This window comes from Henckelia pumila, chromosome 3 (genome assembly GCF_033568475.1).
Source record: "Henckelia pumila isolate YLH828 chromosome 3, ASM3356847v2, whole genome shotgun sequence".
Taxonomy (NCBI): domain Eukaryota; kingdom Viridiplantae; phylum Streptophyta; class Magnoliopsida; order Lamiales; family Gesneriaceae; genus Henckelia; species Henckelia pumila.
This window is the reverse complement of record NC_133122.1, coordinates 178,452,633-178,524,721: the sequence shown is the minus strand read 5'-3', so window position 1 is coordinate 178,524,721 and position 72,089 is coordinate 178,452,633. Positions and strand designations below refer to the sequence as shown.

The following is a 72,089-nucleotide window of genomic DNA, read 5'->3' as shown; positions in this document are numbered from 1 at the left end:
ATTACATATCATGTTAATCTTTCTATATGTTTTACTTATGATTATTTTTCATCATTTTCTTATTTGGAGGTTGGTAGCTTTTGGGTTAATGTTAAAATAGCAAGTGTTGAAACACATGGTAAATGGTATTATTTTTCGTGTGCAAATTGTCTAAAAAAAGTTACCCCCGTTGGTGAGAGATTCTATTGTGAAAAATGTAATCGTTTTGATTCAAATGGAAAAATGAGGTACGTTACAAAACTCTATTGTCATAAGTTTAATTTTTCAATACTGATAAATATGATGTGTAATAAACTGAATTTATTTCATAGTTTTAAAATACAACTTCATGCAATGGACCACACGAACAATGCTTCATTCTTTCTATGGGACAAAGAGTGCATCGAGCTTATTGGAAAACAACAATAGATATGAGATCTTCGGTACTAAATGAGGTTTGAGAGCCATATGCAATTTTTTAAACTCCTTTTTAATTATAGTTTTATAATATAAATTGAGACAACTGACAAAATGTATAGGATTCAAATGATGAAAAAATGCCTAAGGAGATACAAGATTTGGTAGATCGAAGAGTAATGTTCAAAATTCAAGTTAAACGAAATAATGGATTTAGAGGGTCATATACTATCATCAAGCTTACAACAGACACTAACATTATTAAAAAATGTAGTGGAAGCATTCTATACAATCAAGTAAACTAAGAACTGATGAATTTTTCTATACATTATTATCATTAATTCGCAATACATCAACGATCTTACTCATGTCTTTAAATTTATTATTATATAGGAATCAAGTGTTATTTCCAGATCAAAGAATACTGAACAAGAAAACTTCCAGGTGGTATTTAAATAATTGTTTTCATATATTAATTAATTTATAATTTAATTAATGATTTTTTACAAAAAAATTAAAGTTAATTAAATGTAGATTTGTTCGGATGACGATGTGGTTCCAACATCAAAAACATACAAATTCGTGTCAAATGATGATATGAGCGACAATGCTTTGATATGAGCGACAATACTTTGACAATGCTTTCAACTCCCATTTGGAGGCAAGACAATTGTATTCGGTGGTGATTTTCGATAGATTTTGCCTGTTATTCCGAAGGAAAGTAGACAGTATATTGTTCATGCTACTATTAATTCGTCATATCTATGAAGACACTGCAAAGTTTTGAGATTGACTAAGAATATGCGACTGAATTTGACTTGTGATGAAGGTGATGAAATTAAGATATTTTCAGATTGGATTGCAAATATAGGAGATGTAAATATTAAAGAACCAAATGATGGTTATGTGAACATTGATATTTCGGATGAAATGTTGATGAAAGTCTGCAATGATCCTATTGCAACAATAGAGGAGAGTACATATCCGTTGTTTGGTACTACGATAAGTGATGCAACATACTTTCAGTAATGCTGGTCATATAGTTCTTATTCCAAGAATGTCATTAACTTCTTCTGATCCAAGACTTCCTTTCAAGTTCCAACGAAGATAATTTTTGTTGATTGTTTCGTATGCAATGACAATTAACAAAAGTCAAGGACAATCATTATCTCAAGTAGGATTTTTTTTGAAGAAACCTGTTTTCAATCATGACCAATTGTACTTTGCTTTATCCAGAGTTACAAGTCCTAAGGGCCTCAAACTTTTAATATGTGATGCAGATGGTAACAAGGAAAATTCAACGACAAATGTCGTATTCAAAATGACTTGGAGAAGGTGAGGGTTGTTGAAGGAGCATATGACTGTGATAGTGAATCTGAGTCTTTTGTTGAGGACTCGGTTGATGAAGATGAGCTTTCCTATGGATATACTCAAGTTGCAATTTAGGTATCCTCTTAAAAAAAAGTTAAAGACCTTAATGAAAAATATTTTGTTTGATAGTTTCTTTATTGGTGATTTTCTTCTTGATGTTTATGGCAAGGAAAGAGGCATCAAGAGCGTTGTGGATTGATGCGCTGAGAATGGCCGAGGTGGTGGAGAAAAAGGGTAAGATATGGACCACAACTGGGATAGTTCGGAGTGGAAAATGTATTGCTCAATTGAAGAAACTTTGTATGTGATACAACTTACTTTCTAGTGTTATTTTAATCATATCTTTATTTATGTTGGTGTGTGAGTTTCTTAAATTTCACTTTATCTTCAAGACTTCAACCACATTAGCAATTGAGTTAGAGACTCCGTTCATTTTGATCAACCTATAATAAAATTCCATCAGGCATCAAAACGAATTACCAATTAAATATGTAAACAACGACATATTGCGAATAAACTCTCCATACTGCCAAATGCTCATAAAGGTGGAATGACTAATTTTTAATGAAACTAGAGAATAAATTTGACACCACACCGAATACAGGTTCATTTTTCCTTGTTTTGTAATAGCAAGGGACATCGCATCATATACTTGCTACTGCACCAAATAATTTTACGGGTTCCTTTTCCTTGTCATTTGATAGTGAGAAGCGCATCATATATTTGACACCGCACGTGAAATAAATATTTTGTTTAAACTACCTAATATGCAAATTAACTTGAGGAGCGGTATTCTATGACGGAAAAATGGGTTTTGCTATGTTGGTGTTACGAGTTTAAACTCAGGAATAACTACATTGTCTTAAAGGCAGGACTGTATGATTTTCATACAAGTTTATTACCAATTTTTATAAAATAAAAAAATAATTTTGTGGGTTCTTTAAGTTGACTACCTAAATTTATTAGACGAATGTAATTTATATTGAGTAGATCATCGTAACCGTCTTATTTTCTACAACCAATGAAAACAAAAATAAATGCAGTTACTTTTATTTTTTATTTTGATAGAAACAATTGACTCTTAGATAGAGATTGTGATTTTCATTATGCTCCACTACATTTATCTCTTAGAATTTTCTTGTAGGTTTTTGGTTGAAATTGGGGCTTTAGATGTCTTGAATGATAACGGTGCTCCTCTTTCTGTAAGTGATATGTATAGAAAGTTAGCAGATGACAAAGGTAGGCATGGATGCTTTTGGGAGTTTTTTGAGGTCTACAGGCATCTGAAATATCTTTTTTTTGATAGGAAACTAGAACTTTATATATATAGTGAAATAAGTAGATACAAAAAGTGAACCAACTGTCCACAAAAGCTAACTATGGTCCTTTGCAAACAAAGGCAATTATCATCTAATTATCGTCTAAATCAAAGCCAGTTTTCAATCCCTATACAAGTCTAATAAAGTCAAAGAATGGAAGCTAGAACCCTTGTGAGCCCACATGAAAACTTTAAGTTTTACTTTGTCCCAAACTTCCTTTACTGTTTCTTCACTATCATCAAAAATTCTTCTATTTCTCTCCAGCCAAAGCGACCAACACATGCAATGAACCACTATCAACCAAAACACTCTCCTTTTTTGTCCAAGCCGACCTCCTAGATCCATAGCAAAAAGATCTTTTGTTGAGTTCGGGATTACCCAAGACAGTCCCAATTCCTTGAGAGCAATATTCCACAAGAAACCAGAAAACGGACAGTGAATAACCAAATGGTTCTGAGTCTCCCCCCCCCCCCCCCCCCCCAGTTTGCATAGTACGCACCAGTTCGGGCTAAGGGAGATGTTCGGGAGCCTCTTTTGAATCAAATCACAGGTAGGAAGCCTCCCCAACGTAGCTGTCCATGAGAAAAACTGAACCTTTGTCGGAATCGGGGCTTTCCAGATTGGGTAGAAGAGAGGGAAAGTAGGGAATCGCTCGACCGGGAAGAAAGACTCAAAGAAGGACTTAACTGAAAATACACCTGAGCTGTCCCACAACCATTTCCTCACATCCTCAGCGCCCTCTATTAGGTTGACCCCCCTCAAAAGTTCCAGCAGATTACCTAGCTGGCCCAATTCATCATCCCTCAGATCGCGTCTAAAGTGCAAGTTCCAAGATAAGGAGTTGGAGGAAGGATATGGATCTTGACAAAGGAAAAAAAAGATCTGTCTATTATGCTCCCTGGAAATCAGAAAAAGATTGGGAAATAAATCCTTAAAACTAGAATTCCCCACCCAACAATCTTCCCAAAATCTAAATCTATCCCCCCCTAGAACCACCGCCCTCACAGAGTGACTGAAAGCCAGATACGTCCTCGATATAAATTTTCACGGACTTCTAAAAGTGTTGTGTCTAGCCAATCCCGCATCCCAACCGTTATCTTGAACTCCATATTTACTCGCTATAATTTTCTTCCAAAAAGTGTCCCCCTCCGTCGAAAATCTCCACCACCACTTACCTAGCAAAGCCTTGTTTCGAAGGCAAAGATTACCTATTCCCAAGCCTTCTCTATCTTTAGGTCTACAAATTTTATCCCATCCAACCAAATGACAATGGGTCTCCCCGTCCGATCCATCCCACAAAAAATTCCGCATAATTTTCTCCATCTCCTTAGCAACGCCACGTGGTATCCTGAACAACGACATAAAGTACAGTGGAAGGGCACTCATTACCGCCGAAATTAACGTGAGTCTGCCACCTCTCGAGAGAAATGCTTTCTTCCAGCTTGCTAACCTTTTAGACATCTTAAAGATCACTGGTTCCCAAAATGAAACCCTTAATGTGTTCCCTCCCAAGGGTACTCCGAGGTATTGAATGGGCCAAGATTCCACCCCACAGCCTATCTCCCTAGCCAACCCATCCTCCAATTCTTTTTCACAGTTACAGCTCAAGAGTGCACTTTTCTCCTTGTTGATCTTCAACCCAGACATATCACAAAAGACGAGCAGGATGTCCATTAACATTCTCACATGATTCTCACTAAGCGCAAAAAACAGGGTGTCATCGGCAAATTGAATGTGAGAGACCTCAACTCTATCCCGCCCTATCTCCCAACCTCTAAAGATACCTGCAGACTTAGCCTTGTCAATCAATCTTCCCAAAACATCCGCCACCAAGTTGAACAGGAATGGAGATAAGGGGTCTCCTTGTCGTAATCCTTTCTCCCCCTTGAATTTACCATTTGGTCTTCCGTTAACAATAACTGAATAATTTATGTTGCTGAGGCATCCTTTAATCCATTTCCTCCACCTATTCCCAAAGCCTTTCTTGAAGAGAACAAAATCCAAAAAACGCCAATTTACGTTATCATAGGCTTTCTCAAAGTCCGCCTTGAATACCCAACCTCTCTTCTTCTTCAATCTGAATTCTTCCACCGCCTCATTCGCTATCAAGCAACAATCCAAAATTTGATGACCTTCAATGAAACGCATTCTGTGAATGTGAAATAGTGATCTATAGCATCTTCTTAAGACGCGATGCTAGCACCTTAGCGATTATCTTGTAAAGACTAGTGATTAGGCTGATGGGTCTAAAGTCCTTAATGCGCCGCGAATCTTTCTTTTTTGGAACCAAGCAAATATAAGTCTCATTTGTAACACCGTTCACAATACCTCCCTCATAAAATTCCTTGAACACCCTCATCAAATACTCTTTGATCGTATGCCAACACTCCTTGTAGACTTCCATTGTGAAACCATCCGGTCCTGGGGCTTTCGATTCCTCACACTCAAACACTGCTTGTTTAATTTCATCCTCGGAAAAGGGTAGCTCAAGCTGCTCCATAGAATCTCTGTCAATTGCACTCCATTCCACCCCTTCAACACCCCAACCCCCTCCCTCTGGTTTGCTATAAAGCTTTGTGAAGAAATCTATAATTGCTGATCTGATGACGTCTTTATTAGTGCTTACAGTTCCATCTTCCAGTTCCATACTTTCTATACAATTCCTGCTTCTCCTTTGGCTAAGTAACGAATTGAAGAATTTTGAATTACAGTCCCCTTCCTTTAACCATTTAACCCTAGCCTTCTGAGCTTCCATTTGCAATTTCCTACATACTAACTCCTCTAACTCAGATCTGAGAACTCTTCTGTCCTCCACCAAACTATCTGATCCCGTACCTTCCAACTCTTGAACGTCCAACGCTTGAATCTTGGTCTCTAGCTCATATCTCCTCGTATCTAAGTTCCCAAAAATATGTACATTCCATCTCTTAATCTACGCTTTCATTCCCTTCAATTTGTTCATAAATTTATAGCCTTCCCAGCCTTGAGGATTTTGACTCGACCACCAATTGAAGAATTCCTCCTTGAAGTTCTTATGTTTAAGCCAAACATTTTCAAATCTAAAAGGAGTAGGCCCCCACTCCTCCTTAGATGTATTCAAAATCAAAGGAAAATGATCAGAAGTAATTCTCGGTAGCACTGATTGTCTGCAGAACCCGAACTCCTCCTTCCATCCTCCCGAGAACAAGAATCTGTCCAGCCTGCACCAAATGGGTGAAGCCCGCATATTTGACCACGTGAATTTTGCATTCAACAAGGGAGGATCGTACAACTCTAGCTCATTAATCAAAGCATCAAAGCATCTCATGCTACTGGTTAAGGTGCTGCTATTAAATTTCTCACTCAAAGATCTGACCACATTGAAGTCTCCGCCTACACACCATAAGGGGCCGCAAATCACCTTCAAACCTGCTAGTTCATCCCAGAAATTCTGACGATCTCTTGGTCCACACGGACCGTAGACTGCTGAGAACCACCACGCTGAGTTAGGATACTTTTCTATTTCAATAGAGACCGAGAACTCCCCAATCAGGTTATCCTTCACTACCACCGTCCGCGGATCCCAAGCTACCAAAATTCCTCCAGATCTGCCCCACGCTGGTAGCTCCACCCATTCTATGAATCTGGATTTCCAAAGGCTCGCTACAAACCTCCTATCCACCCGCTGCCTTTTAGTTTCCAAAAGAACCACTATATCCGGTTTCTCTCTTCGAAGAATTGTTCTGATCAAACCTCTCCTACTACTTGATCCACCCCCTTTAATGTTCCATGAGAAAATCCGCATAAACGAACTGTATAGCCCTAAATAAACCACTCCTTGAGGTTTTTAATGTAATACCACAGCCACTGGATCTCCAAAGCTAACTCTTTTCACCTCCAGTTTAGCAAGACAATTGTTCATTAAGCCTTCCTTCACAGCCGCTGCCACCACATCCTCCCCAAACCCTCCCTCTTCTCCGACATCTGGAGTACTGGCTTATCATTCACCCTAGGACGAGGTTCTACCCCTCCCCCCCCACACCCACCCCCTCCCATCAGAAAGGGAAAAACGATTTGGAAGGTAAAGAGGATTGGGATTGATTGGAATAGCCGTCGATTCCGACTTGGGCTCAGTATCGCTCACGTGTCCCTGTGAAGGATTAGAATACGAACCTGGATAAGATGCGAAGATGCCCCTGATGTCCTCAAGACAAGAATTTGTCGGGGAATTGACAAGAGAGTCGCCCACCGCTGAACTACTAGTTTGGAACGAGTCAGAATCCTCCGATGACAGATCATCCCCTGAATCTTGAAGAAATTCATCCTCTAATATCCCATTGCACATGCTGGTATTGCCTTGTAAGCCATTTCCCAGCGGGTCTAAATACCAGCTGCTATCTCCATTCCCGGTGTTTCTGAACACCGCGTCTTGGCCTTTTCTTCTTGAATATACAATCTCAAAACGTAGAGGTTAGGATCTCTCCAACACTTTGCCAGTCTCTTTAGGAGTTGTCTCTGTCTTATCCTCTTCAAACTCCCTCAAAGGTTGTATTATTCTTCTCTGGAACTCGCCCACCACTTTTGGACATAATCTTTTGAGTATTTTAACTTGGCGCCCTCCTAGAATAGGTTCTGATCCCCACGATCTATCGCCGCTGCCTCCTGCTTCTTTTGAGATTAGGTGAAGACTCCCCTTGTCTGAATTATTCTCAGCTATCTCCTCCTCTTCACTGTTTTGATTGATAACTAAAGCCTGCCCCTTTAACTTATCTACTTGATGCACAGGTTCATTCCTCTTCGATCCTTTCTCACCCCCAAAACCCAAGAATAAATCCTTTTCTCTTTCCACTGCTGCCTTCCCTGCTCCTCGTCCTACTGTCCCTCTAGGTCCGTTCATCACTACTTGAGTGAATGAGAGCTTTTCGTAGTAATCATAAGCTTCTGGGTTAACCGATACCACTTCAAGTCGCACCATCATTAAGCCTCGAGATGTCGATATTTGTACAAACCCGTTGATGAAGCCTCCTTCTGGGCCTACCACCTTTATTTTAGCGGCAGACAAATCTCATAGCAAGATAGTATCTTGGCTAATATCCAGTAAGCCCCCGCATTGCTCCCCCATGCTCCTAAATAGTTCACTTGACCATAAGTCCCAAGGCAATCCGAATATCCTCACCCAGCTATTGCAACAAGAAAACATCTCTACTTCCCTGTTGACTTCCGTTCTCCATCCTTCAAAGAACATTGTCACCCTATTGTCGAAATAGCCTTTCTTCAGTCCCACAAAATATGAAGTCTCTTCTGCATTGTAGGGCCACCAAGCTGCCTTGTTGGCCTGAAATGGGAATATTTCTATCCTTCTCTTCACGGCCGTGCTTAAAGCAGAAACCACCTCCACCCAAGATATGTTGACCCATGCCTTAGTAATAATAATTGCTTTCTGCCAATCCTTGACTGAGCAGGGGCGAATATTATCATTAGCCAATAGATCTCGCGATGCCAATTTGTCCGGATTCTTGGTATTCCGTTGCTTAGGTGTTTCGACCCCCTTTTTCTTTCTGACATGAGCCCAAGCATTGACATTCTCCCTTTGTATAAAAAATCGCAAATGATTAGCCAGCTTGATCCAGCCGCCCTCTGCACGCCCACTGGGAACGATTATACGTTGCTTGAAACCCCCCGGCGCTATTTTGAGCACTTTCAGAAATCTACCTCTGCTATTGAGATAATTGTGCGTAGATACAGCAGCTTCCTGTCCTCGGAATTTACTGAAGACGGAACTCGATTTAGGGTGTTTGATAAACCCCCAAAGTTTCATCAAAGCCACCTCGCACAGTTCAAATCCAACTCCAGCAAGAAGCTAGCTCTCCTCGTTCTTTCTGTCAAGCAAATCGAAGCCCCTCCCTGACCCATTCTGATTATGAATACCTTCTGCTCAATTTTGACGTCCTTCGTCGCTTGTGGTGGCCTTCTCTCAAAAGGCCCCAATCTGTAATGCCCACTCTTCGCCCACCTCGACATTCCTTGGTCTTCAAAGAATTTTAAACCTGATGTTGCTGTAGAGGAAGGTTCCAGAGAATTTGACTTGACTAGGGAAAATGGATCAATAAGCAGTTGTTTCATCACATAAGATGATATCTGCACTGCAACTCAGCGAAACCAAACCAATGTATGATGTGTATCCTCCTAATAGCAAGTTTAAAAAATCTTCTCCTGGAAGTCCTTGTTTTGTGCTTCACCTCATCAGGTTACTCAAAATCTTGTGTGGTTTTTTGGGCAAGATTAGCTCCCGTTTCTTTCTGCCATTGTTTAAAAAAAATTTGCTCTTTTGAAAATAATCTTTAGTATCTACATCGTCAATTGTGATATTGTTCAATATATCAGATGTTAAATTATATAATTCTTGTGAGTGAACTACACTTTTATTGGTAATGGTTCTAGGTTTGTTTCTTGTGCGATCCTGACATATTTCTTGATGATATGTTACCCTTGCAGTGGTCGTCCACCATCAAAACAGGAAATCGAGAACCTTGAGATTCGTTGTGGCAAAAATCCTCTAAAATTTTGTTTTGTCGAACATGGACGGGTCAGTTTCTTGTCATTCACCAAAGTCTAGCTCCCTGTCCTGCCATGACCTTTTTCATGTGGATCCGATGATGGGCGTTTCATGAAATTGATTGGAGTTAATACTTTTAGTTGATTCCAATTAATTTAGGAGGAAATTTTGGAGAATGATTATCATCATTTCAGGTTAATATTGCAATATAGCAAGTACACTTCGAGATGTTCGTTCGGGTATGCTTCTAAGTAAATGCATAGGTGTTTGGTCAAGTGGGATTAAGTGATATGATTTGGATCTCGTTGGAGCTTGCATGGTGACTCTCTCGATGTTCTTGGTATTGATTTAGCCATTGAAGCAGTTTGGGAACTTAATTTAGGCTTGGAGCTACCTTGGGATTGATGGTGGGCATATAAAATCATGGTGGATGTGGATTCCTTTATTTACTTGCCATAGGTTTATTCCTGTCAGAAGACACTGAGAGTGCTCATTCTCTTGACCCAAGATATAAAGAAACCGTGTTGTTGTAATTTGGTAGCAGATTGGTTAGCAATTGAAGCCAATGAACTGAATGACAAGTAGTGATACAGACTGTAACACTGTGACTAAATAATTTACATCAGTTGGAAGGCAAAAACTTTGTGAGTTGAAGCCCATTTTACTGGTGTGCGTCTAATTTGCCAATTTTTTTCATTTGGTGGTCGTTGAAGAATATCTGGTTATTTGGATCTCTCATGTATTAGTTTTAAAAAAATGATATATTTTTTAAGATAACATAAAACTATTATTGATCAAGATCATGAACAAGTACATCTGAAATAAGTGTAGGAGGGGGTAATTATGTTCAAGCTCCTGCTGTTGTTGATGACGGGAAATTATCGTGGACTGGGAGAGGTAATATGGATCAATAAAGGCAGAGGACCTTGAGTGCTCTGAATACTTTTACCATTAATTTGGATTCTGTGGGCTTATGGTTTCTATGCTTGCAAGTGCATCAAAGGTTGTCGATATCTTTAGTAGTTATGTACCTGGAGTGCTCTGAATACTTTTACCATTGATTTGGATTATAGATTTGTAGTGGTCACCTTATCCTTGATTCTCTCATTTACTGTTTTCAATGTCCATTCCCATTCCTTTTTGTAAATAATCCAAATTTTTATCAGTTAAATTGAACAGGAGTAAAATTGTCCCAAGTCTTTGCGGCATCAAATCTACGTATTTACGGACCTGAGTGCTTTAATATCAATTCTTTGATAAATCTAAAACATGATGTTCATCGGTTTATTATCCGATCTTGAAACAGGTCCATAGAAATTTACACAAGTCTTTTACAGTCTTCAGAGCTGGAGGGTTAGTCTCAACTCCTTTGTATCTCTGCAATTTGATACTTTCCTTAAATTTAAAAATGCGTTTATCTGATTGGTACCTCATATTAGTCAGGCTATTTTTGAGAGATTTGATAGGGACAGGAGTGCAAGATCGACTCAAATGAATTGAGAGAAGCACTTATTAGTCTCGGATTCTCGGTGTCGCCCACAGTTCTGGAGTTACTGGTTTCAAAATTTGACAAAAGTGGTGGGAAAAACAAGGCCATTGAATATGACAATTTCATCAAGTATGACTTCCACTCTACGATTCATTTTTGACATACCATATACCAAGAATACAACAATAATGCTTACTAAGTTTCATGCCTTCGATTTTCCATTTTTTGTTGGCCAGGTGCTGTCTCACCGTTAAGGGACTGACTGAAAAATTCAAGGAGAAGGATACCTCGTGTTCTGGTTCATCCACTTTTACATACGAAGCCTTCATGTTAACTGCTTTGCCTTTCCTCATTACGTAGGCAAATGCACTCAACATTGCACTGTGAGCTTGTGGTGTTTTGGTCATATTATCGTTTGTTTTTTCCTTTTTTCTTTTCAAGTATTTGTTGTTTCCCTTCCTTTCTATAGTTTGTTAATGGTATTGTGTTGTGTACTTTATGCAAAAATATTTTTAGCCTACCTAGTTACTAAGTGATGGGTTTCCACCACTGTGTTAAAAAGTTTCCTCTTTTGCGTTTGCATGGTGTGTGATTTTCATTCTGACCATTGTCTCAGCATTACTGATTCATCGGCAACACTCGGCTACCGTTCGGTTCTAGGACGACGAGAAATGGGTGTCATATTGCGAATCCACCCCCACATCCAACGTTTGACTAATCACAGGTCCTTTACAAACGATCTTATGTCTATTGAGGAGACCCCGCGTACTCGGGATATGTCAACTCGAGGACTTCCGGTGACATGAAATTTCAAATTGATTCTCTTCCAAATGTCCAACGACATAAACTCGGAGGGAAAACAAGAATGACTCGGGAGAATCACCATAATTTCTCGCTTATTTACGCAACTTGTTCCACATGCTCGAGTCTTGGGGCACCTTGAGTAAATGAGCAAATACTAGTATAATATCGTAAACACGTTCCTAACATATGAAAACTCAAGGAAAACAACATTGGTTTATGAGAATTACTAGTTTCTCACCCGTGCAATGCACGGTGTGTTATTTTATATATTTAACGATTAAATATAAAGTTGAATATATACCGATCAATACGTATCAAAATCTCTGTATATCGTAAAATTTTGGTATAATCGTTATGATAATTATATGTATCAAAATTTTCGGTACACCGATTTCGGTATATCAAAATGTTTGATGCGGTATCGGTATAAAAAAATTTTATTCAATATTTTTCGATATGACATATTTTTGGTACGATACGGTTTGTTGTCCTTAAGTATATATAAATCATTTTGGCGACCAATTATGGTATCTTCAATATAATTTCGGATTTTCTATTTCTCTCTAGTATTATTATATACTACAACTCTTTAGGATTTTAAAACGTAATGTCCCACAAAATCTTATAATTCTAAAAAATATTGTTTCATACTTTAATTAACCCATTTTTAACAATGTATAAAAGGAAACTATTTAAATTTATTTTTTAATAGACCAAAATAACAATATACAAATCATATTTAAAATTTTTTATTATTTTAATTTAATATAGTGGGTAAAATTTTCATATAGATAAATTTATTTAATTTGGTAAGATTATAAAAATTGTTAAGTGTATATACACAAAAACCAAATATAAAAGTTTTTTAACAATAACCTTTTTGCAAAAAATAAAAAAAATTACAATTTGTTCGGATTTTAAAAATTATAAATGGTTTAAAATTATAAATTTTAACTAATAAGATAGAATATTATACTTTTTCTTCAAATTTAAAGACCAAAAATATGTTCATTAATAAATTATCTTTGTTTAATCTATCATATTTTTCTTTTATATGTGTTTTTAATTGCAAATATTTTTTATTATATTTGTTTTTAGTTTTCTTAAAGAGCGAAATTAGATAATTGATAGGAAAAAATTTTATAATGAATATTAAAATTAAAAAAAATAATTATCTTGTTAAAACAATCTATGGTAAAAAATTATGGACTATATTTTATTATTGTTTTTTTTAGTGTTTTGTGTAGTTATCTTTCAAAGTATATACTCTCATAAAATCAGATAAATATTATTTTTATTATAATAAAAAATAATGTAAATTTATTTTTAAGTTTTCTTCTTCTATTATTTTTATTTTCAATGCAGACAAAATTAAAAATATTTTCTTTTACCATAAAAAACTAATAAGAAAACAAATGTATTTTATGTGTGTTATATAAATATTTTTAATTTAATAAATTATTTGATGAAATATTTTTTAAAAACTAAATTACAACATGCGACTTCTCTTGTTGAAAAAAGCTAAATTACAATATATGATCTATATCGTATATTTTTTATGTGTATATAAATATTTTTAAATTTATGTGATTGATCACCAATTATTTTCAATACAGGATCATCACCAATTGTAATAAAAAATATCATCATTTTATCCATGAAATTTCTCCACAAAGTGCATGCTAACTTGTGGTGCCTAAAAAATTATAAATATATATGTAATATATAAGAATTCAAATTCATAATCACCATAAAAATAAGATATTAAAATAACAATATTTACCCCAATCACATCTAGAAAAATAAAGTGATAAATTAACACAAATTAAAATATAATAATAAATGCATGCTAAGATCATTTAATTACACGAAACTTCAAGATTAAACATGACAAAAAATTTTGATTCGTCGATGACTTCTGCGTTCGTCAAATATTTAAATTTCTTGAATTCAAATATATTTGACGAAAAATTATGAGTTTTTTTTATTTTGAAAACATTTGTTTTATAAAATATTACATTTTCAAAATTTTTAAAAGAGCGTCGTCTAGAATATTTGGTATATTGAATTTTCATAAATCTATATAACGTATCTTAATTAGAACCTTGATATAAATTTACTTAACATATTCTAAAAGATAATTATCATTTTTAATCAAATTTATTAATCGACAAAAAATTTGAATTTTTTGAAAAATATTTATTTTTAAAAATTCTGATAGAAAAATAATATATAATTTTTTATAATATCTTTTTATATTCTTTTTATTAATAAGAGTTATATTAACCAAGATAAAGAATTTAATGTAATCACACAAAATTGGTATGTCCATTTAAAGATTATCTCAAATGATATAAGTATTTCTCATAAATATGATAAATATTTTAAAACGAATCAAATTTTTCTGCGAATAATATTATCTTCTGTATTCTAACATAAACTTTTTTTTAAAGAAAAATGAACCTCCTTAATTCTATAAAATTTCTAAATTTTAATTCTAAATTAGGTAAATTGTATTATTTATGGAACATTTTATATGTAATTGAGAAATATTCTAAATTCGTTGTATTATTATAGAAATTTAGAATTTATTAAAATTTCACATATATGCGGTAATTTGTTTCAAAATTTGATTTGGTAATTTGTTTCAAAATTTGATTTGAAGCAAATTTTCAGACGAATTTTGACCCATATAAATTTTAATTCTAAATTACAAAAATTTTATCATTTATTGAAAATTTTATATATAATTGGGAAGTCTGCAAAATTTTGTTGTATGTTGTTGTTGTTGTTGTTGTTGTTTTTGTTGTTATTGTTATTATTATATAATATATATATATATAGCATTTATTGACGATTTCACATATATATGATAATTGTTTGAAAAGTTTGTTCGTTGGCATTGGAAGCATGTTTTAAGATGAATTTAGTTCCGTATAAAATTGTTTATGAAGCAAATTCGAAATACTAAATGAAATAAATTGTTATATAATACATTTGTACATTATTATTTATAGTATTGTAAGATATTTTGAAATATATATGGACTAAAATAATTAATTATTTTTTATAAAGTGATTAAGCAAATTTTAAATTGAAAATTGATTTATTATTATATTTATAGTATTAATTAATATCTACCAATTTAAGCGTAAGTTTTTGGCAAATAAAATTATTATAAAGTAAGTTAATTTGAATCAATTATATTTGTGCATTATATATATAGATATATATATGAAAATGACAACTATTTCTAAGTAATATTTAAAATAAATTTTGGTGCATAGAACATATAAATAGAATTAAATAAAGTTTTTTTCCTATTTTAGCTTAAAGTTTTTGGCGGGATTTTACTATATTTGGCAAAAACTCAGTTATTATATATACTAGTATTTCACCCGTACGATGCACGGATTATATCTTCTGTATAATATAATTAAATTAAAGTAAATGAAAATTTTGAATATAAAATTAAATTGTAAATAAATTTAATTTTACAATAAGTAATAAGAATAACGATAAAAAAGTACTTTTAAAAAGAAACAAAAAACTTTTTAAACAAAAATATGTCGTGCGATGAACGTGAAGTTATTTTATAAAATTAATGATAAAAATTATAAGAATGAATATTTGAATGAATAATCGAAATATTGATTATATATCATATAATTAAAAAAACAAACAAATTATCTTAAAATTTTTGAAATACTTCCTTAAATATGCTCCATATGGGAGATTATGTGATGATTGTTTATGAAAATATGTGAGTTTGGATTTGAAATTGAATTGGGTGGTAAATTTTTTCCAAGAAGATGAGAGGAGTGGTTTGATTAAATATGTTCTACATTTGAGAAGCATGGATTATGGGATTGAATCCAAAACTTAATTATAAATTTTTTTTTAAAAAAAAAAGTTGATTCTGGGGTAATTATATATATTACAATTTTAGTATGAATTCACAAATTATATGTTTGTAATCTAATATGGAATATGTTAGACTTGCTGGTATTTCATTAAAACTAAATTATATATAAAGGTTGATTTAACTAACGAATTATTTTGATTGATTTATTAAATCTTTAATTGATATTGTATATCAATTATCAACAAAGGAAATATACACAAAAATTTGATTGACTGATCACGATTTCTTGTAATTTTACATTGAATTTTTCAGTTACATGTTTTTTTAATCTTTTATGGAATGTGTCATATTTTTCAGAAACATTTAGAAACTAAAACGTGTATTCATATTAAATATATAATTAAATCAAGAAATTAGATTGATTGATTTATTGATTTTCTAAAGTTGGATTGATATGTTCTATATTTTGAAAACAGAGATTATGAGATTGAATCTCATACTTGTTTGTTTTTCATCATCATGACTATTTTTTGCAACAATAATTAGTAGATATTATTCATAAGCTAACAATGTTATAAAGTTTTAAATTTTTTTAATAATAATTATTGCTTTCAGTGTACGGTATTTTAATTTTTGTGTATTATTAAGTTGGTTATGTGAAAGAATGAATTTAACGTAGATGTTTACATTTATGGGATTGAATCCCTTACTTATGTAATTTTCCTTTTTCGAAAGGTTTTAATTTTGAAATTTTAACTACGGAAATATTCGAAAAGTTGATTGGCCAAGTTGATTGACATGTAATAAATTATTACAATATTCGTATCAATTTTTAATCTGCATGTTTTTAATCTAATATGAAATATATCATAATAAATCGAATATAAAAGTTGAAATTTAAATTAAATTAAGGAAATTATGTTGATTGATATTGTTTTGAATCTTTAGTTGATACTGTATATTAAGAAAAGAAATATATTCGAAATTTTGATAAGATTTATCATACTCTATTGTAATTATTGCATGAATTTTCTAATATATATTTTTTAATCTGTTCTAGAAGGTGTCATATTTGCATGTATTTGATTGAAACTAAAGAATTTATGTAGAGTTTTAAATTAAATTAAGAAATTAATTTTATTATAGATGTTTTGAATCTTTAATTAGGAAAATGCTAAAGGTACAACAAATATCGTGTACAGCGATATTTACAACAATAATATCGTGAAATTTTGCTATTTTATCGCGAGATTTTGCATTTAATGTATCGTGAGATTTTGATAAATTAAATTATTGTATTGAATTTTTTGTGTTGTAAGATTTGTTGTACATATTTCGTTGTACCTGTAGCATTACTCCTTTAATTAATATGTTCTATATTAAGAAATCAAATATTATGGGATTAAATCCAAAACTTGTGATATTTTCCATCATTATGACTATCTTGTGATAAATAATTATTGTTTAAGTGTCCAATTTTTAAATTTTTTTATATCATTAATTGTTTATTTGAAGTTGCATTAATTTAATATAGATGTTTATATTTTATAGAGATTATGTAATACCAAAAGTAAAAAGTGAATGTATTAAAAAAATTATAAATCGGCAATTAAACTTTATTAATAAAATTATTCGAACAATACCAACATAATTAAAAATCCTGGAATTATCAAAATGTTTAAACCAATCAAAACTCATTGACGAATGAAACTCCAACCACTACATAAAATTTGAATTTAGCGCTCTATATTTTGAAATATATATTTCAATCTTTTCCCTTCTTGATGGTAGTTTTTAATTTTTTTTCTATTATTGTTGAAGAAAACTCATTCATCTACGTTCCTTTCAGAGTATAACCCTTCAAACCATCTTGTGAAATAAGAGTTTTGCTTGTAAATTTTAATTGTATAGAAACCTCACATTACGACGATAAAACCTGTGGGGAAAAATATTTATTAGGTAATGTAGCAAATTCTTCTAGATGTTATACTTAATTTCATGATTAGCACACCTCCACATCTCCAGTTTATGTCATTTTCAGTTTTTTAAATAAATCGGATTCCTGTAACAATTCGAGAATGTTAAAAAATAATATATTAAATTTGAAATAATGACTTTCAAAGAAAAAATATTATACCTGGCTCTCAAAAAAATTTCCAACGTATTTTTTCTACAATTATAGGGTATGTTACCATTTTGATGACAATATATGTTCCATATTTCCATGAATTTGGTTATCTCACTTGAATTTTGAACAAAACATTTCGATAAGCTATATATTGAAATTCTTTCAACATTTCTGTAGCATCCATACCTTGAAATAATATATGCAAGATTTTTATGTAATAATCATCTACAATGAAAAAAATACATTATACAATCAAAAACTTATTTCGTAAACCTGATTTTCGTTTCAGTCTTCAACTCTAAAGATATTTTTCCAAAAAGTTCAGCACACTATCTATCCCACAATAAGAAAACTTCATATTTCCGGTGATGCCAACAACTCTCACTTGTATTTTGAACCTAGTGAAAAAATGTTTCAAATATATGTTTCATTAAATAATCGGTGTAAAATACACAAATTATGATATGTATGTGTGTTCCCTGAAAAATGGAGAAAATGTTATAATAAAATCGAAGATAGATTGAATATAAAAACAAATCACAAAAATTTTATGTATACCTCAACATCTTAAAATATGCATTCCATCGTGAGATTTTGTTTGTCTTGATATGAAGGTAGATCGTAGAAATGTACTAACCGTAGTTTCAATGCTCAATGTCAATCTAAAAGGTCTAGTTCTCAGATCATTTTAAATAAAGGTATCATTTGCTTTGCAATTGAGTGTTAAATATTTTATTGAAATTTGAAATGTTAAATAATATTTTCTGCTCGTAAATAGTATTTATACAGTAAGTGTCTTCAAACCAATATTGAAAATTCTTAATGAGTTTTGTTAAGTTTTATAATTTTTAATTGTGTCGGAATTATTTTTTGAATTATAAAGATAAAATTGTCAATATTTTGGAAATCAGATATTGTATATTGATTAAAATATTTGAAAGTATTAAGCATGATTTTATTTTTGAATCTTTAAGAATAATTTTTTATTTTTTTTCGAAATCAATGATTATGTATAGAATGTTGAAATCTCGGAGTTGAGATTTATACATATATATATATATATATATATATATATATATATATATATATATATATATGTATATATATATATATAATATTTTTGGTGTAATTTTAATATTTATCAATATTAATTTTTTTCATTTGAAAGATGGACGTTAATTTTAGTTCAAATTGGAAATATTATGTATTTCTCACACAAATATATAAATTTTTTTATACATTTTATTTGATTTGATGTTATTATGTTATTATAGATTACATGACTAAAAGCCTGTTTGATTTCAGTAGACAATAAATAAAAAATGTTTTTTTTTAAAAAAAAATTCTTTTATTAGCTAAAATGTGTTTTATTTAAGCCAAAATAAGTATTTTTTAAAAATTATTTCAGTTTTTACTTTAAAAAGTGTTTTTAAAAGTCAACTTAAAAAAACACTTATTTTTACTTTAAAAAGTGTTTTTAAAAGTCAACTTAAAAAACACTTATTTTTAAAAAAATCTACTGAAATCAACGGACCCTAATTAAATAGTGAAAAAATATGAATATGTCGTATAAACATATGCTATATATAAAAAATAGCTTTAAATATCCAAACTTCATTCGGAAATACAAATCAGGATTGATTTCTTAAATTTTAGATGTGTAATTGTCAATTTGAAAATGAAATATTGTGCATGTATATAAATATATGAAAGTATTAAGCGAGATTTTTTTAATCTAAAAAAATGATTTTTAATTTTTTTGGAAATCAATAATCATATATGGAATATACGAAATCATGGAATTCATTTTTAACTTCTTTGGAAATCAATAATCATATATGGAATACATGAAATCATGGAATTTAGATTTATAAATATATGGTAATTTAGCAACATTATTTTATCTATATATCAATCTATATTTATATATACGTGTATATATCATCTATGCATTATTTAAAAATTTATTTTTCACTTAATTATATGTAATTAATTAACATAATACTATTTCCGTTTTTGGCAATATGATTTTGGCGGGATTTTGCCAAAAATGGCAAAAACTCAGTTATTATATATATAGATATAGATTATTTTGTCCCACCTGAGTGCTCAGGTACTCGGGGAACATGATCATGATGATAGCTATCTGAGACGTGGGAAAATCACGATGTTAGGAATTGCACACTAGCGAGCTTGGGACCAAGGAAAATCAAGGAAATTACACAAGCTTTTAATAATATGGCCGTGATCTGTCATTACGTGCGACTATATTATATATACTAGAAAACGTGTACGTGGGGAACATACGATGGAGTAATTAAAATTTGAAACAAAACTAAAACAAAACTTTCAGTAAGATCCTTCAGAGTTTCAAAAATTTCTTCTTGTTTTTTAAAAATTTCTTCATTCTGCCGAGGTATTTCATACATCCGATTGCTGTAATATTGTTTCGTCTTTTGAATTGTTATAAGATTTTTGGAGAGTTTAGAGGAATCTGGTGTAATCTCTAGAAATTGAGAATTAGAAATCATATTTATTAATCTCTTCAGAGCGTATAAAAAACTCAAGTTTTTTTAAGTTTATTGTAAAGAATATATTTTAAATAGATTCAATTGTTTATGAGATTTCATATAAATGAAATCCTTTTGGTTCAAACTTTTATTTGAATCCACGGTTTGTTGAAAATATATTCCTCAACAAATTAAAGCAAAGTATGATTTAATGAATAATATAAAGTTTGAATAAAATTACTTAGGCTCTGATACCATTTTGTGAGCCAATGGAAAATATTAATACAAAATATTAATATAAGGGTAGTATAGAAAATTTTTAGTTTGGAGAACATATCATGAAAATTTTTTCTTAAAAGAGGGACGTAGGCCCCGTTTGGTTTCAAAAGCTAGGTTAAAAAAGCAATTTTTAAAGAGCTTTTCAGTTAACAAGGTGTTTGGTTGACCACAAAAATGCTTAAATAAGCACTTTTTAAAGTCAAAATTAGAGCTTTTTTAAAAGCAAAAAATTGTAGTTTTTAAAAGCACTTATTTTAAAAAATCTCTACAAAATCCAAACGGACTCGTAATTGGAAACAAATAAAGTGTTAGTATATTTTTGAGACAATTAGAAAACTTTACGAACGTATTCTTTAATTATCCAGACAATAAAACAAAATAAATTATTTTGTCATATACAAAAAAACATCCTCCTAAAAAAGGAAGAATTGGAAATAAATCCCCAATCAAAATCAAAAGTTTAAAATCAGTCCCCTTGTCATAACTTTTTATTATGCACTCCCTATTGACCCAAAAAGTTTAATTACACTCCCTGTTTCATGTTTTATCCCATTTTCCCTTTTAATTCTATTTTTTTAATTTTCTTTTCCCATTTATTATTATTATTATCTCCTACCTTCACTTTAGTTTTTCCCCCAATTTCACGTCTCATGTGAATCCCTAGCCAACCCCACCGATTTCCATCACCTCTCTTCCCTCCCAATTTCTACGACGTCCAGTGAAGAAAACTAAATCTTGTGCCACCAATTTTCTCATCTTCTAGTCAACATCAAGAATCCACCGGCAGTAGGAACCCACCAATTTGTGACACCTACGGGAAACGATAGAAAGCAGGCGACAAGGGACAACGATTGGAAGCAAAGAAGCGAGGAAAGTGAGTTTCTTGTTATCTACTTGTTCGATTTGTTCCATATCTTATGAGATTTGTGCTTAATTTGTTTAATCAGTGTTTCGCTTCAAATCCTCTCATTTTTCTGAATCGAGTTTATGACAATCATGTCAAAATATCAATTTTTTCACCTATCCTAGTGTATCAACCAGTGTCAATATCTTTATTTGGAATTGAAACTTGGAAGTTTTTTTATTTGTTAGTTAGTGCACATGTGAGGACGATACTGGAAGTAACTTCGGTTGAGCCTAACCCGACCTTTTATCTCGTCTCTGCCAATTGCCATTCACTGTAGTCGAGGTAAAAAGCTTGAAATTTACTTAATATTGCTTGTTACAGTCATATGTTTCAAAGTAAGTCAATCTGCTCATCTGTTGAAAATTGAGGATAACTTCCAAAATTCTTCATTGGCTTAACCTTGGGGCTCAAATTTTTATTCCTAGCCTTTTCTTTCTTGAAAATGTAAGGGAAGGATGAATTTGGGTGCTAGAGTGTCAGATATTCTAACACGTTCAAGTGGTGGTGAACCTGTTTTTTGCTTCAGTAACTGAAAATCCCTTTTGTTGATGTTTTTAGTGTGTGAGTTGGAGAGAATTCAGTGTCAGTTGAACATGTTTTTGTTTTTTTATTATGTATATTGAGGTATAGTTATTGATTTTTATGTTGTTTTTCGTTATGACTTATGACTTTACACTGTTTTATTTTTTTATTTAAAAATGGTTCGAAAACAAGTAGGATCTGAGGTGAAAGCTAATACCCGGAGGCCGTATGAGGCACCAAGACATTGTTCTGCTTCAGTATTTCGGAATACGATAGAAGACCTTTCGCCTATAATCGAGAGAAGACAACTACAGTGGATCAAAGATTCTCTATTCTCGGAATGGTTGAAGATTCCATACCTTAGCTTTAGTTCTTTGAAGGTCGAGGCAGTGTTAAAAAGGTTTGATGTTCAGTCTTTGTCCTTCAAATTTGGAGATGGTAGTGTATCGGTTCCTTTTAAGTCGTCGGAGTTTTCCATTGTGATGGGGTTAAAATATATTGGACAGCCGGTGAATATTGATTTGAAAATGGAATCTTCCTTCGTAAATCGTTATTTTGGGGGTAATGTAAGCAAGGTGATCCGGTCAAGTATTCGTTTGAAACTTCTTGAACTAGCATATAAGAAGAAGAAAATATATGTTGAGGACTTTGCGAGGATGTTTATCTTATATTTATTCAATTGTGTGATATTTCCGATTGGAAATTATTCGACTCCACGATTTATTATGCCATATCTTGATTATCTGGATCATTTTTTTGATTACTCGTGGGGTGATGCTGCTTACCGATTCCTTTGCGAGCAAATTGCTGCCCATATCGGTGATGGACAAGGTGAAGTGGAACGAAAGAAGTACTTAGATGGTTGTTTAGTCGGGTTGATGGTTAGTATTTATTGTACTTAATACATTAATCATCTAACATTTTCTTCTTGTTCATACTTAATCTAATAATATTTCAACGTAGGCATGGTTGTACGAGAGTGTACCTTCGTTTGCTATTCAGGAAAGTTTTAGGAAATTTCCCCGTGTTTTTCATTGGGCAAAGTGCAAAATTCCTAACAATGCCGATTCTGCCGAAGAATTTTTTATCGCAATTACGAGGATGAAGGTCCTATTTGATATGTTCTTTTTATATAATATTATCCAAAATAATTATAAGGTTCTAACATTGCAATTTTATGTTATAAATAGGTCGTTCATGTAGTTCCATTCCCTGAAGAAAGAGTGTTTGTTGAGGAGCTATTTTCCAGCGGTGTGGTACGTGAATGTGATGCGACTTTATAAATTGTGCAATTAATTGTAATGTTCTTATTGTTTGTTGATGAAATGCGTGATTGATTTGTTATAGGTAATGTCAACAATGAATAAGTATGTTCTGAAAACTGATGTCACTCGTTTGGAGAAGATTTTTAGGGAACAGTCATCTGAGATTGAGAAGTTGAAACGCAAATATGGTTCGAAGAATGTTGCTGGAAAAAGTAGTGGTCATAAAAATTCTTTTGGTAAGGATCTTGATGGTAATTTCAATGACTTATATAGTGTGCAGATTGAGACACAAGTTCCAATAAATCATGAAGATGTGAATGATGCTGCGGATGAAATGGATGGTGGAGTTGGTAAGTTAGAGGAGACGGAAGGTGAGAAAATGGAAATAGAATATGAAATTGAGAAGGAAATTGAGAATATAGTTGATGATCTGAATGTGGATTCTAGTAAAATGACCTTGAAGGACGATGAAGAAGCCTCCGGCCAAAATATTGATGACCATGTTTCAAAGTTGCTGGTTGACGAGAGCGATGCTGCAAGTGGGTTTGATCCGAAGAAGATCACAAACATGAGAAAGAAAGTAGAGCGCGCTAGCAGGAAAAACAAAGAGAGTTTGATGAATGTACCAATAAGAACTTCAAAACGATTGAGAGAGAAATCCAGTAGTTTGGTTGGTAGTATGACAGAGGTTAGTTGTAATATATTACCTATAGTTGTTTATTTTTCTTTATTTGATATACGACTTATATTGTTTATGTTTTAATTGTTATGTGTTTCATTAGGATGACTACCACATAGATCTTGATCGTATTGTTGAGCAGGTCACGTTGGACGTTGGACAGGTCGTTAAGGATCCTTTGCAATTATACAAGGATCGGACAGATTTTCGTGGACATAATTTTGTGACTGAATCGGAGAAAAATGTCATTTGTTCTTTCCTATCAAGAGAAAAATTAGAGTAAGTCTTCATGTTTATTACATTGTTATTTTAATTAGTGCACTGATTTCTTTTGCACAGTTGCATGATGTGGAATGACTCGTACCTATCAGTGGAAGGACCTCAATTATGTGATATGTTATTTGGAAAAGATGTACGAGGAGAGATAATAGAGTGCTACCTGAAAATTCTGTGTTGCTCCAATAACCATGATCTCCCCATTTATGCGGTTCAACCTTGGGTTCAGGTTATTATGAGCTATCTTTTTAGTTAATTATATTTCATCTAGTGTTCTTTTATTTAAGTACTTAAGCACCATAAAAATTGATTGTTGACAATTTAAATATTTTCGTAGCGTGATGTATTACATATACTTGGTAAGCACTACAATAACAAATCACTTGAGGATCATCAATATGTGGACTTCCTCTCCAAGTGTACAAACAGTACTGTGGTGAAGCTACACGATCTAGAAAAGGAAGTAATGGAGATATGCATATATGTCTTATTTCCTATTGGTGTGAGATCTCACTGGTTTTTGCTTGTGTGGAATTATACAAAAAAGGAATTTGTGGTGAGGAACTCAATAGACAGTCCATATGACAGGACAAGTGCGAGGCAGTTTGTAAGTAATGCATTATTTTACCTTCCTTATTATGTGATGCAATTAGTTTTAATATTACAATAATTCGTTTTAGTCCAGGTTGAATTTCTATTAGGATACTTGAGGATTTTCAAGGATATTGATCTTTCCAATTTCAACGTGGGATTTCCAAAGTGTAGAGCCCAAGGGCCTAATCCAGATTGTGGTGTGTTTACTTGCCTATGGGCAGAGTGCTATGCTCGTGATGACCCTTTTACATGGAGTAATCGGAGTGAATGCAACATAGACGGTATAAGGGCACACGTTGTCGCAACCATCCTAAAAGACGAATATGTTTGATGGGGAAGAACTAATGAAAATGAAAATTAAGTGAACAATTGTGTTGGTGTATTCTGTACTATACTTTGATCGGATGGATAATTTTGTGGATGAAGTTGGTATTGTAATTTGGTAGAATTGATGTTTAATTTCTATTTATAACTATGTTGTTGAAGTTGGATGTTTGATTTTGATTGAATGGATGTTTAATTTTGGTAAAATTGATGTTCTCATACAACAATTAGGCTTTATTATACTTCATTTTTAAGCAAATGGTATTGCGTTTCTGATCACGCACCAACACCACAATATAAAATATGCATGAAAGATGTACCAAAATTAACAGATTCTCATACCAGAATAAGAGGTTATTATACTTAATTTTCAAGTAAACATACTACGTATTGATACAAATGTTACTGCGTTTCTGAACCACGCACCAACACCAAAATGTAAAACATGTATGAAAGATGTACCAAATATAACAAACTCTCATACCACAATTAGACGTTATTATACTTCCTATTCAACAACATGTACTACTTATCAATACAAATGATACTGTGTTTTTGACCACGCACCAACAACACAATATAAAACATGTATGAAGATGTACCAAATTTAACAGATTTTCATACCATATTAAGAGATTATTATACTTTATTTTCAAGTAAACCTACTACGTATCAATACAAATGGTACTGCGTTTTTAACCACGCATCAATATATTATGTCGTATACTTTAAAATACGATACAGTACAACGTAAGCTAGTTTGTGGTACATTAAACATATGGATGTGGTACACTTTCACTTAAATTTTGGAAATACCATATGATACATAGTTCTATAAGTCCAAAACATATGCTACCATACCATTTCTATTAACAATGTTCCAATAATTTGCACATTTCTACATATAATCAAAATAAGATACGGTTCCATATGAATTTAGTGTACTATATCATACATTAAGTGGTACACTTTAACATAACATACAGTACAAAGAAATAATGATATGTGGTACAATAAACACAAGGATGTCATACTCTTTTAAGTTAAGGTGGTAAAAACTCCACATGAATTTGTGGTACTATATCATATATTACGTGGTATACGTTAAAATAAGATACGGTAAAACGTAAGCTAATTTGTGGTACAGTAAACATATGGATGTGGTACACTTTCACTTAAATTTCGGAAATACCATATCATACATAGTTCTATAAGTCCAAAACATATGCTACCATACCATTTCTATTAACAATGTTCCAATAATTTTCACGCGCATAATTTCTAGCGCTCTCTTTGGAAAAGAATACTAAATGATAAAAATATTTGAATTTTTGAAATATATCACATGATTAAGTGATAAAATAGTCATTGATAACTTGTTAAATTGTAACAAATGGAGAAACTACAACTTAGTCTATATTATCTTATTTGATATGATTACGTGACATTTTTATTTAATACATGTACTGATTATATTGTTATTTGATAGCATCTTGGTATCATGTAAGGTAAGGTGGTAAAAACTCCACATGAATTTGTGGTACTATATCATATATTATGTGGTATACTTTAAAATAAGATACAGTACAATGTAAGCTAATTTGTGGTACAGTAAACATATGGATGTGGTACACTTTCACTTAAATTTCGGAAATACCATATCATACATAGTTCTATAAGTCCAAAACATATGCTACCATATCATTTCTATTAACAATGTTCCAATAATTTGCACGCGCATAATTTCTAGCGCTCTCGTTGGAAAAGAATACTAAATGATAAAAATATTTGAATTTTTGAAATATATCACATGATTAAGTGATAAAATAGTCATTGATAACTTGTTAAATTGTAACAAATGGAGAAACTACAACTTAGTCTATATTATCTTATTTGATATTATTACGTGACATTTTTATTTAATATATGTACTGATTATATTGTTATTTGATAGCATCTTGGTATCATGTAAGGTAAGGTGGTAAAAACTCCACATGAATTTGTGGTACTATATTATATATTATGTGGTATACTTTAAAATAAGATACGGTACAATGTAAACTAATTTGTGGTACAGTAAACATATGGATGTTGTACACTTTCACTTAAATTTCGGAAATACCATATCATACATAGTTCTATAAGTCCAAAACATATGCTACCATACCATTTCTATTAACAATGTTCCAATAATTTGCACATTTCTACATATACTCAAAATAAGATATGGTTCCATATGAATTTATTGTACTATATCATACATTAAGTGGTACACATTAACATAACATACAGTACAAAGAAAGAATGATATGTGGTACAATAAACACAAGGATGTCATACTCTTTTAAGTTAAGGTGGTAAAAACTCCACATGCATTCATGGTACTATATCATATATTACGTGGTATACTTTAAAATAATATACGGTACAACGTAAGCTAATTTGTGGTACAGTAAACATATGGATGTGGTACACTTTCACTTAAATTTCGGAAATACCATATCATACATAGTTCTATAAGTCCAAAACATATGCTACCATACCATTTCTATTAACAATGTTCCAATAATTTGCACGCGCATAATTTCTAGCGCTCTCGTTGGAAAAGAATACTAAATGATAAAAATATTTGAATTTTTGAAATATATCACATGATTAAGTGATAAAATAGTCATTGATAACTTGTTAAATTGTAACAAATGGAGAAACTACAACTTAGTCTATATTATCTTATTTGATATGATTACATGACATTTTTATTTAATACATGTACTGATTATATTGTTATTTGATAGCATCTTGGTATCATGTAAGGTAAGGTGGTAAAAACTTCACATGAATTTGTGGTACTATATCATATATTATGTGGTATACTTTAAAATAAGATACGGTACAATGTAAGCTAATTTGTGGTACAGTAAACATATGGATGTGGTACACTTTCACTTAAATTTCGGAAATACCATATCATACATAGTTCTATAAGTCCAAAACATATGCTACCATACCATTTCTATTAACAATGTTCCAATAATCTGCACAATTCTACATATACTCAAAATAAGATACGGTTCCATATGAATTTATTGTACTATATCATACATTAAGTGGTACACTTTAACATAACATACAGTACAAAGAAAGAATGATATGTTGTACAATAAACACAAGGATGTCATACTCTTTTAAGTTAAGGTGGTAAAAACTCCACATGAATTTGTGGTACTATATCATATATTACGTGGTATACTTTAAAATAAGACACGGTACAACGTAAGCTAATTTGTGGTACAGTAAACATATGGTGGTACACTTTCACTTAAATTTCGGCAATACCATACCATACATAGTTAGTTCCATAAGTCCAAAACATGAAAATTCATACATCAACAGAAATTATATCTAATATTCTTTTGCAAAAATAAAGTCTAAATTCGTCAATCCCACAAAAAAACATATGACTCTCTAGTTGAACAAAACATGATAAAAGAACGAGAATGTCAAGGGAACGATGCACCACTAATACTTTTGCAGGATCATGGACATCTTTTAAGCATATTGTCGCAAATTCTTCGTTCTTCCATCCTTCTCTTCCTGTAAATTAGAAAATGTATTAGTATTTTTTTCATAACAATGATAATCTTGCATGACACTAATATATAATTGTATGATTTTTACTGGTAAGTCAAATAGCTAACAATTAAGTTAACAAACCATAAAGCAAAAACTAGTTAATGGGTTCTTTGCAGCTGCGGCGGTTGTGGCCTTTCTTGCGACATCGACCACAATTTGACACACGTACTATGACTTGCGATGGTATTCTTTGAGTTCTTCTTCGGCCAGGTTGGCTTCGAACATCGGAAGGATTGATTACAAACGATTGACTAAGATTGGACTCATGCATCTCAAATGTAGGGATAGGATTTAAGATTCCTCTATATGCTTTACGATAGAACTCTATCTTAAAGTATTTGTCGCAAAAATCATATAAAGACAATGATTTTGATTCTATTGCGGCACATGCATGCTTGCATGGAAGACTATTAATCTGCCAACCTCTGCACGAACAAGTCATAGCAGACAAATCAACAACAAATGATTTATCCCCGTCCACAACCTCAAAACTCAAGCCACTTGCTTTACGCACTTTCAAGCTGCGAGATTGGGCATATGTCTTTGCAAGAAAATTCTCCTTTGATGGACTCAATCTTTTAATCATCACCATTGTCGCTTCACGTCGTTCTTGCATCATTTCCATAATTTGAATGCGAATATGGTCTACCATGGCCACAATAGGGAGAGATCGGGCTGGTTTCACCCAATTATTCCAACACTCGGCCATGTTATTATTTATCACACCCCAACGCTTTCCTGGAAACCATGCATTTGCCCAACTTTCGGGACATGAATTGACTATAAACTCTCTAGCAAGTGGCATCGATGTTATTATATTGTTAATATGTTCTTCAAACTCTTGCTTTGATGGGGCATACGTAGCTTTCTTGAAAATAGATGACCAGTGTTTTTTGTTGTGGAGTGGGTATCTTCGCATGACCTACATTCAAATAACCAAAACAAAATATATAAATAGTGCACATATACTGAAATGCTAAAACTAGTGCACATATACAAACCTGTTTCACGAAATTATCCACCAAATACCGCAGACAATATGCATGATGACTGCATGGGAATATTAACTCAACTGCCTTGATTATCCCGGGATGCCTATCGGAGAAAAAGGTAAACTGATCGAATACCATACAGTGATGTAAACTAGAACACCTTTGAGATGGAAACAAAACCATCCCCAATTATCATCATTTTCAAAATCCACAACTGCATATGCTAACGTAAAAAGATCATCGTTAGCATCCTTTGCAACGGCAACCAAAATATTTCCCTTGTATTTATTTTTTATGTGAGTGCCATCCAAGAAAATCAAGGGTCTACATCCACTGATAAAACCAGTTGCACATGCATTGAAACAAATGAATAACCGTTTAAATTTATTACTAAGAAGGTCAATTTCACACTCAACAATACTTCCCGGATTAGTTACTTTGATAGCATTGCAATACCATCTTAGTTTGTCATAAGATTCATCCTCTACACCATGAATGTCACGCAAATACATTTTTTTCCCTCTCCAAACCTTGTGGTAATTGAGATCGACCCCATAATCTCTTTGTATATCTTTCAACATCATACATGGTCGATAAAACGGTTCTCCTCTCAATCTCTCCATCACAACATTGGAAACCCATGCAGCATCAGCTCTAGGATGTCCTCTACTACGAAGATTGTCATCTCCACATGTATGTGTTAGATTACATTTTCTAATTCCAAAGAGATTGTCAGCTTTGTGTCTTGAAGCATAAATTCTCCAAGAGCATTCATTTGCGCTACATTCAAGAATAACCTTCTCTTTATCATTCTTTTTATACAAAAAAGACCGTCTCGTAGCAACTGCATACTTCTTGGCATATACTCGAAATTCTGCAACATCCTTGAATATCTGACCCACTCCTCGAATGCAATTACTCCAAACGTCTATAGAATTTCTTAACAAACCCACTTGAAGATGATCATCGTTATTAGTGAACGTGTCATCTTCAGATCCAAACCTATTTTAAGTAATAAAAATTTTTATTAACCTCCCATTTTTTAAATTGAAGTAAATTATTAACATAACACAAATAAAAAAAGGGAGAATAAAATACTCATATTCTAGTTAATAGTTCAAAACTCTAATGATTTGAAAAATATAACTTACTTCTTACATAAGATCTAGATTCGCAAAAGCACTAAACATAATATGACAAAAAATGAGATATCAATAAACAATATAGTATTAGTAGTTGCACGCTGCAAATGACTTACCAATAAAAAAATTAAATAAATATTTATAAACATCAACCAAATTTATATGGAAAACAAAAAATCAAGGCAGGGGTTTTTACCTCGTGGAATTGTAAGATCTCATTTCGTCTTTTTCCACAGCCCTCATGTTAATTATTGTAAGTTTCATAGATGTGTGAAGATGAGTCATAATACGGACGTCATCATCTTCGTTCAATGTAACATATTTTTTCTGATGAGGGGCTATATACTGCAATGTCATAGTTTGTGGAGTAATCTCCTTACATTTTCTTCCAAAATTCAGAAACAACTCCATTAGACTGAAGCCATTATAGATTGAAATCATATAAAGGTCATCTTTATAATCGCAACTACCCAAAAATGAAAAATTAGAGGATCCAGATGCAGATTCCATTCCTACAAGAAATTAAGCAGAAATATTAGTCAAATGAACGATTAAAAAATTAAATAAAAATCAATAACTATACCTCAATATACATGATAAAAAAAACAAAATCTTAGTAAACAAGAATAAAATTATCTTCTTTCAACTCAACGAATTCAAAGTCCTGATGAGAAAGATAATTGCTGCATCAAATAATTATTTTGAACACTAATACAAATAGAATTTACTGATTGGTAATTAAAAACAAGGAAAATTAAGTACCCACCAAACCAATAAACCTAGAAGTCAACAAAACTCCAAAAACAAAAAAAAAACCATTACAATGCCTCGGAAATAAAAAAAACATACGAGTAAGAATCATCGATTAATTGATCAAAAGATAGTGGGTGTCGCTAATAAGATAAAATTATTAAGCCAACAGATTCCCAACAAGTAAAGAAACAAATCATCACCAAATTATCAGCTCGAAATTGGTGACCACGATTCAGAAAAATGAGAGGATTTGAAGTGAAACACTGATTAAACAAATTAAGCACAAATCTCATAAGATATGGAACAAATCGAACAAGTAGATAACAAGAAACTCACTTTCCTCGCTTCTTTGCTTCCAATCGTTGTCCCTTGTCGCCTGCTTTCTATCGTTTCCCGTAGGTGTCACAAATTGGTGGGTTCCTACTGCCGGTGGATTTTTGATGTTGACTAGAAGATGAGAAAATTGGTGGCACAAGATTTAGTTTTCTTCACTGGACGTCGTAGAAATTGGGAGGGAAGAGAGGCGATGGAAATCGGTGGGGTTGGCTAGGGATTCACATGAGGCGTGAAATTGGGGGAAAAACTAAAGTGAAGGTAGGAGATAATAATAATAATAAATGGGAAAAGAAAATTAAAAAAAATAGAATTAAAAGGGAAAATGAGATAAAACATGAAACAGGGAGTATAATTAAACTTTTTGGGTTAATAGGGAGTACAGAATAAAAAGTTATGACAAGAGGACTAATTTTAAAGTTTTGATTTTGATTGGGGATTTATTTCCCCTAAAAAACTACCATAAAATAAACTTTCTATTAAATTAATTGATAGGTAGAATTGTGAATTTCAGGGGAGTGAAGGAAGAGTACGAGAGAAGCCTCAGAGGAAACATGCGGCGAAATGACAATTTCATCCCTCCTCTCCCTCCAGTTCTAATATGCTCCAATTTTCTCTTTTCTGCTATCGTGTGGTAGTTGTATATAACAAACGAATCGTCTGTCATAAACTGTTAGAACCCTAACCGCTGAATTCTCGATTTCATTTTTTGATATCACCAATGAAGCTTCGATCTCAGAACGGAGGCTCTTCCTCTTCTAAAGGTACGGTGTTTTCTTGTTTTCATATATATATATATATATATATATATATATATATATATATATACTATTAATTTTGAGAAATTCAAAGTTGTGCGTAAACTACTGAAATTTTCGCCAATAAAATGCCACCTGTGTATATCATTTTTCATAACGTACATAGATATGTCGATTCAGTTACGTTTGAGTGTGTGATTTAGCAATTTGTGTGACCGTTGATCACAAGTGCTAGTGAAAGTAGGTAAAGCAAAGGTTACGTACCAAGAGAGCTCTGGCGAGGAAAGCGGTGGGCCAATTCTGTTGGATTCGGATTATAGCGCATCAAGTGATGAAGGTATATAATTCATGATTGGATGTGTGTATTTTTAGTTTTAGCCATGGTTTTTGGATCCTGTGTAATTTGGGCGTCAGAGGAAACTTGTTTAAATGTTTTTACTTTTTAATGGTTGTTTATTTAAGTGATTTGTTCATCTAATATTGTGTATATATAGTCTGGGTTTGATGTGTGTGCTTGATTTTGGATTGTTCATTGTTGTTCTTGCCAAGCTAGATTGTTACTATGAGACTGCTCATGGAAATTGTTTTTTGGTTTAGAAAGAAAATGGGTGAACCAAATTGTTATTCCTGCACTGTTAGTCTACAATGTGCATTTGTAAGCTTTGAAATTTTACTTTTCTCCAGGATTGGAGCTTGTTTTATTTGTGAACTTTCCGTCATTTGAAAATTGAAGTCGTAGTTTTAGAAAAATCATTCAAGACTCTGCATTGTTACGAAAATTCAGTATTCCCTAAGGGGATCTTGCTAAACTTTATTGCCTCGTTGTTTAATATGTCACTGGGCAAAAGGGTATGTTTTAAAAAAGATGCACTTGAATGAGTGATATTTCTGTATGGGGGCAGCATTTTCAGCAACAAAATATTAACATGAAATCATGTTTCTATGCACTTCTTTGTTATTGATTATTGATGTTTGCTTAGATAGGAATAGGCTGCATACTTAATTTGACACTTGTTTTTTATCCAACATCAAGAACCTCTTATCTGTTGTTTTAAAGCTTGTTTTGGAGTTGACTACCATCTTGTTGCTGCATTCCCTATACATTGATTTTTTCAATGGTTGTAGGTGTTCTTTCTATTGCTAATTGTCAGTGTATAGAAGAGGCTTTATTTATACTCGATAATCTCTCCCCTCCCTCATTTTGTTCAAATTTTATTTCATTTCAGATGATGTTTATTATTATCTTTCTTGTGATAATTTTAGGTGCATATTTGTTGAATATGCCCGAAGAGATTAGAGCGGGAGATATTTTTGACCTGAATCATTCTTTAGAACTTTCAACTGAAATTAGCGATGATGAACTTCTGCATGAAGTAAATAAAATCAGAAAGAGGGATTCCTGGCAGAACAAAAAGGAACGTAGTCGCAAGAAACCGAAGATTGTGGACGTGGAGATGGAGCCGAGTGGAAATATGGAGACAGAAGCAGGCAACAGCGCTGTGGAATATGGTGTTACCTGTGCATTAGAAAACAAAAATGGGAGAAAGAAGAAGAGTAAGAAGAAGAAGGATAGACCTGTATTGATGTGGGAAGTATTGGAGCAAGAGAACGATCTTTGGACTCATGAAAATTTGGCCAAAGATATGGACTTGATCAATCAGAATGAGATGGCAACAGAGATTGTTGAGCCTCCAGATGATTTGATAATACCGTTGCTGAGGTATCAGAAAGAGTGGTTAGCCTGGGCCTTGAAGCAAGAAGAGTCAGCTGTCAGGGGAGGCATCCTTGCAGATGAGATGGGGATGGGCAAGACTGTTCAGGCAATTGCTCTTGTTCTTGCCAAAAGGAAGATCCTTAGGGAAATTCATGGGGATGAATTATCCTCATCTTCAGATTGCTTCTCAAAAAAGTTACCAGGAATAAAAGGCACTTTGGTTATTTGCCCCCTTGTTGCAGTGATGCAATGGGTTAGTGAGATTGATCGGTTCACTGCCGAAGGAAGCACCAAGGTTCTTGTCTATCACGGTGCTAAAAGAGCAAAAACACTTTATCAATTCTCTGAGTATGATTTTGTTATAACTACATATTCAATTGTCGAGGCTGAATACAGGAAATATGTCATGCCCCCTAGAGAGAAATGCCAGTACTGTGGAAAATTATTCTACAACAATAAGTTGAAAGTTCACCTGAAATATATTTGTGGACCTCATGCTTCTAGGACTGCTAAGCAGTTAAAGCAGCAGAGAAAATCCCCGAAGATATCGAGAAGGTATGAAAAAGGAAAGCTGCTTAACAGTAGTAGTGATGGGGAAATAAAGGGTGTTGGTCTCTTTGAGAATCCTGCTGACATTGGACAACAACATCCATCTCCTGGAAAATCTATTTTGCACAATTTCCAGTGGGATCGTATCGTATTGGATGAGGTGAGCTCGTTAACAGTGAATTTTTGTTTTCTTTTTTGCAATTAATGTGGAGCCTTTAAGTTCTTCCAATTGTTTGGGTATTTATTTCTTCAGTGATTTTCAACAGTCCTGTCAACCCATGGTTAGGAATTTATGGCTTAAAGAGTTGTGTTTGCATCCTGTTAAGTGTGCGTTGGTACTCATGCTACTATTCCTTGATGCCTGTCGCTTGACTAAATTTGTTTTTTTTTTGCAATTCAGGCTCATTATATAAAAGACAGACGGAGCAACACAACCAGAGCAGTTCTTGCTTTGCAATCTTCATATAAATGGGCGTTAAGTGGCACTCCACTTCAGAATCGTGTGGGAGAGTTATACTCACTTGTAAGTTTCAGCGGAAGAAGTATATATGCTCACAGATTTCTGTTTATAGCGTGAAATAAAGAACTTATTCCTCTTGCAGGTTCGCTTTTTGCAGATAGTTCCTTACTCCTATTATTTCTGCAAGGACTGTGATTGCCGTTGCCTAGACTATAGGTAAAGAGTTTGAGAAACTGAATTTAAATACGAATAAGTCAGTTTCTTGTTTTGTTGTGAATCAAATTGAAAATCCTTTCAAACAGAATCTATCATAAATTTATCTGTATGCACAATCTAGCATGCATTGATGTATGTTTACTTCTGTGATATCAAACAAATATAGAGTTATTTGTACTCCTTTGCTCACAGGATGATTTCAATTTTCACCCACTACCCTTCCCCATCCTCCACCTCTCCCACTCTCCCCTCTCCCCTCTCCCCTCTCCCCTCTCCCTTGTGATGCCTAGCAGATCCTTTAATTTAGTTTGTGATCCTTCCCCTTTACTTTACTTGTACTATTTTATTACTAGTATCTATCAAGCCGTGTTACCACTTTATCCATGTTTTACAGAAGCTGCCATGGATGAGACATCTGAATTTAAAGTGTTTCCTTTCTTTTTAGCTCCTTCCGGTCCTTGATATGTCATATTTCTAATTTAACTGCAATATCATTATGGTAACCTCGTGTACTTCACAGTACCTCAGCAGATTGTCCAGGTTGTGCTCATAGAAATGTTCGACATTTTTGCTGGTGGAATAAAGTAAGTATACTTCAATAACCTTTTTTCTTATACCGACATTTTTGTATTACAATTATGTTGCAATACCGGGTGATAACACTTCTTACTTTTCAGTATATTTCCTCACCGATACAAGATTCTGGAAATATGGGGCGTGGTAGAGATGCTATGCTTTTGTTAAAGCACAAAATTTTGAAAAGCATAGTGTTAAGACGTACTAAAAAGGGCAGGGCAGCTGATCTGGCACTTCCTCCTCGAATAGTATGTTTGTCGCTTAAGCTAAATGTTTAGATAATTTTGTTTTGTTATAATATTTAATTTATCCATGTTGTTCAGGTTACCTTGAGACGCGATTCTCTGGATGTTGTAGAAGAAGATTATTACAATGCGTTGTACAGTGAGAGTCAGGCACAATTTAATATGTACGACATCTTTTCTGTCAGCTGGCTTTTTAACTTTTTAGATGAAAGCATAGCACAATTGGATATGTATGCCATCTTTTCTTCCAGTTGCCTTTTTCTCTTGTTAGATTAGATGACAACATATTTATATGTTTTATGTCAGTTCACTTGTATACTGAGATTGAACTCAAGAAAGAACCAACAGAATGAAAAAAGAGAGAAATAGAGGATAAGGAAGCATGAGGAGTCTTTTTTTTATTACATTCTCACTCTCAAATTTAGCTAGGGATTGGAGTGTATGGATGGAAAGTTTTGGTAGGCTTTATAGATGCATAAACTGATGTGATTTATTTTATAGCTTTTAATCTTTTCTATGGGCAGTAAGCGAGACACCAAAATCTCTTCATTATGTATTTATCTGTCTTGGGTTCTTGATTCATTTGATTATGTTCTCTTGTAATCTAAAAAAAGAAATTGAGGTTTGCATGCATTCCATAATTGTTCTTGAATGCAAGTTTTATCTGTTTTCCTCGTGAATATTTAATATTATTGATTTAGGTACGTGCTTGTGGTCTTGAAGTATACTTTGAAACAATGTTTTCTTGTCTTTCATTTCTTTTTTTATTCTTGGATATATTTATTTAATGCGAAATGGGTTTAACTTCTCCTTTGTAGTTAAACAATGTTACTTAGGGTACTCTATCCGATTATTATATTTAAACCTTTTTATCTACAGATATATGGAAGCTGGCACTGTATTGAATAACTATGCCCACATATTTGATCTTCTGACACGCCTACGGCAGGTTTGTATTAATTTAAAAAATTAATCCAATGGAGGATCTATTTTTACTTTGAGAATGATCAAACAAATGTTCAGGTACGTAGTGCCCTCATCGCTTGTAAGAGATATGCATATCCCAAATTGGGATTGCAAAAAGTAAAAATTGAAAGAAGAATTTTATTTTCTCGTAATTTATTTCAGTGGGGATTCCACTTTAAATAATGTGCACATTAAGAATAATAATCCTAAGATCTTGGGTAAATGAATCAATCTAAACAATTTATAATCCTACGAAAGATAAGATATCTAATCAATCATATTTAAACAAGATTTGATTTAATCTATTATAGCTACATATCTCAACACTCCCCCTCAAGCTTGGTGTAGATGTTGATGATTCCAAGCTTGTGGACAAGAAACTCAAATGCATTTTCTGTTAACCTCTTAGTGAGTAGATCAGCCAATTGTTGGGGAGGATGAGCATATTCGATGTCAATTATGCTTTCCTCCAATTTTTCTTTAATAAAATGTCAAACTACTTCAATATGTCATGACGAACTAGATTGCGAGCAATGCTGGCGGTAGGCTTGTTATCACAAAAGAATTTTTTAGGCTTTCCAACAAGGCGTTATTTGTCAGTGGCACGATTTTCTAAATTTTTTGTAGTTCTTTGTCGAGTTGACCACTGGTCCACATTCTCTATGTAATTATCTTATTTCTTGTTAAAAACATTCGGTTTTCGATCCAAAAAAAAAACTTTTCAACAAGGCGTTGATATTTTCCTCATCAACAGGCTCTCATTCCAACATCTTCTCTTTGTTACCAAGCACTATCAGAGTCTAGCTCGGTTTGCACCGAAGCATCCCTGTTTCTCCAAGATATCCAAGGTTTATTTCCTCTGAGAGATTGAAACAATTTTTTTGCTTCTTGCTATCAATATTTTAATGCTCCAAGGTTTTTGACTTCAAATTCTTAAGTCATCATCTTAATCCTCTCCATTTCTTCCATATCATCACCGGTGATGTTGATGTCATCAACATAGATTATGATAATGGTGGTCTTGCCTCCCTTTTAGAGTGTCTGACAAACATCGTGCAATCTGTCTGTCCCCATTTGTGGCCAATCGCTTGATAACCTTTAAAAACCTGTTAAACCAATTTCATGGAGATGGTTTTAGGCCATAAAGAGATTTATTGAGTTTGCAAACAAGTTCACCTCCTAATTTAAATCCAGCAGGTTGGCACATGTAGACCTCCTCTTCCTACTCCTTGTTTAAAGTCATTTTTTTATATCAAATTGATGTAGAGGCCAATCAAGATTGACGGGTAATGAGATGAGAATTTGAACGGTGATTAGTTTGGCAACGAGGGCAAATGTCTCGTTATAGGCAATTCCAAAAGTTTGCGTGAAACGAAGTGAGATTTGCACCTCTCCATTGATCCATTCGCCCTGTATTTAACCGTAAAAATCCATTTATACCCCTTGACCCCACGGTTCTCTTTTCTTGTGGAAGTTTCTCCAAGTCCCACGTTTTGTTTTGTGGGCATTCATTTCTTTTAGGCAGCAGCTTTCCATTATGGGATTGTTAATGCTTCTCCACATTTTTGGGAATAAGCAAAAACGTTATACAGATTTGAGTTAAAAGTTCGAAATGATGGTGACAATTTTGTGGTAGGAAAAAAACTGAGATAATGGTGTTGGTGCAAGATCTAAGATTCTAACCCCTTTTATGAAAGCTACTGGCATGTCAAAACCAATAATAGGACAAGATGGCTCCACTATCGGTTCATTCGTTTGACAATGAGTGGGGTTCACGACTTCTTTCTCAGTTTGAGGCCTTTTCGTTCGAGTGTAGACTTGTTGTCTACGAGTGTGCTCTTTCTCATTGTCGAGGCTGGAATGTTCATTTTTATGGTAACAGGACGACTCGAGAGGCTGGAGTTGGGGCTGGAAAAGCTGCTGGTCGAAGTGGGATAGGGTGTTAAAGGTATTGTGCAGTGGATCAATATGTAGGGGCAAGATTCTATAAAGCGTGAAGCTTGACGCAGCGTTAATGTCAGGCTTAAAACTTTACGAGATTAAATATGTTTAGTACGAGATTAAGCGTAAAAAAGTGTTTTTAGTTTATACTATAGTAATTTTAATTTATCAAGTCAATCAATATATTAAATAGCATATAAACATAGAAAATTTAAGAATAAATATATAAATTTTAGGAATTTTATATTCAAAAGTAGCCATTAAAAAACATTAGGTGCTTTCAAGTTTTTAAAAAAAAGATATTTATATTGTTAAATAAATATTAAACAATTAATATTTAAAATTTAAAAGTTAATTTTTATTAAAAATAAATTGAAGTTAACTCAAAAATATTATTTAACTTAAAATTTTATTTGAAAACTCAAGCTTAATCCCGCTTAATCATGTTTTTGTCGGCACTTAATGTGGTCAAACTTAGGTTGACTGTTTTTTCCATTCTTTTGCCTGAACCAAAACTTTTTCTTCACGCTTAATTGCGCTTAATCCATGCTTTTTTATAATTTTTATAACACTGGGTTGGGGTAGATTCAAGCTGTCCTGGAAGCAATATTCATCCAGTTTCTTCTATGAATCGAGGCAGATGGGAAGTAGGGTGTTTCCTCGAAAAATCTTATACCATAGAGCTTTCTGATTTGAGGGCAATAACATTTATAACTCTTTTGGGTTAACCCACAAAAACTGTTTTGATGGCCCTTGGATCCAATTTACTTCGGCGATGAAGGTGGACTAAAGCTGTACAACCAAAGAGATTCTAGGGAGTTTCATGGGGTATATGTTTAGGTTAGTGCGTAGTACGGGTAGGCAAAAGAGTCTTGAAGTTGAGTGGGTGACTGTGTAGGCGATTGATTAGGGGTTAAAAGTGCATACCCCCTTGAGCATTTTGGAACGCGCATAGTGTAAATAAGAGCCTGGTAAACTTTTAACAAGTGTCTATTTTTGCGTTCCAGCACCTCATTTTGTTGCGGATTTTCTGTACAAGAGCTTTGGCGAATAACTGCTCGGAAGTATTCCCCAAGAATTGAATTGAAATACTCTTTCTCATTGTCCGTTTGCAACATCCAAATTTGGGTCTGGAATTGGGTTTGGACCATTTTATGAAAGGTTTTAAACGTGATGCTAGCTTTGGATTTATCATGGAGTAGATACAACCCAAGTGACTTGTGTGTGATCATCGATAAACGTGATAAACCATAGTTTACCATTGGAGGTGGGAATTGTCGAGATGCCCCATATGTCACTGTGGAAAGAAAAACATGCGGATGGTGAAATGATGTGCGAGTATGTTTTGCGAATTGACACATTTGACAAGAGAAGTAGACTCTTTATTGCCAAATAACGAAGAGGACACTTTTTGCAAATAAGTAAAACTGGGATGGCCAACCCTCCGGTGCGATAACATTATTTCTTGACCACTAGAGACCAACAAAGACACACTACTAGACCTAGATTGAAGTCCACTCTCCTAGATCAGCCTTGAATTAGTAGAGTCTATCATGAACCTTAGCATTGCCATCCTCCTCGATAGTAGATCCTGAAATTGACATGAATTTAGCCTGAGTTAATTGAGTAACAGATATCAAATTGCCTTTCAAGACAAGAACATGAAATGCGGCGATTAGGATAAGAGATGGGGATAATCTTTGTTGTCAATGCTCGCGGCCTGTGTCAAGGAACCATCAACAAGGACAACAGTGGTAAGAATAGCACTGCGAACATAGGTACATAAAACACCCAAACAGCCAGTCATATGGTCAGATGCCCCTGAATCAATGATTCTATGGTTCAAATGGGAAGAGTGATGAGCTGAAATTTTTTTACCAGATTGTACTAATAACATGATCCGACAGGGGTGCTGGACTGCTGTTGGGAATTAACAGAGGATTGACTCATAAATTTGCAGATTTGTTCGAGCTGCTCGTTGGTCAAGGGCGTAGAAGCCGGCCCAAAATTGTCAGCTGCAGGTTGGGTATGATAAGCCTTGCCATCCTTCTTCTTCTTTGGCTGCCAGTTGGGAGGTTTGCCATGGAGTTCCCAACATTTCTCCTTTGTATGACCAGGATAATGGCAATGTTCGCGTATAGGCTGTGTGGACAATTTTTTATCAGAATTGTACTTCCAAAAAGGCATGGATTTATCATTTATGGGAGATTAGAGCAGAACCTTCAGGGGCAGTTGTAGCAGCCGGAGGATCATCAATCAGCATCACTATCCGGTGAACTTCTCTCATCGAATCTCTGCAAAAGCATCCTCCATTGAAGGGAAGGGCTCGCGGGCCAGAATTTGTCCTTGGACATCATCCATATTGCGATTGAGGAGGACCTCTAAAAAAATCAAAGACTCTTTTTCTCGAGATTTTTTCGTTGTTTGACATTGCAATTTGCAGAGGTTACTTCTTCACCGGAGAATATATCGAGTTCTTGCCACAACTCTTGGAGGTCCGAAAAATACTAGATCACAGTTTGCCATCCCTTCGTCATTTCTTTGACCTTGGATCAAATCTCGAAAATCTAGGAAGCGTTGCCAAGGTCTAAATACATACAACGCGCAGCATCCCACACATCTTTTGCCCTCTTAAATCAGAGATAATGTCGACTTATCTCAACTCTTAAGGCTTCATTGAGGTGATAAGTCATGCGAGAATCAATGAATTTTACACTACCCTTCTCTGATATGTAGGGTCTGTGGATGCTGGAGTGGACAATTCGCCAGCGAGATAAGCTTTCCTCGGGCACAAATCACAATTTTGACAGATTGTGCCCCTTGGAGAAAATTCTTGTCATTAATTTATGGCTTGTGATCAACGACGAACGCAATCGGAGTTGCGAGCGGATGTGAGTCCTGTGGGGCCTTTGGATTGACCATAGGAAACGGTGCTGTCGGAGGTAGAACCAGAGTTTGTTAAGCCATTTTTGTCGAAGAAAAACTTCGGCTTGCGATACCATGTAAATAGAGAAGAATTTTATTTTCTCGTATATTTCATTCCTCGGGTATTCCCCTTTAAATGGTGTAATCCCAAGACTGTGGGTAAATGAGTCAATATAAACAATTTACAAGCCTACCAATAAGATATCTTATCAACCATATCTGAATAAGATTTGATTTATTCTATTCTAGCTATATATCTCAACACTAAGGGTATATTGAATATATTCCAAGCACTTTTTTCGATTCTTGATAGTAAAACCAACCATTAATTCGGTTTTATTTTGCTCCACAGTTTGTTTAATCAGTTTTCACATTTCCTAACATGAGCATTACTTTGTACGTGGCTTGTCAACAACAACAAGCTTTTTCCACCAAGTGGGGTTGGCTTTATGGATCCTCCTACATCATTGTGCTCTATCTCGTATATATCCTCATTTTTATGTAAATGAATGTTTTCATGTTTTATCACTTCTAATCAAGTATTCTTTGGTTTTCTTCCTTGGCTAATGTACGTGTTTGTCATGGTGTCACATTACTTAAGACATTTATTGGTCTCCTAAGTACATGCCCGTACCATTTGAAACGTGTCTCTCAAAAATTTTCTTCAATAGGTGCAACTCAAACTTCTCTCTATTGTTCCCATTTCTAATCTTATCAATTCCAGCATATCTGCGCATCCACCTTAACATTCTCATCTCCGTGACTCTCGTGTCCTACTCGTGCACGCGATTCATAGCCCAACTTTCTGCTCCAAACGGACCAAACTTGACTTTTCAATACTTTCTAAAAGTGATGTGTAATTGCAGTCCAATAAATTATGTTAGAATTTTAAAACACTTCACATAACATTAGAAAAACTAAATATGATATGATCAACTCTTCAGTCTTCGTCATTCTTACATGACATGAAATCTATTGCACAAAATGTCTCGTTCAAGAGACAACCAAATTGATCGTACATAACGTTGGATATTTTTTCATCTTCTTACCACATTGCAGGCTGTTAATCATCCTTATCTTGTGGAATATTCTATGAGTTCAATGGAGAAAAAGGGTAAACCAGTTGATACTTGCAATGCTGAACAATGTAATTTGTGTCAGGACTCCGCAGAAGATCCTATAGTGAGTTGTTAATTTCTTGCTATTGGTATTAATGTTTTACGCCCCAGACCATTAGAAAACCTAACTATATTTCGATGGGAGCATCTACCAATTCTATGGCCTCATTTCTGAATGTTCCAAGTTTCATAAGAAGCCTATTTCAGAAAGTTTTGCTTTAGATTTGTAAAGTCATTTGTCTGCATTTCTGAAATGTTGACGAAAGTTAAGTTGTAGGTTGATAAATGATATCATTCATTGTTTCCTGTTAAGCAGCTCGGGGATATGATTTTTCGAGGTTTCACATGGTAGTTGGTCACTACATATGGTTGTTGAACATAACTTAGATTGATATCAAGTCTCTGGTAATTGGATGAATGCTTGTGCTCGAGTTACAGTTTATCAAACATGACTAATGTTTCTATTGATGGTTGGTGAGATTGATCCCGGATGATTGATGGATAGATTACATGTATGACGGTTCATTTCTCATTCTACATTTCACCTACTGGCTAGTAAGGAATGTGCTCAGCGTGCTTTATGGAAAAAACAAAAAAAAAAGAAAAAGAAAAAGAAAAAGGAAATCATTTGCATTTCTTTATTTTGTCATCCTTGCATCATAGTTTATATGCCAATGTGTTTTAACTCTTAAGGTGTGTCAAATTCTCTCTTTGACCATAACACCATAAGATCTCTGTCTTGTTGTAATAACCTCTCTTGGTTATTTTGATTTAGGTTACATCCTGTGCACACGTCTTCTGCAAGTCTTGTTTGATTGATTTTGCTGCTAGCATGGAACATAACTCCTGCCCTTCATGTTCGAAGCCTCTTACTGTTGACTTCACCATCAAAAAGGATGCCAGGGAGCAGAATAGAACAACTATTGAAGGATTCAGGCGGTCGAGTATTTTGAATAGAATTAAGCTCGATGACTTTCAGACAAGTACCAAAATAGATGCCTTGGTATGTATCATCAGAAAAACCCCATGCTTCCCGAGGAAAATTCATAGAATATAGAGAGGAAGAGCAATGATTAAGCATTACATCCTTCACACTTATACCCTATCTTCATAGTATTTTTTTTGAATGGTCCTATCTTCATAGTATTACTTGATAGACATTACCTGTCTTCCTAAATATGCCAACTTTTTTGGGAGGATATGGTAGTTTTCGTCAAGCGATCTTCTGGGTCAAATCAAATTAGGTTAAATTCACTACCAAATTCGATTTAGAAATTCTCTTATTTGTGGTTCTAAGCATTTGAATTGGACTGCAGATGTTTCGTTTGCCATTCATTTACTTGAGTTCGCTGCTGAAGTTTGATTAAACTTGTCCTTGGGAACATCGCTGCTCTTGTGATACAATTAAGCATGATGTCCTTCTCACTTGTTTCCTGTCTTTTAGAATTTCTTGATAGATATGACCTGTTTTTCGTAAAATTAATTGATGGATACAACCTTTGTACATGATCCAACTTTTTTATGAGGATGTGGTAGTTTTTGTCAACCCAATTTTCATGGCGAAATCAAACAAGGATAAAGTCACTACCACATGTTGGATTCAGAAATTCTCTTATTTGTGGCTCTAGCTTTTCTACTATACCATAAATGTTACAATTCGGTTTAATGGCATGCCAAAACCTGTTGTGAAGTGTATGTTTTTCGATTTTTATTGGTTTTTTTTACTTTCTTTATTGATACTTTTTGTTAAGGACTTCAGGATTATGTTGCTTTGCAGTTTTCTATTGATTTTGCTCATTTTCAAATTTACTCAATAATAGAGGGAAGAAATTAGATTTATGGTTGAAAGAGATGGTTCTGCAAAGGGAATTGTCTTCAGCCAGTTCACTTCTTTTTTGGATCTCATTCATTATGCCCTTGTCAAGGTACTATATAAGTGAAGACCCGGATCTTTTCATATCAGATGTCTTGAAGAAGAAACTATATAAAATGGTTTGTGTTTCTTTTCAGTCTGGAGTTAACTGTGTTAAGTTAGATGGGTCGATGTCAATGGGAGCGAGAGACGCTGCTATCACAAAATTTACCGAGGACCCTGGTTGCCGAATTTTTCTTATGAGCTTGAAAGCAGGGGGTGTTGCCCTCAATCTTACCGTGGCATCACATGTAAGACTCGTTTAACTGGTTCACATCATCTCCAATGTATCTGGTTATTGAATACCTTACCTTTTTTGTCGATTGTTAAATTGCCTTGGTTCATGTGGAAAAAACTGTCTACATGATGATGATTTGAAAAGTTTGCCCCTATTTGTGACCTATATTTTTTCATTCTCCCTCCTGTGCAAGGCTGTGAGAAAGCAAACATGCATATAGAGTCATACATCCATCCTCATTCTCTCTTATAATTATCGGGGTTTTGATTATTGTGATAACCGATAATCATTTTCTCCTTTAACATGCCTGCATTAATTGGATCTCCGATTCTCATACATTTTGATGAGATCTGCTTCGTTTCGCTTTTCTAATGACTAATTTGTATAGAGTTGATTATCGATTAATGGCTTTGTTGGTGAGTTTCGCCAGGTTTTCTTGATGGACCCTTGGTGGAATCCTGCTGTGGAGCGGCAGGCTCAGGACCGAATACATCGGATAGGACAATATAAACCAATCAGGTGAGACTATCGTTCATGCATTCTCTAGCTACTTCCGTAATTCATTGGACCCAATATCTGTTTTCTCAGTAATATATATTTTCCGATTATGTTTATTTATTTGTCTATTTTCAGAATTGTGAGGTTTGTCATTGAAAACACTATCGAGGAGAGGATATTGAAGCTGCAGGAGAAAAAGGAATTAGTTTTTGAAGGGTAAGGTTTATCATATTTCAAATTCTGAATTCTGCATTGTGTCGATTTGTGTGAACTATGAATTTGTAAAGTGGAATAATGAAACCATGACATTGTCGATGTGGGGACATCAAATGAAAATAGAACAGTAAACAAGAGCACACAAGTCACATAATTTATACAAGAGCTCTTCCTAGATTTTGAAAGAGAAAATATGACGCACTATGAAACTTTTTATCCTCGCTATGAACTTAATGTACTGGTACGATAAAGGTTTATGTGTAAACTTTATTCCAGCTACATTAATTTTTTTGAAACTACCGACAACTTTCCTGGAAAATTCTATTGTATTACCTTTTTTTTTTTAATTATAGCCTACAAACTCTACCGGACACCAGTGATCTTCAATATATCTGAGTTTGTATTTGTTCTGGCTATGGTGTGGTGACCTGGCTATTTTCTGCAGGACCGTGGGTGGATCTTCGGAGGCGCTGGCCAAACTAACAGAAGCTGATCTGAAATTCTTATTTGTGACTTGAGACTGTATGGACCGATCTTTGAAAGTATGCCATTTTTTTGGATTTGTATCATGCATGTCACACTATGATGTGTGTGCTAATGACTGTACCATGTATTTTGTATCTCACACCATGCGGTGTAAAGGGTAAAATATTTGTAAGAGATGTAATGTAATAACCTGAAACCGATATTCTTATGCTAAGGGGTGGTGTTATTATTCGGGCATGGTCCTCATTGACAGTCAAGCTTCGCAAATCGCAGGCGAGTCTGTGTTGAGTCTAGATAGAATTGTATTTCCTTTGGCTTTATTTTTCGTTCATTATATTAAAATTATACTCTGGACCATTTCTTAATTCACTATCCCGACAATTGCTTTTGTGTCGACTTGGTCATTCATAGGTTTAGGATTGGAAAAATTCTGATCTTTTGAGTTTGATCACTTTTGATTAAAGCGATTGACCTGACCACTCGTTCCATGTTCCAACTCTAGTCGAGTTCGGGTAGAATTCAGAAGTATATTATTTTTTTAAATTCGATCCAGCTCGACTGCCCCTCGAGTTAGTTGTAAGAGTCGTAGGAGCTACCTTTTGATGAAAGGGCGTAGAAACACAAGTTGGGACATTTTAAGAACGAATGATGATGTTTTAATGTTAGCGGGAAGCTTGGTGAGGGAACAAAACCTCGTAAATTAAGTACACATGCCTGGAGTGTGGGATAGTCCAATGTGAAGCACACTATTACCTCAAAACATAAATCTCCATGTTTTCTCTCTTCATGCAAACTTAGTGAGGACTGGATAACGGGCTTAAATTATGGTGTCATCTGGTAATATATCTTGGAGTGTCAAAAAAAGATTATTGTTTTTTTTAAAAAAAAACTAATAATCTTTTTTTTGAAGAAAATATTATGGCAAGGAGTCGAAAACCCTTTATGCTCATGAAGCGGAGATCAGGAGACAGGAATGGAATGGCCACCTATAAACAGCAATTGAAATTATTTAAACAAAGTTTCTTGAATGATATATTTTGCAATAAAAAAACTAAATATCATATCTGTTCCAAACGAAACTTTTTATAATCAAGTGGCAACTTGTGCAAAATCATGTTTGGCTATGTCTTTTTCTATTTTCTCGTACTATAAATCTTTATTTCCATTTTTCCTCAACACATTTAATGATTCCCATTGAATTTGCATGATGGGCGATATTGGAGCCGATTTTTAGGCTTTTGTGGCCGCATGACATACTAAAATACATCGTATAGAACGTGAAATCTGCTTCGCTCACCCATTTCATACCTTCAACTTTTTATTACTTTTCTATGATAAGCAACATAGTTTCTATTTATTATATAATACAAATGGATAGATAAAAAGTTTGCTTGTGAAGCTTGCCAAAATGATGGGCTACGTACGTGATCCCTCGAAGACCTAAAAATAAGGAAAATTAATCTTTACACCATGCCCACATTCCAAGGGAGATACTATCATACTACACTTCATCGACTAACACATTCGATGGACGACGACCTTTGGATCAAAGACTTCACATAAAAATATATGGATCTCACTTTAATTCATTTTAATATATGAGTTAGCTTTCTTCATATAACTTGAGAAGGATATGATCTCTTGGATATAGTATATGTATACGATACATACATATGCACACGCAGTCACATATATTGATATATATTGATGAATTATGGATTTTATTGTTGTGAAAAGTAAAATTTATAAAACTCAAAAACTCAAAATATTCTCAAACTCCACACTTTAAATTTATTCTCTCAAATTGTGTTTTTCTACACAAATGGAGAGACCTATTTATAGATCTCAATGGGAGATTAGTCCAAAAATTAAATCATCATCATCTACATCATCACACACTAATTTTCAAAATAATACAACTCAATTTTCAACAATTCTAATATAATATAATATATTTTCAACACTCCCCCTTGTGATGATGATCGTCATATGATGATTGTCTTTATTACGTGTTTTATGTTGTCTCGTTAAAAATCTTACTAGGAAAAACCCAGTGGGATAAAAACCATAGCAAGGAAAAAAGAGTGCAGCCACGTAAACTCCCCCTCATGTTAATATGAGTGATTCTTCACACATTCCGTAGATTGCGCATCTCAATGTTGTATATATGCTTTCTGAATATCGTCGTGGGAAGTGCCTTTGTGAAGAGATCTGATGAGTTCTCACTTGATTGAATATAACAGATATCAATATCTTTATTCTTCTCAAGTTCTTGAGTGTAGGCAAAGAACTTTGGGGGGATATGTTTGGTTCTGTCACTTTTGATGTATCCTTCTTTCATTTGAGAAATACATGCAGCATTGTCTTCATACAACGTCACAGGCTTCTTGTCTACAGATAATCCACAAGAAGTTTGGATATGTTGTGTCATTGATTTTAACCACACACATTCACGACTTGCTTCATGTAATGCAATAATCTCGGCGTGATTTGATGAAGTTGTTACGAGTGTTTGTTTATGTGAACGCCAAGAAATTGCGGTGCCTCCACGAGTAAATACATATCCGGTTTGGGAACGTGCCTTATGTGGATCAGATAAATATCCAGCATCAGCATAACCAATGATACTTTGATTGGTGTCTTTTGAGTACAAAAGTCCCAAATCTGTCGTTCCTCGTAGATAACGGAATATATGTTTAATTCCGTTTCAGTGCCTCTTTGTTGGATATGAACTGAATCTTGCCAATAAATTTACAGCAAAAGATATATCAGGTCTAGTGCAATTTGCAAGATACATAAGGGCACCAATGGCACTTAGATATGGTACTTCTGGACCAAGAATAACTTCATCATTCTCACATGGACGGAATGGATCCTTTTCTATGTTTAATGATCTTACAACCATTGGAGTACTTAATGGATTTGATTTATCCATATTAAAACGTTTAAGGATCTTTTCTGTATAATTTGCCTGGTGAACAAAAATTCCACATTCTTTTTGTTCGATTTGCAAACCCAGACAGTACTTGGTTTTTCCAAGATCCTTCATTTCAAATTCTTCTTTCAAGTACATCATAACTTCTTGAATTTCTTTATTCGTTTCAATGATGTTTAAATCATCAACATATACAGCAATAATTACACATCTGGATGTTGTTTTCTTGATGAAAACACAAGGGCATATTGGATCATTTACATATCCCTTTTTCATCAAGTGATCACTTAGCCGATTATACCACATTCGGCCTGATTGCTTCAACCCATATAATTATCTTTGCAATTTTACAGAATAAAATTCTCTGGGTTTTGAATTTTGTGCTTTAGGGATCTTAAATCCTTTAGGTATTTTCATGTATATATCACTATCAAGTGATCCGTATAAGTAAGCTGTAACAACATCCATAAGAAACATTTCCAAATTTTCAGACACTGCAAAACTAATCAAATATCGAAACGTAATTGCATCCATAACAGGAGAATACGTTTTTTCATAATCAATTTCAGGCCTTTGAGAAAAACCTTGTGCAACAAGTCTAGCTTTATATCTGACTATTTCATTTTTTTCATTTCGCTTTCGAATAAAAACCCATTTGTATCCAACAGGTTTTACACCTTCAGGTGTGAGGACTATAGGTCCAAAAACATTACGTTTATTCAGCGAATTCAATTCAACCTGGATGGCATCTTTCCATTTGGCCCAATCATGACGAGTTTTACATTCACCAAAAGATTTTGGTTCATGATCCTCATTTTCATTTATGATGTCACAAGCCACATTATAAGAAAATATCTCATCAATATCTTCTATGTCTTTTCGGTTCCATATTTTTCCAGTATTAATATAATTGATAGAGATTTCACGATTCTCATCAATTTGTGATTCTGACAGAACATTTTCATCATCAGATGTTTCTTCTGGAACACCATTTTCTATTTTATGATCATCGTGCTTCTCTATGCTTTTTTTTTCGAGGATTTTTATCCTTGGAACCGACTGGCCTTCCACGCTTCAGGCGTTTAATGACATCATGAGTGTCTTCAATCTGTTTCTTTGGAATTTCAATTCGAGCTGGGGCATTTACAGCATGTATATATGATTTTGTCACCCCTTTTGTGTCTGCAAATGCATCTGGCATTTGATTTGCTATTTTTTGCAAATGTACAATTTGTTGTACATCTTTTTCACATTGTTTGGTCCTTGGATCCAAATGTAACAATGATGATACATACCATGTGATTTCTTTTTCGATGTGTTTCTTTTCTCCCCCTAACACTGGGAATATTTCTTCATTAAAATGACAATCAGCAAAGCGTGCTGTAAACACATCGCCTGTCTGAGGCTCAAGATATCGAATGATTGATGGACTATCATAACCGATATAAATACCGATTTTTCTTTGAGGACCCATTTTTGATCGTTGAGGTGGTGCAATAGGCACATACACCATACATCCAAAAATTCTTAGATGAGAGATATTTGGTTCTTTACCAAATGCAAGTTGCAATGGGGATAATTTATGATATGCACTTGGTCTGATGCGAATTAATGCCGCAGCATATAAAATTGCATGTCCCCATATAGAAATATGGAGTTTTGTTTTCATAATCATTGGTCTAGCAATCAGTTGTAGACGTTTAATCAATGATTCAGCTAATCCATTTTGCGTATGAACATGAGCTACAGGATGTTCAACAGTGATTCCCATTGACATACAATAATCATTGAAAGTCTGGGATGTAAATTCTCCAGCATTATCAAGTCTTATTTTCTTGATTGTATAATCGGGAAATTGATTTTGCAATTTTATTATTTGAGCCATCAATCTTGCAAATTCCACATTCCGAGTTGACAATAAGCATACATGTGACCATCTGCTAGAGGCATTGATCAATACCATAAAATATCGAAATGGTCCATATGATGGATGAATTGGCCCACAAATATCACCCTGAATACGTTCAAGAAATATGGGTGATTCAGTTTGGATTTTAGCTGATGATGGTCTTATAATAAGTTTTCCAAGTGAACATGCTTTACATTGAAACTTATTATTCTGAAAGATCTTCTGGTCTTTCAGTGGATGACCATGTGTATTTTCAATAATTCTTCGCATCATTGTTGAACCAGGATGTCCCAATCGATCATGCCAATTTGTTAATATTGATGAATTATCCATCACCATATTTGATTCAATTGGACTTATATGTGTATAATGCAATCCAGTAGGGAGCATTGGTAGTTTCTCAACTACAAATTTCTTTCCTGACTTATATGTTGTAAGACACATATATTTCTGATTTCCATCAGTCATTGTCTCAGTATCATACCCATGAGAATATATGTCATTAAAACTCAACAAATTTCTTTTCGATCGTGGTGAATATAAAGCATCATTTATCAAAAATTTTGTACCATTAGGTAACAAAAATTTCGCTTTACCAAAACCTTCAATCAAGTCTACAGGACCTGATATTGTATTCACCATTATTTTTGTTGGTTTTAGTTCCAAGAAATATCTTTCATCTCGCAGAATAGTGTGCGTTGTACCACTATTCGGTATGCAAATTTCCATGATATTATTTCCATGTTTGCTCATAGCATTTTCCATATCAAACTTCACAAAAATGTAATAAAGAAAAATTAAGTACAATACAAATGTAAAATATAACATGCTTTATAATACAAAAATGCATAAAAAATACAAATTTGTTACAATCTAGTCCCACCAATCTTTTAATCAATGTCTTCGAAATCATTCAAAAAATCTGCAGCACTGAAACTAGTTGAACCAATTAAATGGTCACTATTTTCAACAAAATTGGTTTCTTTTCCTTTCCCCTTTATCGATTCTTTATAGAGCTTACAAAGGTGCTCGGGGGCTCGACAAGTTCGTGACCAATGTCCCGGAGTGCCACATTTATAACAAACACTCTCGGTTCTTTTTGAGTGATTTTTATTTTCACTCATGTTTTCATGCTGCCTTTTTAGTGGGTGGTGCGTGACGCTCTTTTGAGACGAGTTACTGAAATAACTATCTCGATTATTTTCATATCCACGACCGCATCCACGACCACAGTCATTTCTACGTCCACGTCCTCGACCTCGTCCACGACCAAAATCTGGTCTATTCCTTTGATTTTGGTTTTCATTTTTCATTACGACATTTGCTTCAGGAAATGTCGTTGATCAAGTGGGTCGGGATTGATGATTTCTTACTAACAATTCGTTGTTCTTTTCCGCCACAAGAAGACATGCGATTAGTTCGGAATATCTCGAAAATCCACGCACTCTATACTGTTGTTGTAGAGTTATATTCGATGCATGAAAAGTGGAAAATGTTTTCTCAAGCATTTCCATCTCTGTGACTTCAAGTCCACAGAATTTTAATTGCGAGACTATTCGATACATCGCAGAATTATAATCACTGACTTTTTTAAAGTCTTGGAATCTCAACGTATTTCATTCATCACGGGCGATCGGGAGTATCACTTCCCTTATATGCTCAAATCTTTCTTTCAGCCCTTTCCATAAAGTCATTGGGTCTTTTTCTGTGAGATACTCACATTTCAACCCTTCATCAAGATGTCGGCGCAAGAAAATCATAGTTTTTGCTTTATCTTGTGAGGTTGATATATTATTTTCTTTAATGCTTTCACTTAGACCCAATGACTCAAGATGCATCTCAACATCAAGAGTCCATGGCATATAATTTTTTCCAGTGATATCGAGTACAACGAATTCAAGCTTTGCCAAGTTTGACATGGTGGTACTAGAAAAATAACAATGCATTTTATTAGTTAATTTTCATTAATATGACAATACAAAATAATGGATAAACGATGAGTACAAGTAAGTGTACAAATAGAGAAAAAGCATGTGGTGGAAAATCGCTGGTGAGTACAAAACTCGTGAGCATGATGATCATAATCGTTATGAAAAATATCCTTAGAAAAGCCAAAAACTCCATCTTCTTCTTTTTCGAAAAAAAACTGAGGAGAAAATGTTTTGAGATGAAGAATGAATTTTGGTGTGATTGAAAATGAGTTTGAGTGAAAATATTTATAGGCCAAAAACTAGCCGTTTGTGACCGTTGGAGGTAAAGAAAAATCGAGTATGTGTTGAATAAAAATTTGTGATAATGATACAATGCATATAATGATAATCATAATTAAATAATTATGTATATCATATCACATTATTATAAGATCGGTGTCGTAGACAGCCTTTTATATAATATTGTGAAATTATACCAATATAGTTAGTATAAAGTCAGGTATAGTATATCATATTATTATAAGATCGGTGTCATACACAACTTTTTATATAATAACATGACATTATACAAATATGATTATAATGTTTAAAAACCTTAGAGGCTTTTATACATATCGTATCCCTTACCGAGAGTGTGGGATGTCGTCTTAACATCCTCCCAGGATTTATAACAAGTTTTGAAAAAAAACTTATTTTTTCATAACATGATATTATATATTAATATATACACAATAAAAATATATAAACAGTAAAATAAAAATTCTTACTTGTTGAATATTTTTGACTTCTTCTTGTATTTTGGAGCGTCGAAAAATATAGAGAACCTTCGAGCGATCGTGCTGATAACGTGTTGTGAAAAGTAAAATTTATAAAACTCAAAAACTCAAAATATTCTCAAACTCCACACTTTAAATTTATTCTCTCAAATTGTGTTTTTCTACACAAATGGAGAGACCTATTTATAGATCTCAATGGAAGATTGGTCCAAAAATTAAATCATCATCATCTACATCATCACACACTAATTTTCAAAATAATACAACTCAATTTTCAACAATTCTAATATAATATAATATATTTTCAACATTTATAGCCTTTTCAGATTTATTTTTTTAAGTTGTTGCTAAAATTAGGGAAGTAGGCCCGAAGACTGCTAAATATAGTAAGCGGGTTGCAGCTTTATTTTTGCGAGATTGCGGCAAAAAGAGGACTTGGGCTTCATCATATATATATATATATATTATTGATAGAATTTCAACTAAATTATAAACTGTATGATGGAAGTTACAATTGGGAAATTTATTGTTTTTATTTGTATTTTGACTACCGAAAAACAAGAAGTGAAAATAATAATAAATTGATGGAGGGATTGATAACGGAAATCATGAAGATAATCACAAAATTAGAGCATACTAATTGATCGGAAATAATTAGAAACAAATTCTATGTTCTTCAATAACTCTATTGTTTATACAACAATATATTAAAATCGAACATTTTCTGTCATACATATGTTCGATCAGATGCACCAAGTAAATCTAAAATTTATGACATTAATCTCGTATCACATGGTTTAATTTCTAACACAAATTCCCCCACTAGAAAAACATAACACAAAACAGAATCCATCCATCTTAATTAATTTAGTAAATGTTAGGCATGTTATTCCAAAGGCAATGCCCCAAGTTCCTTTCTTGTTCCGCTACTCCAGAGGAGGGTGCATCCGGGTTGTACCTCGAATCATCGCGTTGACTTTCTATCTCGCCGTTTGTACCATGGGTCAAATTAGAGGGTACGTGCCCATCCTCTTCATTCCAATCCGGAATCGGAACAGCCAGTGGGAAATTATCAAGAAGATTGATTAACAAATCATCGTCTACACCATTGATCACATCACCTTCTGCCTTGTTTTCTAGGCCTGAAACAGGTCATCGATTATCTTTATGTTAGCATCTCATCGACGACTATCCAGAAATGGATTAGAATGGTAACACAGAATGGAAATGTTGGACCAATCTTTGACTTTAAATTTTAGCATAGATTAGAGTGGGGAAAAGGGATTTGAATAGAATTGAAAGGTCAAATTTTTAACAATTATTGATAAAAATAGTATGATCATCAACTTGAACAATACTTAAATTTATTGATGCATGCACATATACCTTCATAGTTGTTTTCAGATGAAACACTCCCATTCCCAAAACTATAATCTGATTGTTCATGCAAATTTCCAACCACAGCCCCTTCAATATTGTTCCAAGTAGCAGATTTCCCTATTAGATCCTCCAACAAACCACTATTTTTGCCTCTCGAAAAGGCCGTCTCCATTTCATTATATTTCTCAGCATCATCGCTTGAAGAAAGGTCCGGCGTCGCGTGGTTACGCGGAACCGTTGATTGGATTAAAGGAAGCTCTAAAACCCCCATGCCAGTGTTGCATGTGTTATGAGATTTGCACTCAAGAATTGAAGCCATTTGGAGTGGATTCGCAAAACCTTGACTATAAAAAGGTTGTGGGGGCAATGAAGATGGCGACAACGACGAGTTTTTTGAGGCCGCAGCCAACGAGAGGGACAAACCGCCATCGTCGCGAAAAGGCCTCAACTCGTTGATAGTATAGGCAGTGTTTGTATGGTGGTAATGATGAGGATGGAGTACTGAAACTGCCGGAAGAGACTTGAACGTGTCCAAGAAAAGTAAGGGGGTTTGGTTTATAGGGTTAGCCGATGATAAGGGCAGAAGGGATGACAATGAAGCGGGTTGGTGTACTGATGAAGCATTGAGGAGATGATGTTCTTGGTGTTCTTGCGGGTAGATTGGTAATCCGGCACGTTGTCTTCTTTTGAATCTCGTGTTCCAGTAATTCTTTATCTCGTTATCCGTTCGGCCAGGAAGCTATATATATATATATATGAAGGAAGAGAAAGAAAGAAAGAAATGAGTGTAAGTGAGAATTATACAAGAGTAAGTGGGTTCAAATAAAGTACCTGAGCAGCCATGCGAGCCCATTTATTACCAAGTTTAGCATGAAGTTCAACAATAAGTCGTTCTTCTTCTGCAGAAAAGGCGCCTTTCTTGAGATTAGGCCTCAAATGATTCGCCCATCGAAGCCTACAGCTCTTTCCACATCTCATCAACCCTGAATTCCTTTGAACTGCATTCCAATTCCCTTCACCGTGCTTCTTAACGTACTCGACCAAGATCGTGTCTTCGGATACGGTCCAGGGACCTTTCTTCAATGTGTTCCTGTTGTTTACGGCTGTTGAAGAAGACTTCCTTGAGCATGAAGAACCATTAGAGGCCATCAAGATATATATATATATATTTTTTTTTTTTTTTTGCTTTTTCCTTTCTCTTTTTTTGATGTTTTGCTAAAATGGAAAGAGATGATGAAAGAAGAAAACTGGTGTGTCAATTGACTAGAGATAGAAATCTAAGAAATGGTGGCCTTTTTGTCTTATAATTTCTATAAACTAGCTAGCGTTTGATGATGCAAGAAAAATGGAAAGAAATATAGATGAAACAACCAAAAGGGTAGGCTGATTTACTCAAGAACTCGCCCAACTTTTTGTTTTCCTTATTAAATTTTTATTATAGATTTTGTATATTAATTTACGCAAGAAACGATGGATGGAAAATGATGAAACAAGGAAAAGGGTAGGTGAATTTACTCAAGAAATAGTGATATTTTTCCCTTGTAAATAAATTTATAAACTTGTGTTTGAACATGTAAGACAAAGGTGTAAAAATATGAAGAAATGGAGGTTTGGAGAGGAAAAAGGAAGACGAAATGTGTGAAAAGTGGAGTTTAGAGGAGAATGGAGGCTGTGTGAGCTAGAGTGTGATGAGATTTTATAGGTGGAAGCTTGCGTTTCGCCCCGGGTTGAATGCCCCTCCACTGGAAATTAATGTTTTACATCATCAATGTGTAATTAATTGCCTTCGTCACACATATTTTTTTTCTATGAAAAAAATGCTATATTATTAAAATGGAGACAACTATATATTACCTTTGAAATCACAAAATTATTTTCATTTGTTCATGTAAGGCAATTTTACAATTTCAAATGTACGTTTGTATAATATATTCATTGCACATATAGCACGACTCTTGTTCATGTAAGAACACACATACTGACAATTGAGTTTGCATGTTTTTCATGAACACCGTGACCGACGACGTGTGTTGTCTTCGTGAGATTTCTAGTAAAATTTAAGTGTGTATCACAATGTTAGCCCCAAAATCAATCTACTTTTTTTTTTTATTTAAAAAAAAAAATAGTTGCTCAAGTTAACTGCTGTTACAGCTTTACATGTTGCTGACATTATTTACTCCAAACAATTTATCTCTTAAAAAGAAAACAAATCAATGTCAATCAAGTTATCACTTTGTCATATCTCGAACATTCATTTATATTCTGTCATTATTATCATGACTAAAAATTAATGGATCAATATCATTTAAGAGTGTGGAGGAATTTAATTTTCATATATTTCAACTTTCTACATAGATATTATCATAAAATTCCAGAACAGCATGTAAGAAACAACCTCCTCAAATTCAGCTTTGCAAACTCTTATCATCTGTAACATGAGAACGATCAAACTACAGGCATCAAATAGTTGACAGCTCTCATGTAAGAAACAGAAATCTCGAATTCGTGATGGATGAATGCAACACAGAATTGACATGATATTTATTTGAAGAGTGCAGGTTACAAATTTACTGTTCTAATCCTCTGGCTCTGACATATCTTTTAATCGAGGAACACAGCTTCCATAAAACGCAAGTCTTTCATTCGATATAGTTGTAGTATACAAGTAGTATAGATTTCTAAGACTAAAAGCTAATATACTGTGTGATACCTCGAGTGAGACACCAATGATAGCTGGAACGACTAACGCAGAACCACGAATTTTCACCAAATTTGCTGGGTGCCACCGCATACCGCTATAGAATCACCGATCAAGAACAGGGGAATGCAGAACCGTAGGAATGAAATTGAGGCCAGGAAAAGTGCAGAATAACCTTTTAGTAGAGAGAACTGCTTAAGAAACCAGTATATACTCAAAACAGTCTCGAAAGATACCTCACACGTAACCAATTATATCCACAAACATGTCCATTTCCAAGCTTTAAACAAAGCATCATAATAAATCTTTAATAAACTCAAGGTTTAATGTATCTCGGACAAGAAGATAAACCCCAAGAACTAGGACCAGCGTTATGCCAGACGACATGATTCGTTGCTCTAATTCCAACGGAAGCTTTCTCCCACCTCGAACAGCCTCTATGAGGATCAATGCCAAAGAACCGCCGTCTAATGCTGGTAGGGGAAGAAGATTTATCACTGCCAAATTGAGATTCAAGATTGCTGCAAATTGGTAAAGGCCATCAGCATTCGATTTGGCTACTTCTGCCCCAACAGCAATAATGGCTACCGGACCAGAAACCTTACTAGCAGATTGAGAGAAATTCAAGAATGTCTGTTTCAAACCGTCCAAGACATTTGATGATAGGCCCCAGAATTCACTTCCTGAGTAGCGAAAGACATCCCACAGATTCTTCGGTTTAGCTTTTGAAAACCTGATGTTTGGTGATAATTGAACACCTATTCTGCCAGTACCATCTGAATTTTTGTCCGGCGTAACAGTGATTTCTAAATTTTCTCTACCTCTTTCAATCTTGAATAGTACTGTTCTTTTGGGACTGTCTCTAATGATGTCAACAACTTCTGAAACTAAACTGGGGCTGGTTCTCAAAAGCTCGATATCATTAACCCCTAATATAACATCACCAGGCAACAATCCACCTCGTGAAGCAGCCGATAATGGCCTAACCTCAGGTACAAGAACGCCAGGAAAAGATTCTTGAACAGGCAATCCAACTAACACAACTTGTGCAAAAACTATAACAAAAGCAGAGACAATATTAGCGATCACGCCAGCAGAAATAACCACCACCCTATCAAAGATTGGCCTATTTTTCAGTAAATTCTCGTCATCCACTGGAATACCACTATCAGGATCATTATCAGGAAACCCCACAAAACCACCAAGAGGAAACGCTCTGATAGAATACTCCACGTTTTTGGAATTAAATTTAGCTAAAACTGGACCAAACCCAACAGCAAATTTACTCACATGAATACCCTGAAGATATGCTGCCAAAAAATGACCACTTTCATGGACAACAATGATACCAGTTAACACTGCAGCTGCTTCAAGAACCGATTGAACGCTCTCGAAGCCACCAAAATCCAGGCCAGACACAGCGAAAGTCGTAAACTTCTTTCTCCTCCCTTGCCTAAATATCAAGTTCTTGCATAAAAATGGGGTCTTGCTGCAAAATCTTGAACTAGAAGAACCCAAAACAGAAGATTCTAAAGGATTAAACAAATGGGCTTTAGTTTTTACAGAAAAATCTGAAATGGGCTGCGTCCTGGAGTTGAGAAATCTGAGAAGAGCGTGGGAGGTTGAGGGTGATGACAAGTTTACGATCATTTTGACGAGTTTCCGAAGAATATGGCGAATATGATTAGCTCTCAAGAGGAGGAAGATGAGTTTAATATGGGAAAAAAGATTGGATAATTCGTGATTTTGTTCTGTGGAGGTGAAGAGAATGAAATGTTTCTATCCATCTCCACAAACTTTGTTGTTTTTTACACGATTTTGGGTTGCGGAAATGAAGTACAGAATCTTGATACTTCAATTTGGGGTATTTGAATGGACTGTGTGATCCGAAAACTCCAAAGGCCCAAACAATAAAAGCATTTCATGGACTTCGATATTTACGACCGATGAATTCAGTTCGGTTCGATTTTCAATTTTTCAATAAGATTTGGATAGTAAAAATTTGAATTATAATTTAGAGTTGATAGTATTTATTCAAATTCAAATAAAAAAAAATGTTGAACATCAATCCAAAGGTACTTGATTATATGCAAAGGACTTTAATGATTGAGTTAAAATTTATCGATTCCAATAATTAATGGGAACGCATTCAATTCACAGTTTTAACTTTTGTGGAATTGAAATATTTGTATTGAATTTTATAGAATGTCACATAATTGTTCCTGCAGAATTTTTGGAAGATTTTTACAGATATTTTAAATTCTTTATGTGATCCTATAAATTTTATAACTTGAAAAAGTTAAATATGACGATTAAACTATAATAATCAACATATATATTTTTTTAAAAAAAATCAGCAGAAAAATACTTGCTAGGAATCCATCAAGCAAACATATATATCATAAGTTTCAAGAAAATCGTTATTATTATTGGCAATGTACAAAAGAAATTTTATTTAAGAACAAACCAAATTATATCATTAATGCATAACACACGGTTTTAACCGATGAGGCGATGAAGTAATGTTTTTATTACAAATTCACCAACTAAAGAAATTGCAAATAATAGCCATTACATTTTCAAATATATTCTAACACGAAAGACGACATTACTTTTTATGTACAACATAAAACCCAAAAAAAAAAAAAAAAAAAAACATCCTGACTATGACTTTAAAATAAATTATCAAAAAATAAAATGCAATACCAAAATTTTCATTTTTGCATGTAATTAACATAAATTAACTATTATATAAATTAAATTTTAAAAAAATATAAAACGATTAAATATTAATTTAATCTTTGCGATATAATTTTTTTTAATAATGGGTAAAGAATGATAAACATAAATAAAAATTTTAAAGACAAGAATAAAAAATTGATTTTATAGTAGAGAGAATATTTTTTAAATATTAAATAAAATACAAAAATAAAAAAATAATTCATGCCAGAGATAATATTTTTTAAAAAAATAGATAAAATAACACAAATTAAACGTTTAATTTATGTTTTTCATGACTTTATTTTAATTTTTATATAATTTTAACAATATACTAAGAGGAGATGATGAGTCTGCTTATGATCCTTGGAGAAGGAAAATAAAATGATTTATAGGATTTTAATTATAAATCTTTACAAATCTTTGGTATGAATGAGGATGAAATTTTAACATTTCATAGTTGTATCTAAATTTTATGAAATTACATGTTGAATAACACCATACTTTAGTAGAATATATAAAAATCTAGATTGAATATCTTTTGGTAAGTTGCGTGTGAATGAAAAAATTTCAAATCAATGGAAAGAATAGATCAAATCATAAATCGATACACTACTTATTTACACACTAGTTATATAGAGTATAATGAATTTCAAATGACATCATTATTGGGTAAACTTGACCTAGATCCCAACTAACTTGAAATATCATATATAAACATGAAATGAGTGAATTTGAAGTTTTTGTTGTTACTTATCTAAAGAACAAAATTACATTTGATTATGGGTGTTTGACTGAACTTATAAGCTCTCCAAAATAGCTTATAAGCTGTCAAAATAAGTTGTTTGACAGCTTATACACTGTTTTTAAAAAAGTAAGGGTGACCTTAGTTTTTTTAAAAAAAAAATCTTATTTTAACATTTTATCTCTCCAAATTATCCTTGCATATTTTTATAAACATTTATCCTATCCTCCACACATTAAATATTAAATATTATTTTAAAAAAGTTTCCAAATAACATAATTTTTTCTACATTAAAATATTAAAATAATTTTATTTTTTAAACATAGGTTTATTCTAAAACTATTTCCGCATATGTATAACTCGTTACATTATTTTCATAACATTATACTATTTTTGATAATTTTGACAATAAAAAGATCTTATAATACCAAACACATCAACATTTTTAAGTTGTTTAAAATAAGTTTAGCCAAACTCTTTAACAACTTTTTAAAAATAAGTTCTGACATCTTATAAGCTCTTAAAACTGCTTACAAAAATCATTAAAAGTAAAATTTTAATCCAATATTCAAATGCTTAAAAAATAAAAATCGGCTGAATGATTGGTCACAATAATGTAATATTCTATTAAGAAAGGGGTTCAAATTATAAATACCACCAAAAGGCATAGCTACTTAGGTCACATGCTTCTAATAAAAAAAAATTTGAGAAACACTTGGGACCATACAAATTGAGCTTTTACAACCATCATTCACAATAATATTCCTCTCCAATGCTTTACTTTAATCTTGTTTCCCTTCATTTGCCACGTATCTCATCCCTTTCCAAATTAAGCATTACATCTCATGATCCACCATATTTTTACATAAATAATAATAATAATAATAATAATAATAATAATAATAATAATAATAATAATAATTCGTTTCACACGAATAAAAATAAATCTTTAATCCAATTCAATATATATAATATTACTCTTTTATATTTTGAAAAAAAAATAAAAATAGCCGAAGGTATATAGTCCATATAATATTGAAGTCTGAAATTTGAGATAATATTAGATTTCGGATCCGAGACTCAGATTGTAAATAAAAAATAAAAATAAAGAAACAAATTATTCAATAATTAGAAACATGACTTCAAAAATAAAAATCAGATACATCATTTATGTCTAATATTATCTATACTCTTGGTATTGTCCAAATCCTGAAGTACTACAAAATATAACATTATTCATGATGAAGTTGAATCTAGTTACTTAAGAATATTACGCTAACCATTAATTCAATGACTAATGATTCATCACGTCAAATATTAAAACACTTTGTCAACTATCATATACATTTTTTACGCGTGAAACAAATTACTGCGGTCCCAAATTACTATTCTAGTATTAATTCACGTGATATAATTAAGTTTTTGAAATTTGAGAAAAGATTAGATCTCGGATCCGACACTCGTATTATAATTTTTTTTTTAAAAAAAAAATCAAGAAACCACCAAAAAAAAAAAAAAAGAATTAAGAAGAAGAGCAAGGATGGAAGAGGAAAAGGACAATCTTAGTGGGGCACGATGACCTAACAAGTGAAAAGACAAGGAACGAGTTTCACAAGTGAAATGGCGACCAGGTTCGATGAATCTGAAACACATGCCCACCCCCCTTTTGCACCCATATATATTGTTCCCAAGATCACACTCGTTATTCCTCCTCCCTCCCACACATAGTGAACAACACCACTTTCTTCTGCAGAGGTAACTTTTCTCTTTCATTTCACCGCAATTTCCTTCATGAAGTACTCGTCTTTCTTTTTTTGTATTTTGGTTTTGGAGATTAATTTTATATATCGTCCAGTACTACTAATTATATAGGTGATCGATCGATGGACCGGTTCAAGGCAAGAAACGACGCCCTTCTTTTGATAAAACGACAAGCGAGCATGCTGCCAGGAATATTAATGCCTCCGGATTTTAGTTATAGTACTCAGTGTTTTCATATAAAAATGTGACACGATCAAGAAGTTTGTGTGCTCTTGAACAATCTTACGCGGCCACACTCCAGCCCGGTTCGATGTCGAATCGTGTGCTGTTTTGTGTCGCGTAGTATTGAACAGGAGATCGATCGAGTTCCCCCATCCCCTTCAAACTTCACCTGCCAGCTTTTGAATGTGGTTTAGTTAATTCTGCGCTGCTGTTTTTACATTTGGTTCCTAATAATTCATTATTCACTTTTAATTTCCATTCCGTTGATTTCTCAATAAAATTTCATCTCTTTCATCCTGTTTATCCATTTTATATACATATATATATTAATATGATGATGTTATATATATTTTCGAATATCCTATGTGTTTTCATGCAATCAATTTTATATATTAATGTAAAGCGAACAAGATCGTTATGTTATATATATATCCCACAAAAAAAAAACTAAAAAAAAAAACTGTTTGATATATATCACGTGGAGCAATTTGCATCGTTATTGGAGTATTGGTCCTATAATTAAAGTGATTCATATAAAAGAACAAAAATCTTGCACAGCTATTTGTAGGACACACATGATCACTTACCATGCAGTATTTCAAGTCATGAGCCGATTACATTTATCCTATTTATTTTATTATTATATACATGTATATATTATGATCTTTTATTGGTATTTTTTTTTAAACAAAGTCAACAAAGGGTTGAGAAAATATGTTTTGATACAAAGAATATCAAATGAGCTATCGATCGGCAATATTATATAAGAAAGTACACACATAGTGACGTAGTGTATTAAATAATATTTAGAGTGTAAATAATGAATATAACTTGTGTCACTAACACAAAAACTCTCGTGACACGTACTCACAGGTCAATTTCGTGAGACGGATCTTTTATTTGGATCATTTATAAAAAAAATATTATTTTTTATACAACAATATTTTTTTATCGTCAATATGAGTTGAGTTTGGTCCGTCACACGAATAAAGATCCATGAAACGACTGTCTCACAAAAGACACATTCAGTAACTAGTAGTAAATATACGTTCAAAACTTGTTTTTAAATTATGTTTCTCTCTCATTATTATATGTATATTAGAGATGGATTAGATTATCGGTCATTTGGTATCCGGTCTCTGCACCCAAACATAAATACATAATCAGTTTCTGTCAGAAAAAAAAAAGTTGTTTAAACTCCTTAAGCCCACATGTTTTTTCGTATGAAATTCGATACAAAACATTGAGAATATGGTATGGATACATGATATTTGAGTATCAACGGTTTCAAATCTGGTACTAATGTATGATTTTTGAGTACTCAAATATGTAAGCAAATATTGATATTAATGACACATTTGTCTTTTTTAGATGAAAATCGGTACAAAATATTAGAAATACGGTACTAATATATGATATTTGAGTATCAAATTTGTTAGATCTGATACAAATATATGATTTTTGAGTACTAAGAAAATATTGATATTAATGACACATTTATCTTATTTGGATGAAAATCGATACAAAACATTGAAAATATGGTACTAATATATGATTTTTGAGTACCAAATGTGTTAGGTTTGATACAAATATATGATTTTTGAGTACTCAAACATATGTTGCATGTTCATATTAATAAAGATGTTCAGGTTTTGTACTCAAAATTTTATTTTTTGTATCCGATCTTGAACAATTAATACTCAAATATCATGTATTCGTACCATATTTTCAATGTTTTGTATCGACTTTCATCCGAGAAAAACATGTGGACCCAGAGAGTTTAAACAACTTTTTTTTTTCTGATAGGGACTTATCATGCATTTATGTTTGAATTCAGAGAGTGATCACTAATTTACCCATGGATTATAATATGTGACAATTTGACAGATGTTTCGAATATGACTTTTAAAAAAAAAAAATCAAATCCATTTCTCTAAATCAAATTCTTCAATTTGCAAAAGTTAATATTTAAATAAGAGTTGATCTCTCCTATAAGATGGTCGGATTTATATTCGTAAAACAGTGTCAGATGGACCCAACATATGCTACAATAAAAATAATGTTTTTGACATTGAACAATAAATCTATCAAATAAAGTTAACTTGACCATTTTCCAGGAATATTCGTATATTAAGAAATATAATTTAAAACCGGCCTTCGCTGAAATCGAAAAATATGTGAAGCGAATATACGATTCAATTGACCGAAAGGTAAATCGTAATATAATATTGATATATATTTTTTTATGACTCGATTATCACTATTCCATAATATTTTTAGTCAGATATTTTCTTAAATTGATCAAAAAATTGAATTCGAGGGGAATTATATATATGTCTTGTTCCATTAATTGAATCATGGAATAAATTTTGGCTGATTTTATTTATAATTTTCACAAATTCTTAAAAATTTAACTCATTTAATTCGACGTTTTGACTAATACCCCATCCTAAACGCCCCTCGAATGCCCTTAGATTGCGTTTACTTAGTAAGATGTGATTACATTTGATAAATCATACTAGAACTATTAAAATGATTTTGAAGGGTGTGGAATAATGATGAATATATAAACAATAACATGTTTACTTTGATTTATTAATTTTGGGATTGAAACAATGATTGATGGATAAATTACAATTTTATCCTCCACCTATGTTAAAAAAATCTTAAGTTTAATTGTGTATTCATATATAATTTGGATTTTATTATTTTTTTAATATTGTAAATTATTATTTATTCACAATTGAGTCATTTTCACGTATCAAAATTATTGAGTATAAAAATATGTATTGTTTTAAAATAGTTAAAATTGATAAATTGAGTTATAAAAAAGAGACAGAGAGAAATTGGGAAGGAAACAAACAAATTAAAGAAGAGTAGATTAGGATTTCTGTAGATTTTTTTTCCACAAATATTATTCAGTATATATTATACCTCATTTAATTAAGGATGATATATCTCATGAAATAAAGGTTGAATGACGGGCTTTGAGATTTGAAGAAAATTGATTTTTTGAAAGTAAACCATGGATGAGATTGGATTAACAAGCTCGTCTTATGGTTATCAAGTCAAGTAAACACTCTTAAAATAAACTCTCAAATAAACCCTTTGGCAGATCTTGTCGGCAATTTTAGTACAAAAGAAAATATCTAATTTAAAATTTAAATTTAAGGGCAGAGGGTGGAAACTTACGACTCAGCCAACATCTTTGGTTTGTCAGGTGCTCAAAGCTCGATACTATTACACACCTCGATCGTTTCTTGAGATGAAAGTTGGGGCTAATCCGTGTTATGTATGTCGAAATATTATGTTTACTCAAGATTTGATTAAACAGGCTAGGGGTCTAGATTGAGAATTGGTTCTGGGAATCATACACATATTTGGGGTGATTCTTGGCTGCCTGATAGGGATAACCCATTCATTGTTTCCGATGGACCCGAAGAGCTGCAACATGCTACTGTGAATTTGTTACGCTTATGTGATGATGGATGTTGGGATAAGGACCTGTTGGATGACTTATTTGATGAAATGGATAAGAATTTGATTCTATCAATTCCGTTGAGTAGACGCCTTATGATGATCGATGGATTTGGGTGCGGTGCAAATCGCAAAGGTTTTTATATAGTGAAGAAAGGATATAAGTTGCTTCGTTCTAATCAGACTATACTAGCTAATGGTGCTAACATTAATTGGCTTCAGGTATGGCGAATAAATATCCCTGCAAAGGTTAAAATTTTTATTTGAAGTACTTTTGTCCAATTGTCTCCCGACTTTAATGGCTTTACATAGGCGCGTGGTGGATATTGTAGTGTGGAGCCCATTTTGTCATAACGAAACTGAAGATGATTTTCATGCACTTGTCCTTTGACTAGCTGTCCGTCGAGTTTGGAATCTCACTCCCTTGGACAATTTCGTTGGTCCAGTGAATTCATTAATCCATGAGTTGTGGGTTAATTTAGTGAACACTCGGGCTTCTTGTGATATAGAAGTTGCAGCGGTTGTTTTGTGGAGCATTTAGAAGTTTCGAAACGATTTGGTTTGGAATGGTTAGCAGAAATCCGCCGTTTTATTTTCTAGTAAGAAATTAATATTCGATCTCAATGGCTTATTGCTCATACTCAATCTGCCAGCCCTCTTTTGCAATCTAGGCAGGATCTATCTTCGAGCTGGAGTAGGCTCCGATAACATTGGGTCAAGTGTATAGTAGATGCAACTATCTTAAAAATTCCATCTCGTATGAGTTTTGGGGGTTTAATTCGATATGATAGAGGTCAGATGCTTCATTTTTCTAACATATTTTGTGGAGTCGAATGCTCATGTTATTGACTTATTGTCAACGCGTTAAAGAATCCAACATCTCATTTTTCTAGTTAATTTGGGTTTGATCTTAGAATATTGTTGACTCTTTGGCTGGAGAGCTACAATCTTGTTCTTTTGTTTTTGCTTGTCGATTAGCGAACCATGCGGTTCATAGCTTAGCTAAAGTTGTTGTTTTTATGACTGTTAAGGAAGAATGAGTTATTCCTTCGTCTTTCTTAGTCTCTGTTGTAATTGTTTTTGATTTTTAGTTAGGCATTTTTTTGCTTTACAAAAAAAAAAAAACAGAGGTGCCTACTTTTAATTTTTAAGGGGCCTGGGTTTTTCTTTAGTATTATAAATTTTGTATATTATATTCTATTTTCTCATTTAAAAAGTCTAAGGTTGCGTTTACTTAGCTTGATTAGATTTGGATTGATTAATTATCATACTCTATCAAGTGTTTACTAAAAATTTTACCAATCATAATAAATACATGAGCCCGTTATAAATATTATTAGGGAATGATTTTTAATCCCTTTATTATTATTTTATGAGTAACACTCTTGTGAGACTGTCTCACGTGAAACGGGTCGACCTAAACCAATAGATTACCCGGTCCAAATATAAATCTGACCCATATTCTAATCTCGCCCAATTTGTCGCCTCACTCATTCCCTAAATCCATCGCGTTTTCTGAAATCAACAGGAAACCATGCCTCTTACTCGATCAAATCCCCTTCACCTGATTCAGTCCAAGAAGTGAGATTCAACAATGGCGGAGGATCACGATCCTAACGGAATCTTGATCCAAGGCGACACCGAGCAACAAACAATTAACGAATCGACTCCTTGAGATGTTCTCAATCGATTGATCTCAACGATCTTCTTCCTCTATCCGAATTCAGAATATGCTTCTGCTCCGCTACTGCAGAGGATTAAAGCAGTTAATATTCCTCTGCTTCGTGATGCTTCAAGGAACTGGCCGTTTTCTTCTCTGGACTTGCCGCGGTGGAACCTCCTGCGCGCTTCTCGTAGTTTCAGTGAGTGTATTTTATCTGCTTCTACTCTTTGGATTTGATTCATTTGCGTAATTTTGACTATATTTCTTCCCTTCTCATGACACCAATAGTTTGTATTTGATCATGATCAGAGGTATTTTTACTGAAAACCACGAATTATATTGTCTTATATATGAATTTAGTCATACGAATCATGCGGAATATCGATTATGTTTTCTTTTACTTTGGTAGATTATGATAGGTTGGCTGAACATTGAAGAACTAAGAAATTATACCCCTTTGACATGAGGAGGTTCATCCGTTGTCTTGTAAATCCCAGCACTGCTGACAAATAAGAATTGTTGTGCGCCACAACTCTTTGCCCAATCTGCTACAGGCCTATGAATAGATAATGATATTAGAAGATATGTGCACTTTGCATGGACAAAGATTTTGGTCTCAAGTTTTCTTGATTGCTTGCTTGAAGAAACCATCATAATAAGACACGAACCTCACAGCTTCCAAATCCTTGCCATTGTTATTCCAGGAAGCTGGAGGACCTGATGAAGAGGAATGCTGCTCAAACAATGGGAGATCGCCAGGCTCAAAGCGGAAGCCCGGCTTTTCATGGAATCCCTACTCTTGAACCCAACTACAATGCAGAAATCAGACACCGATTACTTCTTGCATCTGTAAAATTTGAAGGTTGGAGAGACGTTTCGCAGGCTGAAAAATGAGGAGAAAACCAAAAAAATGGAGAGTCAAAAAGTCCCATCTCATCACCATTAACAAAGTGTGGTTCGATGTCAGGAATGACAACCGAATTTGGTCTGGGTTAAGTAGGTTCCTCAGACGCAGGAAACAAGAAAGATGACGATCTTGAGCTTAAGATCATCAAGTCTTGCACAGATAATGTTCAACCGGGATTGCAGATAATGTTCAACCGGGATCGGTTCAATGAATTATAGGATTCATTTGAGTCTGCATTGCAACTGTTTTTGATTTTCCAAGTAATAATGACGAGTTTCCTGGGACATTATGATTTATGTGCTTATGGTAGTGATTTTATACACAAACACTGCTTAGCACCTTTCTCCACTTCAAAAAGTATCTAATGCTTGTCATTGAAGAAAGGCTGATTTGAATGTTAGATTCTTAATGAATTGAAGAGTCAATTTTAAGATGTAAAATTGTAGTTTGAACCAGAAGGCTTTTGTATTGGGTGAGACAAATGCTTTAATTCTGCATTTCTTCTTACCAGTTGACAATGTCACATGGAATTCCACATGCTCTAAAGTCTAAACAATGATTTGTGGTTGCAAGTTATGACCACCAAAGCTGTTTTCGTGAGCGAAAAGTACTCGAATTATACTTTTAACACACGATGAAACATAACAAGATCAAAAGTGAAATAAAAATTAATATTTTTTCAGGAAAAATAATACTTTGATTTAAAAAGTAATATTTTTTAATCAAATAATAATATAATATAAAATAATATTTTTGATATAAAAAATAATACTTTTATTGTAAAAATTAATACCTTTGAGATAAAAAATAATATATATGATGTCTATCACACGTGATATGTTTATTGTGCATAACAGAGAAGTTTTCTGATTGGAGAATACATTTCGTTTCATCATAATCATATCGTCCAAAATTGGGACGGCCTATGCTAGCACATGGACTACATCCAACGGTTCTTGTTTTTTGTATTTGAAATATTCATGTGAAATCTTAAATGCAAAAGAAAAAAAAAATGGACCGTTACTCCGTTAGATTCCCAATGAGGCAGCATAGACAAAACCTCTAAAAATGTCTTTGACAGACCGTGGACCCTTGGATACAGATCATCAATGGGATCTAAACGTAACAGAATTTATTGTAGAAAACTAATATATGCTTATTTGACTCCAAATTATCACTGTTTATGTGAAAAATATTAGTTTTTATTGCAAAAATATTATTTTTTATATCAAAATATTACTTTGCAAAAAATTGAGAATACCTTGACGACTTAATGACATTCTAATAATTTGTGACTTACTATGGAAACACTAGCTTCATACTACATTCTATTAATATTTATAATATGAATGATTGAATATTAAATAAAGTATTATTTTTTCTATGAAAAATATTACTTTTTCGATAAAAAGTACTAGTTTTTCTGTTAAAAGTATTACTTCTAAAATATGCTACATAAAAAGTATTAGTTTTTCTGTGAAAAATATTAATTATTTAATAAAAAATATTACTTTTTATGATAAAACTTTTATTTCTAGATTACGTTAATTTGACATAAAAAATATTTCTTTTTTGTCAAAAATATTAGTTTTTCTATTAAAGGTATTATCTCTAATGTATGTTAATTGGACATAAAAAGTATTTTTTTTTTTGAAAAAATATTAGTTTTGCTGTGAAAAATATTAGTTTTTATGATAAAAATATTATTTTGTATGTGAAAAGTATTACTTCTAACTAAAGTATGCATATTTAACATAAAAAGTAATACTTTTTATTTTAAAAGTATTATTTTAAGGTCAAAATTATTAATTTTTTCGTTAAAAATATTAATTCTATCGTTTGCATAAAAATATTGCTTTTTTAGTTAAAAATATTATTTTTTCTGTGCAAAGTATTAGTTTTTGTGATGAGCATATTACTTCTAATGTATGCTAATTTGACATAAAAAAATATTACTTTTTCTGCAAAAAATATTACTTTTGTTATAAAAAATATTATATTTTTTATTAAAAGTATTCCTATGTGTTTACATG

General features: G+C 33.2%; 5 protein-coding genes, 1 long non-coding RNA gene and 1 pseudogene across 6 annotated transcripts; 4 read left to right on the top strand and 3 right to left on the bottom strand.

Moving 5' to 3' along the window:
* Positions 1 to 1,771: 1,771 nt before the first annotated feature.
* Positions 1,772 to 11,702, top strand: LOC140890053 (uncharacterized; annotated as a pseudogene).
* LOC140890052 (calcium-binding protein CBP-like) lies at positions 10,489 to 11,470 on the top strand. The gene is made up of 3 exons (XM_073297801.1): positions 10,489 to 10,518; positions 11,088 to 11,239; positions 11,347 to 11,470. Exons 1-3 carry the CDS (start codon positions 10,489 to 10,491, stop codon positions 11,468 to 11,470), a joined length of 306 nt encoding a protein of 101 aa, XP_073153902.1.
* Positions 11,703 to 28,990: 17,288 nt separating the features above from the next.
* LOC140890051 (uncharacterized) lies at positions 28,991 to 31,540 on the bottom strand. Its single transcript, XM_073297800.1, has 3 exons — positions 31,227 to 31,540; positions 30,029 to 30,890; positions 28,991 to 29,818 (listed from the first exon to the last, which is right to left on the bottom strand). Exons 1-3 carry the CDS (start codon positions 31,538 to 31,540, stop codon positions 28,991 to 28,993), a joined length of 2,004 nt encoding a protein of 667 aa, XP_073153901.1.
* Positions 31,541 to 32,648: 1,108 nt separating this feature from the next.
* Positions 32,649 to 47,165, top strand: LOC140892892 (DNA repair protein RAD16). Its single transcript, XM_073301927.1, has 16 exons — positions 32,649 to 32,880; positions 33,119 to 33,211; positions 34,138 to 35,297; positions 35,538 to 35,660; positions 35,740 to 35,813; positions 36,334 to 36,397; positions 36,491 to 36,637; positions 36,713 to 36,798; positions 37,514 to 37,583; positions 43,526 to 43,648; positions 44,360 to 44,587; positions 45,405 to 45,509; positions 45,595 to 45,747; positions 46,165 to 46,253; positions 46,368 to 46,448; positions 46,894 to 47,165. Exons 1-16 carry the CDS (start codon positions 32,838 to 32,840, stop codon positions 46,964 to 46,966), a joined length of 2,712 nt encoding a protein of 903 aa, XP_073158028.1. The 5' UTR covers positions 32,649 to 32,837; the 3' UTR covers positions 46,967 to 47,165.
* A 7,986-nt stretch (positions 47,166 to 55,151) lies between these two features.
* LOC140892092 (transcription factor MYB101) lies at positions 55,152 to 57,760 on the bottom strand. Its single transcript, XM_073300837.1, has 3 exons — positions 56,697 to 57,760; positions 55,872 to 56,604; positions 55,152 to 55,627 (listed from the first exon to the last, which is right to left on the bottom strand). Exons 1-3 carry the CDS (start codon positions 57,012 to 57,014, stop codon positions 55,353 to 55,355), a joined length of 1,326 nt encoding a protein of 441 aa, XP_073156938.1. The 5' UTR covers positions 57,015 to 57,760; the 3' UTR covers positions 55,152 to 55,352.
* Positions 57,761 to 58,234: 474 nt separating this feature from the next.
* Positions 58,235 to 60,369, bottom strand: LOC140891269 (probable membrane metalloprotease ARASP2, chloroplastic). The gene has a single exon (XM_073299681.1). The coding sequence runs from the start codon at positions 60,211 to 60,213 to the stop codon at positions 58,858 to 58,860; it is 1,356 nt and encodes a 451-aa protein (XP_073155782.1). The 5' UTR covers positions 60,214 to 60,369; the 3' UTR covers positions 58,235 to 58,857.
* Positions 60,370 to 63,745: 3,376 nt separating this feature from the next.
* On the top strand, positions 63,746 to 64,303 carry LOC140893495 (uncharacterized). The gene is made up of 2 exons (XR_012153167.1): positions 63,746 to 63,781; positions 63,882 to 64,303. It is a non-coding gene; the product is annotated as an uncharacterized lncRNA (long non-coding RNA).
* Positions 64,304 to 72,089: the final 7,786 nt, after the last annotated feature.

Excerpts from the sequence above, each read along its gene's own strand:
- LOC140890051 (XM_073297800.1), bottom strand. The coding sequence starts at position 31,540 with ATGGAATCTGCATCTGGATCCTCTAATTTTTCATTTTTGGGTAGTTGC. Across the intron at positions 30,891-31,226 it reads AGATCTTACAATTCCACGAG|GTTTGGATCTGAAGATGACA; the intron begins GTAAAAACCCCT and ends TACTTAAAATAG. Across the intron at positions 29,819-30,028 it reads GTGTTCTAGTTTACATCACT|GTCATGCGAAGATACCCACT; the intron begins GTATGGTATTCG and ends ATTTGAATGTAG.
- LOC140892892 (XM_073301927.1), top strand. The coding sequence starts at position 32,838 with ATGAAGCTTCGATCTCAGAACGGAGGCTCTTCCTCTTCTAAAG. Across the intron at positions 45,510-45,594 it reads TTCATTATGCCCTTGTCAAG|TCTGGAGTTAACTGTGTTAA; the intron begins GTACTATATAAG and ends GTTTCTTTTCAG. Across the intron at positions 46,254-46,367 it reads GGACAATATAAACCAATCAG|AATTGTGAGGTTTGTCATTG; the intron begins GTGAGACTATCG and ends GTCTATTTTCAG.
- LOC140891269 (XM_073299681.1), bottom strand. The coding sequence starts at position 60,213 with ATGATCGTAAACTTGTCATCACCCTCAACCTCCCACGCTCTTCTCAGA.
- LOC140890052 (XM_073297801.1), top strand. The coding sequence starts at position 10,489 with ATGACGGGAAATTATCGTGGACTGGGAGAG. Across the intron at positions 10,519-11,087 it reads ATTATCGTGGACTGGGAGAG|GGACAGGAGTGCAAGATCGA; the intron begins GTAATATGGATC and ends GAGATTTGATAG. Across the intron at positions 11,240-11,346 it reads GAATATGACAATTTCATCAA|GTGCTGTCTCACCGTTAAGG; the intron begins GTATGACTTCCA and ends TTTGTTGGCCAG.
- LOC140892092 (XM_073300837.1), bottom strand. The coding sequence starts at position 57,014 with ATGGCCTCTAATGGTTCTTCATGCTCAAGGAAGTCTTCTTCAACAGCC. Across the intron at positions 56,605-56,696 it reads GGGCTCGCATGGCTGCTCAG|CTTCCTGGCCGAACGGATAA; the intron begins GTACTTTATTTG and ends ATATATATATAG. Across the intron at positions 55,628-55,871 it reads ATCTGAAAACAACTATGAAG|GCCTAGAAAACAAGGCAGAA; the intron begins GTATATGTGCAT and ends GACCTGTTTCAG.